Source organism: Ixodes scapularis, unplaced genomic scaffold (genome assembly GCF_016920785.2).
Source record: "Ixodes scapularis isolate PalLabHiFi unplaced genomic scaffold, ASM1692078v2 ptg000312l_1___fragment_3__unscaffolded, whole genome shotgun sequence".
Classification (NCBI taxonomy): Eukaryota; Metazoa; Arthropoda; class Arachnida; order Ixodida; family Ixodidae; genus Ixodes; species Ixodes scapularis.
Genome location: NW_024609958.1, coordinates 765,293 through 837,381, shown reverse-complemented (window position 1 = coordinate 837,381; position 72,089 = coordinate 765,293). Strand labels below are relative to the sequence as shown.

Here is a 72,089-nt window from a genome sequence, read left to right as displayed (position 1 = left end):
GAAAATTACGTTACATACCTTATGACCAAAGCCCCCTATAGTTTCTCTAAATTTGCAGAGCTTCGAGAAGCATGAACAGCATATGTAATTTTGTAACTTTGGCTCTTCGTGTGCATGCTAAATCCCGTGCAGTCACACAGAGTGCACAACCCATGCCAATGGACTATTAAAGCGATTTTAATTTGAAATCTACTGGCCCATGCAATCGATTACGACTATGTGATCTCCTGATGATTCACTCGTGGTTTCGCCGGATTTCAGCGAAAAATACCAATGGAATTAAACTCACGGCTAGAAACAAAAACACAAAAAGGCGTGCTACTTTGCATAAGGTCACATTTGTGTTGCATGCTCCAGTTAGCGTTAAATGTGCGCTGTCAATCAACTGGAGATATAGGATTAACTGCCGTAGTTGGTTTATATTTTTTATGAAAGTAACGAGCAAACTTAAAAGTAAATTATAGAATGTTTGTTATTAAATTAGTGTATAAACTGCTGTTGCGAAAATGTAACGACGCAATTGTAGAATTACTTAAAAAACCAATGAATTACAAGTAATCTGTTACCTGTTAAGGATTATCGTTTAACACTGCGTGTCCCCTTGATGTTTTTGCAACCCGGTAAGGATCGCTAAAAGCTGCTCCAGTGGTATATCAAAGGTGCTTTCGTGGACAAATTGATACCATGACATTAGAGGAATCCCCGTCAGTTATTGTTAGAAGTTCCATATAAAAGATATCCAAAACCGCTCCGCACGATTTATTCTCAGCAACAAAAATTTTACAGCTAGCGACAACGCATTGAATCCCTACCCCTGCCTCCAGATTCTTCAAAACACGCAGAACATGTGCCCCATCAATACCGCAAAGATGTTAATGCCACCTTTCTTTCCAGCATTCATTGATAAAATGAACCAACTTGAAAAGATTACGATGAATTACCTTACAAAAATCACGCTTAGGACACTCACTTTATAGTACGTATCCGGTGCGCAATACTTAGAGCAAGAAGCTTCATTATAGCACCCTATATTTTAATGACAGAGCAGTTGACTTCATTCTATCATAGATTTGTCTAGCGACCACTTAATTTAGTACTTTCGTATTCGGGTGCATTGTGATTCTCCCGAAAAAGGCTCGACATAGCTAGCCTTTTGTGCTTGTTTTAAGTTCGTCAGCGTGTGGGTTCGCCAGGCGGATTTCTCCAAAGTTAATGACGCCTATAAAATATTACTATGCCACCTAAACTTTTTTCAAAGAAATGGAGTGCTTGCATGATGCAACACCGGCCTCTGGTTGATCATCAGCGCCATCTTCAGCCCACTTCCACCAGACCTTGTGTCCGGAAAGTCAGTATGGTTGTTCAAATACCTTGTTACAGTTGGATAAGGAAAGGATTCGTGTTAATTGCAAAGTTCCTTTCTCAATCCTTTTCGCTTGGTAGGATTTGCGCGTCGTCCAAGCACCTAATATCCTCTCCTCTCCTGGCCTCCAAAGGCTGAAAGTGTATGACACCTTATTCCCTGCTTTTAAATAAAAGTAGGATGCGCGCGGGCGAATAATTCTGATCTTATAGTCTGTTTGAAACAAATAAAACAAGCTATAATAATAATGCACATCTATATATATGTATATATATATGTATGTATATATATATGTATATATATACAGGGTGTTTTTTTTTTATTCTTACACATTTGTTTAAAAAATCCGTGAAAGCTAGACTAATGCGGTTTGTGCAGGTGGGTTATACGACCAGGCGGACATTATGTGGGTGGCTAATATTTGCAATAAGTCGGCTAATAATTAAAATTCGTTAATTAACTTTTAATTAGTGGAAATAGACATATAGTTTCAATCACAAACTTGTAGAGCATCATCGAAAACTACTAAATCATCTGTTTCTGGAAAGATATAACGCCGGGGAAGCATTTTACGGCGTCCTGTAAAAGCGTTCCATTTGGACGCGTTTCTAGATTTCGGTTTCTTATCAGAGCGCATCACCGCGCCCGCGGTCCTCCTCTCCAGTGGCTGAAAAATCAAATTTGGGGGTTTTACGTGCCAAACCTACGACGGGCATCTGGCACGCCCCAGCGGAGGACTGAGGATTAATTTCGACCACCTGGGGATCTTTTGACGTGCAACCGACCGCTCGGTTACCACGGCGCCTTTCTGCAATAAGCCTCCGTCATATTGCGGGCACCTCGGACGGGACCCCAGTGGCTGAAACGCGCAACAGACTTGCGCCGTACTTCCCTCCATTCTACGAGAGAGGTGAAGAGGTGGCTTCGCGCCGGGACCACCAGGGCGCAAGATCGTGGGTGCGTAGATGCGCTCCGATAAGAAACCGAAATCTAGAAACGCGTCCAAATGGAGCGTTTGTACAGAACGCCGTAAAATGCTGCCCCGGCGTTATATCCTGCTAAAAACAGTTGATTTAGGGGTTTTCGATGATGCTCAGCAAGTTTCTAATTGAAACCATATGTTTATTTTTAGTAATTAAAAAGTTAATTAACGAATTTTAATTAATCAACCGACCTATCGCAACGATTAGCCACCCACATAATGTCCGCCTGGCCGTATAGCCCACCTGCACAAACCGCATTAGCGTGGCTTTCACGTTTTTTTTTTTTAAACAAATGTGTAAGAACCAAAAAAAAAAACACCCTGTATATATATATATATATATATATATATATATATAGAGAGAGAGAGAGAGAGAGAGAGAGTGTGAGAGAGAGAGAGAGAGGGTTTTTTTGTTTTAAATTAACTCAAAGCATATTTCTTAAATATTTTTAATTATATATTATATGTATTGTCGGTACGATTGGATACGTTCCTTTTAGAAAAATCTTTTAGTGTGATTTTATGAAACAACGTGCAAATGCTCACTCCGTGTGGTTAGAAAGCAAAGTGGTTAAACCGGAGCGATCGTCCTACAGCAGCCCACCATCTTTTGAGCTCAGGAAATCTTTTCATAAAGGAAATGGAACCTGGAAAGATTTGCTGCCAGAACTTTTCTTCCAAGCACCAGACGTTTTCATATACCTTAGCCGTGGATTGTTAGATTTCCAGTATAGGCTGAACGTGTCAGCCACAAGCCCCCTGGTGCCGTGTTTCGCAACCTAAAATACGGCTCCTGCCAAGAATTGGCACTGCCCTTGTGCGGCGCTGAGTCCCCTCCAGACGGATGTGACGTACAACAAGTCATAATTTGGTCCCACATCCTTGCCGCCACCGCTAGAGTACGCCTCTCTTATCTCTGGGTGGTGACGTCAGAACATCTGGCGTACCGACGTTGTATTTTTCCCCCTTTTTCTTTGCAACGCGTGACAAGGCGTTTTTTTGGTTCACACTCTTATCGTCCTAGCTTTGACGAGTGCTTCGACGGCGTTGGAAAGTTTTTGGCTTCTTTGTATTTTCCTCGTAATCTCGTTCCGCCCAGAGCAGGCACCTTTCTGCATGTGTGGTAGCTTGAGACCACTGATCTCTATGTCTATTTGCTGGATCGCGTTTGACCAGCTCCGCCTATGGACCGAAATGCGGTCACTGGCGGCCATCTTTAGGTAGAGTTATATCATCTCTAGCCATCATAGTAATATGGCGGACAGCGCAATGGCGACCGGGTGCCATAAAATAGCCGTGGATCTAGTACACTGTACCAAAGCAGCGCAGCTCGCATCGAAAGCAGACTCCGTACCGGCGTCTGCTTTTGATGCTAATTTTGATGCGACTTTCGATGCGAGCTGTGCTGCTTTTCCCCCGGTGCTGCGATTTCGTGAAACTTTCACCGGGTCCTCAAAGATCGGGCTACCGTTCACGCTGGGTTTCAAAAACATGTTTCGTCAAATAATTTCAATCAAGCACGAAATATCATCCACCCTATTTTGACGGCAGCCTGCCACCACACCTGCCAAAAGGCTGTCTGCCATGGATGAATTCATGGCTGCAGGAGCTGTACCTTGGCTAGAGGTAATATAACTCTACCTAAAGATGGCCGCCAGTGACCGCATTCGCAGAGCGGGCAAACGCGATCCAGCAATTGTCGTTGAGATCAGTGCTTGAGACGCTCAAGTTTGTACAACGCAGAACAAGTCCTAACAAGTCCTTTTTTTTCACAGTGCTTCCTAGGCAGAGCAGGAGACCTATGATATGGCAATTCTATTTTCTTTCCATTTCACATTTGTTTAATCATAATAAATTCCAGAATAGCCCTCAACGACTTTCTGATGATTGTGATGTAAAAGAATTCGCGAAATTGTTTTCAAAAATCAGTTTTAATTTTCTTTCTTTTAACTACGGTTTTTTTATGTATTCAAACTCTCAATTAATTAATGCACCAGGTTCGAGCACCCGTTTAGTAAATCCGAGCGCGCTAGGTAAAGAAACCGATTTATGCGGTAAGTTGAAAATGAATTCAGTCAATTGCGTCCACGCTTCACTAAGAACGCTCACAAATATATATATAGGCAAATTTTAGGCAACCGGAAAAAAGTTAGACATAGGCAAGTAAATCAAGAATATGAAGTTGAAGATTTTGGGTAAAATACAGATTTCTTGAAGACAATTTAAATATGTGGAGCAATGTTCACAAGTATACATAAGAACTATGTTAAACAGGGGAAAGAAAATTTGAATCACTCATTGAAAATAAAAGAACAAAGCGAATTAAAAAAAAAAAAAAACAGATTTAAGCATTTCTCGCGAAACACAGAAGGATCACCTTCGGTAGCAACTTCGTCACTAAGAGAATTCCAGTTTGTAAAAGTGAGTGCAAGAAATGAGAACTTGAATCAATTAGTGTTAACGAATATTCGTTCAGTCTTTAGTGCATTAATGGTATCAAGAACCGGAGTAGAGAACCTTTCGATTAGGACAGGTGGCGCACTGGAGCGAGACTAGCGGCGCCGTGCCATGGCTCAAAATCGCCTAATGCGCCGTTCGCTTTTCCCATCGTGCTTCGTTGCAATGGTGAGCAGTAATTCTGAATATTATTCTGTTTCCATATCTGTTCAAACACTGTGCATTTTTGTTCTTGTTTTATGGAGATAAAGGTGATGTTTCGCAAAGGTTTGGTGGTGCGCCACGTCTTTGGGGTGAACCACATAATCAAAGAAAATGAACATTTGCCGTCTGCGAAGTGCGTCTGGCAAGTGCAAAACGGCGTTGATCGCGTTATTTCGCGTTGCTGACAATGCGATTCCCAGGATATGTTTCTCAAGCATTGCGACATTCGGTTTAAGATAAATGTATATTTTTGTTTCTTTATGGTTTCACCCGCTCTTAGAGCTCAGAGTTATTTGAACTAAGATGAGGATTCTATACTGTTTAACTTGTCTTTTCCCGTACGGTTGATCGGTCATATACACTTGAACTCAGACAAGTGATCTTGGAAAGTTACCAGCTGCGGTAAGCATAGGAAGTTATTCTTTCTTTTCTTTTTTTTTCGGGGGGGGGGGGGGGGGGGGGGGGCAAAGGACGTCAATAACGAGACATGATACCCGCGCCGTCCGTATCCGAAATCCAAGTTGGCATCGCAAGAACTGCGAAAGTGTCCCAGCAAAACGGGGAAACTTGCAACCCCCTATCTTTTTCTTTTTTCTTGTGACGCATGCAATAGCGCGTGCGCATGTGGGGCGGTGGCTGCGTCCATCTCTACGAGCAGCCAGTCCGGCGTGAGCGTGGTTGCTAGGGGGTTTATCGCCTGTGCCTTAAAAATAGGCACCCGGGGATAAGATTCCGGAGCCAGAAGTTTTATTCCAAGCACCAGACGTTTTCATGTACCTCTAGCCGTGGATTGTTAGATTTCCAGTATAGGCTGAACGTGTCAGTCGCGAGCCCCATGGTGCCATGTTTCGCAACTTAAAATACGGCTGCTGCCAAGGGTTGGCACTCCCCTTGTGCGGCGCTGAGTGCCCTCCAGACGGAAGTGACGTACAACAAGTCATAATTTAGTCCCACACCCTTGCCACCACCGCTAGAGTACGCCTCTCTTATCTCTCGTGGTGACGTCAAAACATCCGGCGTCCTGACGTTTTCTTTTCCCCCTTCTTTGGATTGCGTGTTAAGGTGTTTCTTGGTTGACGCGCTTATCGTCTTAGCTTTGACCTGTCCTTCGACGGTGTAATGGCCCGTTCACACTCTTGCAACCGAGTACGACCGAGAGAGACGAGAGGAGATGTCCTTTGTCCCCCTTGTTCCCCTTCTCCGGGGATTATTTTCATCAATCTTGTCCAGCTCGCATGAACCTCTTACAATTTCTTACGACGAGAGAACACACTGGCACGCTGGCGCAATCTGTGCGTTGACCCTGGAACTGCATTTCACAAGAGCGAAGGTTTTGCGGTATTTCCGAGGTCAAATGTGCGTAATGCCTCTAAGAAAAGCTATTTTATAACGTTGACAAAAGTTTTTCTAGTGAATAAAGAAACGATAATGCGCGAGAGAAATAGAAAATATGCCGGACCGCCAAGTTTACAGTGCTACCCAATAGATGGCGCCAGTGTGTCCTCTCGTTCAGAGCCGTTTATCGAGAGAGTTCGGCCATACATTGGTTTGAATAGGCGAGCGTCTCGGGGCCAACCACAGGCCGCGAAACAGCCCCTAGCAGTGGTCGTGTGCTTTCAATATGTGACACGACTAATTCAAGCCGTTTTAGCGTCGCTTGAGTTAAAAAGTGTGACTCTCAGTGACTGAAAACTTTGTGCGTGCGAGGTGTTCGTCACGCCAATATTCAAGTGTAGAATAAACGAACGTGCGCTCCAAACCAGGGCCAACTTGCTAGGAACAGCGTCTCAGCCGAGACGGGTAAAGAAAGCACTGCCAAAGCCAGCGCACGAGCCGAGCGGGACTCCGCGTCTCCAGACGCTCGCGCGCCCCACCCTTTGCACAGTTTTCTTTCCGCCAGTCACAGGACGCTGTTTTAACAAGCCAACATCAGCAGTGCAGAGAAAGGCATGGGCACGAGCGCGTGGCTTTGGAAAGTGGCTCCTATGCACAAGTTCTCGTACAAACAAAAGCGTTTTGCTGAGCTAGGTTCACGCGCCTGTACTTTTCTCTTCACTGCCGACATTTGTGAGATGGAGCAGAGAGGCCGACATTGAACGCCTCTATTTCACGCTTTGAATGTCGCGGTCTCCTGATTGGTCGACGCTGTGTCACAAATTTAGTTTACACTCAAAGCGCGGGGGGAATATTCGGCGCTGGCGTCGGCCTTCGCTCCGCCTATTGGCCAAACTCTTCCAATACACGGTTCTGCTCTCGTTGCAAGAAGTTTCATGGAACCCAGTTTTAAGAGGTCGCAAGAGTGTGAACGGGCCTTAAGAGTTTTTTTGTTCTTTTTTATCTTCCTTGTTTTCGCATTTCGCACCAGAGCAGGCACGCTTCTACATGTGTGACAGTTTGAGACGCTCAGGTTTGTAGTACGCAGAACAGGTCCTAACAACTCCTTTCTTTTCGCAGCGCCACCTGGGAAGAGCAGGAGGCCTATTCTTCATGGCAAGGAGTTCAAAGAGAACCTTGGCACGCGGAATTCGAACCACGCATATTTTATTTTATTTATTTTATTGTACATACCCTCAAGCGCCGAAGCATTGTAGAGGGGAGGGGCAAAGGAAAATAAAACAAACTGACAAAACAATAAAAAACAAACAACAAGAAATTGAAATATCAAAAACACACAGCCATTGGCAAAAGCGGCAAGCAATATATTTTACGGAAAAAAATAAACGAAATAAAATGACTCATGTTGGCTCACCAAACAGAAATGTAGACAAAGATTGGCGAAAAAGAGAATAATCAGGTATAGTTGCGATATCTGCTGGAAGGTGGTTCCAGTCGTTTGATGTATGCGGGATAAATGAATAAAAAAAAGTGTTTGTTTGGCAACGTGTTAATCCAACTTTATTCCGATGGTCCAGACGGGAAGAGTAATAGCTAGGCAATGTAAAGAAATGGTCTCGCAGCGACTGATGATGATACACTTTATGAAACAGGCAAAGTCGAAAAAACTTTCTGCGCAATGACAAAGAGGGTAACAATAAACTGGATTTCATTGATGATATGCTAGCTGTTCGATTATAATTAGACAGAATGAAACGAACGGCGTTATTTTGAACTAGTTCGAGAGCTTTATGCAGAAACGTGTGGTTAGGATCCCAAATAGAGGCTGCGTATTCCAATTTTGACCGCACAAGAGTGTTATAAAGAAGAAGTTTTAAGTTAACTGGGGCCGTTCTGAAGTTTCGTCGTAAGTATCCTAACATGCGGTTAGCGTTGGCGATTATTATATCAATATGAGGCTTCCAGGTTAATGTCGACGATATAGTAACACCCAGATAACGGTATGAATTTACAGATTCAAGTTGAATGTCGGTTAGTGTATATTTTGAAGGGCGTGCGCCTTGCCGGGAAACGCGCATTAGTTTGCATTTGTTAGGGTTTAATTCCATACGCCATTTTTTGCACCAAAGAGTAATATTATTTAAATCAGATTGCAAAATGCGTACGTCATCATCATCATGAACTTCCCGATAAATTACACAGTCATCTGCATATAAATGCATAGAGGAAAAAACACAACTTGGTAAATCATTAATGAATATTAGAAAAAGAAGCGGGCCTAAAACTGAACCTTGGGGTACGCCCGATACAACATCAGTCAGGGATGAATTAACGCCATTTAGAGTTACATATTGTGAGCGGTTGGTTAAAAAGCATTCCAGCCAGGTTAACAAGTTAGGATCTAGGCTTAATGAAGAAAGTTTAAGCATTAGTAACTTATGATTAACCTTGTCGAATGCTTTAGAAAAATCGAGAAAATACAGTCAGCCTGAGCTGTATTGCTGTGAGTCGTGCTTGTACACTGTCCTTTGTATGGTATACGAGCAGTGTGACCCCGGCTTTAGCTCACAAAGATGCTTGTACCCCACATAGCTCATCGTTAACAGAGTTTCTCATTCTCAAAATCCGGGACGTCTCGTCACAATGTGAAAATAAAAATATCTGTACAGTTCGTACCAGACTTGTACATGTTACTAAAAAAAAAAGGAATTACATTTAAGATTATATAATGCCAAATTCCAACTAATTACATTTACGATTACCCTTCCACAAAGGTAAGTGACCGTTACCCCAAGAATTAATTCTTTACTTTCTCGGCGTTACTTTCTACATTGCTATCCAAGGGCAAGAGACAAAACAGAAGAGTGTTGTGGAAGCGTTTATTCTTGCCACCAGTCACACTTTACTGACACTGAGCAACAGCTGGCTCTCGAAAGTCTAGTCGGACGTCTTGCCCCGTTTATCAGTGATGATGTCGTCCACAGCGCTGAACACTTCTTCAATTGAGGCACACACAAATGCCTGACGCACTGCACAGCGCGCTCCTTGAGTAACATGGAACGGCTCTCTGTCCTGGTGTAAGCGCAATGCTACGTTGTTACAGTCGGAGTTTGACGCTGTTGGAATAGCAAAGCTAAAAACATTGGAATACAGATACTAAAACTTCGAATAAAAATAATGTATGTCAATATATTATATAAACATATTTTAGCCTGTAAATATATTGGAAAACAGTGATTCAGGAAAAAGGCAAGACACAGTAATCACACCTTGCAAATATACTCGAGGTCAGGCTATTATATCACTACTGCATTGGCTCTGAGCAGAAATCGTGCCTTGCTTGAGACGTCGGTAAATAAGAAGATTGAATTTTTAAACACATGACACCAAAAACATTAAAGAATCCATTATAAAATAAAAATATAGCGTCGAATAAAGCGGAAGTATAGACGCACGTTTTTTTGATGCCGTCCAAAACCCACGTATAGCACGGGTCGGCCGTAGCACAGCTCAGTCTTCTTTAGGCTAGTGTCAGGTGAGGCGACGGCAGCGTCTCCACATAGACAGCCGCAATCCTTATTTTTTGAAATACGACCTACCTAAGAGTCTTACTTCATACTTCCACTCCTTAAAGGTCTAAGTAAGCATTTTCATTGTGAAGCCGGACATCCAGAAGCTATGGAGCATGATTTTAAAACCGCTGTACCATCATCGCTGAAAGTTACCATATATTACCTATAACGTATCCTGATATTGTAAATTTAAAACAAAAATATGAGAAACGAAAAGCCTTACACAGATGATAGGCAACTTGAAGCTTGTAGAACATTAGGTGAGAAACAGAACCAAATACATTTTGAGCAGCTTGCCAGTTAATGTCACATCAATTTCAGTCGGTTTTTGCGTTGAACTTTATTCGGCAAGAAAAACGTAGTTTCTCCGCCTGTTGTGACATAAAATATTAGTCGTCTTTATAACCGAGGTGGGCAATGTTTTTCAAGACGCGCAGTCGACGATTGTTTTGTGTCCTCTCCGCATCTTCGAAAGCAAAAGAGTGAAAAGGCAAAAAGTAAAGGCGCGCACAGATCCACGACACAACCTCGCGTGCACTTTGACAGTTTTTTGTTCGTTGGAAGGAAACACTGACTTTCAGAGTTTGCCTACTATTGTTGGCGCCGAGAGTCCGGTGCTTTGTATCAGTGTGCTTCCCCTTTCGCGGAGGCCGAAGTAGCTGGCGAGTTACAATCGAAGAACAACCATGAGAAATAGGATTTGAATTGTCGAGGTTTTAGGTGAAGTGAAGAAAGTTTTTAGCATCCGAATAACGACAGGCCTTGCGTTTTGTATGTTGTTGTTGGTGAATGAAAACAAAATGTAACAGATAACAATCACACCCTTACTTAAGTAAGAAAATTACTTCAAGATTACGTCGTAAAATATCGAATTATTCCCTTACGAGGTTAGTGTTAAATATAAGGTGTTACAACTAACATTGTTACTTCTAAAAGAGAATGGAAAGGTCTGGTCCTTAACTGTAGATAACTAGTGTAATATTTAAACTTTCGAACCTGTATAGTCCACGTACTCCAGTCCGTGAAGTGCGGTCATGTTCAAGTTCAAGTTTTTACCCCTCAATGACATTTCGAGCAATGTGTTACATGGGGGGAGTGCGAAAATGCAGAAAGTAGTTTTGTAATATTTTGTGATATACAGGTGTGTAATATACAGCGCGCTGTATATTACAAGTTTTGTAATATACAGCGCGTACGAAATGAATTGAACGCAATTTAAGATGGCCGCATAAATCGGTTTTTTAACTTATCACTTTAGGATTTACTACAGAGGTGCCTAAATTTGTTGGACGTTTTCCCTAAAATTCTGGAGAGATTTCCTCGCGTAAGTGAACCAAGAGAGACCAAAAGCAATCTTTGCATATACTTTGAATGTACAATAAAAATAATATGTGTTACTGTGGCGCTTATATAGGCCAAATTAAGTGAAGAATATGTAAGCCAACTCTATCTATTTTTTGTTTATTTAAAAAATTCTTCAATCGTAGTAAACACCAGAATAGCCCCCAACAATTTTCTGTTGATTTTGTGATAAAAGGCTTAGCGACAATTTTTCATATATAAAACCAGTTTTTTTTTATTTTTTTATTTTAGAAATATAATGAATTCATAGTCTATATTAATGAATGCACCAGCTTCGAGTTTAAATTGAACGCAATTTAAAAAAAGTTTAAATTGCGTTCAATCCAATTTGCCCACACTGCACAAAGAAAGTTCATAAATATACATAAGTCAAATTTTGGCAGGCGCAACGAAGTTAGACTTAGTCAAGAGAATAGGGAGTTTTCGTTGAGCGTTTTCGCCATCCCGCAAGGATCTCCGCAACCCGCTACGATACCTGGAACTCTACAGCCAAGGCCATCGGCGCGCAGGCGCAGTAGCGGCTTCTTCATTTCGTATGGCTTAGCGGAGGGTGAAATGCGGTCTACAAAAACTCCCTAAGAAAAGGAAATCATTGAAGTGGAGTTGAGCATTTCGCGCAAAATACAGATTACTTCAAGTTAATATTACTTCAAGGCAATTTTAATATCTGGAGCGATGTTCGCGCGTATGCATAAAAACTGTTTTAAGCAGCCGAAATAAACATAGACATTGAGATTGGTATCACTCAATAAAGACTAATAGAACAAAAGAAAAATAGTAAATAATCACAATAGCAAATGTAACCATTTCTCGCGAAATACAGAATGATGACATTCGATACCAATTTCGTTAGTAAGAGAATTCTAGTTTGTCAAAGATAGTGCAAGGGGTGAGAACTTGAATCTATTAGAGGGAACGAATATTGGTTCGATCTTTAGTGTATTGACGGTTTTGAAAAACGGAGTATAGACTAGCAGCATCGCGCCGTGCCTCAAAATTGCTTAATGCGCCGTTCGCTTTTCGCTTCGTGCCTCGTTGCAATTGCGAGTTGTGATTCGGGATATTATTTATTTTTTTCTGTCTGCTCAAAACTTTGCTTTTTTGCTCTTTTTTATGGAAAGATAGGCCATTTTTTGCAAAGTCTGGTGGTGTGCCAGGTCTCTGTGGTGGATGATATATTCAAGGAAATAGAACATTTGCCGCCTGCGAAGTGCGCCCGCAAGTGCCAAATGGCGTTGACTGACTTGTTGGCGTTGCTGATAATGCGATCCCCAGCATGTGTTTCTCAAGCATTGAGACTTTCACCTCAAGATAATTGCATATTTGTACCTTAATGGTTTTGCTCGCTCTTGGAAGTAAAAGGTATTTGGACAAAGGTGAGGCTTCTATATCGTTTAAATCTTATTTTCGAGTACAGTTGCCGCTCAGGGAAGTGCACTTGCAAAGTTACTGGCAGCTGTAAGTATAATTCGTTGTTGTTTTTTTGTGCGAATGATGTCAATGACTAGATATGTTACCAGACGGCGAGAGTGAAGGCTCTGTTATATTCCGACGTCGAGCGTAGCAACCCCGGTGATGGTGTGTTACGATTTGACTATGTTTAAAGAGCACCTAAAAAAACAACGTGTTTTTTTTTCTTTTTTTTTATCAGTTTGGCTGGAAAACGTGTGTCAACAAATTAACTTTACGCGAAAAACAAATTATAGAGCAATATTGACAGCGCAATCGAGACGTGATGTAGTCTGTAGTCACCTCCTTTCTACTTGTTTTCTCTGAGCATTTCGGGCTTGTGGAGGAGAGGTGGATCGGCTTCGCCTTCACATTGAGGTGGAAAGAGCGAAAGTCCTATGCAGTATTTCCTGAAGGCACATCTGGAATGACTGAGCTCCACCAAATTTGTTTTATATTTTCCAGGCCCTCGCAAAAGGAAATTTATTGAAAGTCGCGCCTTTGTACAAGCACGTACCAAATAGTCCCACAAAAGCTAATGGATTTAGTGGAAATCGGGAAACGTAAAATCAGTGTTAAATTTCATGAAAAAAACAACAACAGGTTTTTTTTTTAGTTTTCTTGAAAATCAACTACGCTTCATTAAAAATAAAACAATGCAGTTCCTTTTAGCATTACCTACGAAGACCACACGTCAAATATAACGAGCTAGTTCCGTCTCAATGTTTCTTGAACGGTCCGGCAAACTTTGCGACTTGCTAAGTTGCCGAAATCGGCTAACTCGAGCAGGCGAATGGATGCGGCGCAACCAACAGCGCAGACAAGGCTCCGGCGGGGGCGTAGCCAACATTGATCCAAACGTCTTCGACACGTACTGCCCCTTTTTTCTTGTGTTTACGTCTCCGGGCAAGCGTAACGGGTGAGGTCAGCAACGTATCCTCTCGGCGCTCAGCGGTGTCCACGTGATTAGCGTAACGCGCTTGCGCACCGCGCTTCTTGGGAGCCGTCCGGCCGCCCCGCCGTGGTCCATGGCCGTAGTCCTGCCGTTACCGCCTTCTCCCGCGTCACAACCGCCGTCGTCGTCTCAGAGTTTGTGATTATTGTCTGAAGTTTCCTTCACACGACGGACATTACGTGCGTCGACTTATGTCGTAGTTATGCAGGCGTCGTCGAATGTCGTACACCCCAAAACGCTGTGAAGAATGCGGCGCAGACGGCACTTCCGCCTGGCACGCGTACGCCCCCATACCGCCCGTCGTTGCGTAGAGGATCACGTGACAACTCGTACCACGCTATAGCCCTGTTCTTGGCGGTCCAAGGACAATGTTGCCCTGACAGCGCCGAAATTTCAATTCCAATTTCTGATCGTGTTAAAAATTAGTTTTAACGATACATATTCCATTTTTTTGCAGAAGCAAATGACGTACTTTTTTTTTACTAGTGCTTTTTTTAATGCGGAATCACTCATTATCTTGAAATATTCGGAATATAGTGGAGTTGCCCATTAAACTCGGAAAGTGATATGTAAAAAAAAAAAAGCAGGGTTCCATTACATGCAAAACATCTGCACTCCTCATTGTCGATAATTTCAGATGTTCAGAATATTCTTCACAATGGGCGCCTGTCTTTTCATTACCTAATATCCCTTTACCGAAATCACGTGTACAACATTTTACTTCCCGATGCGTCTTCAGGAGACAAACAGGTTCGTTTGTTTAGGCCTTCGCGAGCCGTCCCGTATTCATTAACTGCTTTGATCCCCACGTCATGACACACGACGTCGAGAGAAAGCTTTGGGTGGCATGCTGAGACGCCTAGAGAGTCATCAACTTTGAGCCGCAAACAGGTTGGATAGTTTAAACTCTATTTCAAAGCTCGCCAATATATATTTACTTCCACAAACGTTTATTTTTGTTCTATACTCTATACTCCCTTAAAAGTTTTGAGATCAGAGTGAATAGTATCCAATGTGAATCTGTTTGGTGCAAGATTGCGTCAGAAAATGGAGAATTTATTACAGTCGGTTCTTTCTATAGACCTCCTGGCCCTGACAAACGCGCAATGTTTTCTCTATTTGATGTTTTGTCAAGCATAGACACACCCAATCTGGTACTTGGAGGCGATTTCAACTTCCCAGATGTGGAGTGGGCAGGTCGTCAACCCGTAACATTGAATACCGCTAAGGCATATAAAACGTTCCTTAACTTTGTTTCAAGTTTTCAGTTGCACCAGGATGTATCCTTCCCTACAAGAATAGATAAAACAAGGGCGACAACTTTGGACTTGCTTTTTAGCAACAGGGAAGGCCTAATATCGACTGTCTCTAGCCTTCCTGGAATTAGTGACCACGAAGTTGTAGGTGGACGACTAACCAATATACGCGGAATCAAGAGGCCACATTTCCCTAGGAAAGTCTTCTTTTACGAACGCGGCAACTATGAAGGTATTTCCAATAACCTATGCGACTATTTCTCTGAGTTTAGAGAGCTCTCTCACTAACTCGACGTTGAAACTCTTTGGAACCTCTTTAGAAATAAAGTAAACTCCTTAGTCAATGCATTCATTCCTTCCAAACTACTCGGTTGCAGGCGACGTAGAGACAAGCCGTGGATGAATGGAGAATTGCGTACCTTGGTTAAAAAGCAGGGGCGTGCATACCTGAAATATCGACAAAAGAATGACACATTTTCACGTTTACAATTAGCCGAAATAAATAAACAATTTAAAACAAAATCGGATGAATGCAAACTGAAATTTCATTCCTCTCTTGACGAAAAACTGAGAAAAAACCCGAAAGAGCTTTGGAAATATGTTAAGTCAAAAAATAAGGCCTCAATCGGCATTCCCCCATTAGTGATTCCGGGCAACTTGTAAGTGAAGAGGAAAAAGCTACACTCTTTAATAATTATTTCCATTCCGTATTTTCATCCGTAGTTAACAGGAGCATCTGATAACTCGCGAAGGGTTCCTTGACAAGATGGATGAAGTCGATATATCTTAAGACGGAATACTAAATTTGGTGAACGGATTAAAGCTCAACAAAGCAAGTGGTCCCGACGGTATACCCGATCGTGTTCTCACATCATGCTCTGGAATCATCTCATCTTACTTAGAAGTCCTTTTTAAAAAGTCTCTCTCGAGTGGACGGCTTCCTAGCCAGTGGAAAACAGCAAACGTAGGGCCCATACATAAAAGCGGCCCAAAAGACCATGTCCAAAACTACAGACCTATTTCACTCCTTTGTACGTGCTCCAAAGTGATGGAACACAAAATTTATAGCAACATTTTTAATCATCTGGAAAAAACTGCTATCTTACTACCGCACACCACGGATTTACAAAAAGGGCTTTCTTGCGACACGCAGTTGGTTGAGTTCTACCATAACCTTGCAACTTCATTTGATAACTGGCTTCAAGTAGATTGTGTTTTCCTTGATTTTCAAAAAGCATTCGACAGAGGACCTCACGCGTTCGTTATCTATAAACTAGCGACGTTAAACTTTCCATCCAACATTCTTGCGTGGCTCAGCGATTACCTATCTCATAGAAAGAAATCTGTTTTAATCAGCGGCAAAAGCTCGTGTAATGTTGGGGTTACGTCCGGAGTACCACAGGGGTCTGTATTGGGACCACTTTTATTTTTAATTTTTATCAATAATATCACTAACTCCATACAATCGAAAATACGGCTATATGCTGATGACTGCGTACTTTATTCTGAAATTCATAACACGTCCGATTGCTTGACTTTGCAGAAAGATATCTGTCGTATATCCGCCTGGTGCGAAAAATGGGGAATGATTTTGAACATAACCAAGTGTAATCCTGTATGTTTCACGCGCAAGAGACAGCCTGTCACCTTCAAATACGTTATCAGCGAAATTTCTTTACCAACTGTTTCTGAATTCAAATACCTCGGTGTCTATTTTACAGAAAACCTTTCGTGGGCCAAACACGTGGACTACACATCCACGAAAGCGACCAGAATGCTGAACTTTATTAGACGTAACTTTAAAGGTTGTCCCAAGTTTACCAAACGAACGCTGTATCTAACCTATATTAGACCAATTTTAGAGTACGCCTGTGTCTCCTGGGACCCCCACCAGGCCTACCTTGTCAACCAGCTAGAGGCAGTTCAAAATAGAGCAGATCGTTTTATATCGGGTAATTATAACTTGGGATCAAGTGTGACTCAACTAAAGATAGAACTTGAATTAATTCCATTATTCCAGAGAAGGCGGTCTATGCGGCTAAAATTTTACTACAACATTTTTCATAGTTATCTCGACATTGACAAACCTAAGTACATGCTGCCTGCCCACTACTCATCAGGAGGGCGTGATCACTCCAAAAAAGTGCGAGAGTATAAATGTAGAACGGATGTGTTTAAATACTCCTTCTTTCCATGCACAACGAGCGACTGGAAGTCGCTGCCAGAGGAAATAATTTCTACAACTTGTGCCACTTCTTTCTTTAACCATGAGTTAAGTGATGCTTCATAAACCTAAAAACAATTGATATTATTATCTCATGTTCGGCCTCGCGCTTTTTGCACTTTTTGTACTTTTTTTTACTTTTTGTACCTTTGTACTTTTTTCTCAAATGTATGTGTACCCCTCCCTCGCAATAATGCCTTTGTAAGGCGATGCGAGGTATTCTGAATAAATAAAAAATAGCTTCTCTTGGATTTATTTTCATCGGAGACAGACAGACGCGCTGTAAACTGTGTGTTCGATCAATGACCAACCACTGCTATTTTTTTCTAAGTAAAATGTTATTAATTAATCCTTGCCTTTAGGTGACCTGCAAACTTTTAAGCCGTTTAACGATTGATTTATTGACTAAAATCTCAAAGAATGTTACTGATCTCACAAGAAGTAAAGTGAAGGAACGTCTGAACAGCATGCCGAACTTATCTTGCGTAGTGGGTATACAATACAGATACGGCAGGTACCTCAGGAAAGGCGACAGCGAAGCGCAGATCGGTGCGCGATGAGACGTATAGAGTTACGGCGACGAGAAACACGTACCGTAAATTACTGACCATCTACCGCTTCCACAATAAACGCCCTCTCCTCAATTTTGTAATATTAAGGAAATAGACAAGGAAGACATCTTTACACATTGTAGAACCTAATTGGAGTGCCCCTTCCATAGTTTTACAAGATTATTTCCATGATTTGAGTGTGTGCTTGCTCAAGAAATAATAACAATTAAAACAAAAAGAATATGCCACGCACAGGGGCGTTCTTGATCGACGAGAGGCCGGTGTTGCATCATTCAAGCACTCCATTTCTTTAAAAAGCTTAAGTTCCACAGTAATAGTTCATAGGCCTTATTTAATTTGCATAAATCAGCGAGGTAAATCCGCACGCTGACGAGCTTAAAGCAAGCATGCACCATCCAGCTGGCCTTCTTATGGAGAATCGAAGTGCGCTCGGAGAAGAACGTACAAAATTACCTAATTCACTGACCAAATCTATAATAAAATGATATGGTCTGTCGGACTGCCGTCCGACACAGATGCCTGCCATGAGGCCCAGTGATTTAACTACACAGCCCCTAAGGTGTGTGTGTGTGGTGTACCGCAGGAAAGACTACAAGCGCGAGCTTCTTGCTCTACGGCACATCTCGGCGGCACGAGCTCTCGTGAATTAGGTGCAGCTGCCAACGCTATGAGCTCGCGCTCCTAGCCTTCGCTGCAGTACAATATAAGGGGAAACAGAGTATAGCATACGACTTTCCACGAAAGATGTCAAATTGTAGGATCGGCCTTTAAACCAGAACCACATGGAGTGTTTTAACTTATTTCACCAACTTTTTAATTGAATTGGAAGCAAATGTTTTCATAGTTAATTCGCATTGTCTAAATAACTAAAACATTTATAGTTGATTGATACCAATAGCAATAAAACAACTCCAAGCAAACGTGTTGGTAGAGTTTAGATCACGATGTGAAAGAAAACATTTTCTTCTTGTTCCTATAGTTTAACTAAGTTTAGACGATGAAATATTTGAACACTTGTTACATAGTGATCCGTGGAAAACTTGAAACGGCGCCAAATCATTATACGGACAGCAGGTAGGTGTAAGTTAATGTCTATTCCCAACTGCTTGCAAATAGCTGCTTCCTGTTCTGTCCCTTATGTGTGATTTTTTTTAAATATTAACCTCTTTGACCAAAGATCTTGCATTTCGAATATGTTTCGAGCTTGATATTACAAAAAGACGTGATTTACCGTTTTTATACAAAAACAAGTATACATAAATTATAAGGAAACATATTCCGCAACAATCTGTATTCGATGAAGTGAGCATTTACAATTTCAGACAAGCGGTTCAATTACCTCACACGCAAAAAGAACAACGGCAAGAAATACCGGGTGTTTGTGAGAGATCCGAAACCTGGCATTTCGCACCACAAAAAAAGAAAAAAGAAAAACACAACTAGACATGGGGACTTCAACTCCTTCAAAACGCAGCCCCAGTTGTTCGACCAAGATACCTAAAAGTCAACACTTACCATTACCGGAATAAAACTTTAGTGGTAAAAAACTGTTTTCGTCTACGAGAACACGTCGTCCGCGAGAAACAGCAGACGAAATGCCTCTGTTTGCGACCGCAACTCAGAGAGGGCGGCTCAATCGGCCAGGGGTTTTTGGGTAGTTTAGGTTTCGGTCTAGCGGTTTGCGGCACAACACCGCTACACCGTTTCTTATGTGCTCTGCTACGTTTGGGTACAATTCTAGGTTGTTAGTGGACTGTTCTTTAAACTCAGGTTAGGCTCGCTAATTTGTTTATTTCTATAGTGCTTTTGTTAATCGTGGATAAAGATGTTTTGTTGCTTCACCAGTTGGCTCTGCATTTTTGTTGTTGTGACGTGAGCCTTTCCCTGATATACAGGTATAACATTGTGTGCGACAGCGGACTGTATAAGACGAAAGTAATAAAGCGAGCGAAATCTGAGTAGACAACAGGGCACATACAAAGAATCTAATTTGCATGGGCACTCAGAGACACGCGATAGCAGGCGCGTCAAGAGTGGCCAGGCTCCGTGACGACAGCATTTGGCAGCCCTAAAAAGGGCCTTTGTCAGGGTATTAAAATAAATGAACCGTACACTTGACGGGAAGGTGGGAGTTGGTTTCGTAGACTGTTGTCAGGTCAGTTCAAGGCAGGGCACTTCGGCTCTAATTCGGTTGGAACCAGGGCTCCGACGTGGCCTCCTAGGCGCCAAGTGCAGCCCAAGCCTGGTCACGTACTTTCCGAATGCAGCAGCTCGCATCTCGTCCGTGATAAGAGCAAAGGCTGCCTGGATGCGCTGCTTTCAGGCATCGAGTGTGGGGATGCGGCCCTTGTACACCTGGGACTTCACAAACCCCCAAACGAAAAATTCGCATATTGCCAGGTCTCGCCACGGCACGTTCAATTATCCCCGGCCCATCCAGCGCCCTGGGGAGGTGTTGTCCAGCCAGTGCCTTACACTGGAAGACCAGAAAGGTGGCGCACCATCCTGCATAAAAATGCATTAGTTCGGTTGCATGTGCAGTGCTTCCAACTCGGGAAGGAACTCATCCTGCATCATCTTCGGGTAGGTGCTTGCAGTTACGTTGTCGCTGAAAAAAAAAGGGGCCAACGACGCCCTCTCTCCAGATTCCGCACCAAACTGTTACCTTCGGCGACTGCAAAGCTTTCTCGAGCTTCCAGTGCGGATTCGTCGAACACCAATAGTGGCAGTTCTGTGTGTTCACCTGCTCGTCCAGGTGAAATATAACCTCATCACTAAACAACAGAAACTGAAGATGGGATGGATCTTGTGCAATCCTGAGGAGCTCGTCTCGGCAAAAATCGAGCCGCTTTTCGTAGTTTCCGGGCAACAACCCATGAATCAGGCCAAGCTTGTACGGGCGCATCTTTTCAATAGCTTTGCGCACGGTATGCGTGGATACTGTCACGAGTGGTGACCAAACAAAAAACAGGAAATAAACAGAAAGAAATAAACGTTTAATGTGGCGAACTTGTGCCAAAAAAATAAAGAAGGAAACAGAAGAAAGCAGAGCGTCGCGGGCGTCGAAGTCGGCGTGTCAGCAGAATCGAGCGCTGGGGCGAGACTGACTCGACAAGGTCGCGGGCGGCCTCTTATCTAGAGTGCTCCGCTATCTCGAAGATTCGGCGAAAGCGGTTCGAGCGTCGCGTGATCGGGGCGAGAATGAACACGCACTTTCTAGAAAACAAAAGCAGGGATAAATGATAGAAGTTACGTGCGGTACATGAATAAACGGGAACTTTCTGGAGGACCGTGACCGAGCGTTGCTTTCTCAGCCTTGCGCGCGGCATTACTCCCCCCCTTTAAAAGTGCATCGCCCCGATGCAGTGTAAAACAAATCAAAATAAAAAAGAACGATAAACTAAAGAGTCTTTTGGAGCACAAAAGGTCCACAGTCCTATCGAGCGTAGTACGGCTTCATTCGCACGACGTGGACGACCTCAGGTCGTGGTGGGCGGCGTGACGATGTTCGTGTTCCGTCGGGCATCACCTCGTAGTTCAGATCCCCGAGTCGACGAAGCACTTTGTAGGGTCCAAAGTATCGTTTCAGCAATTTCTCACCGAGGCCGCGGCGACGGATGGGCGTCCATACCCACACCCTATCTCCGGGCTGGAAGTGGACGTCCCTGCGACGAAGGTTGTAGCGGCCGGCGTCGACGCGTTGCTGGTCTTGAATTAGGAGTCGGGCGAGCTGGCGAACTTCTTCGGCGCGTTGAGCAACCGCCTGGGCGTCGTCGCTCTCGTTGTCAGATGGCTCATGGGGCAGCATGGCGTCCAGCATGGTCGTTACCTTCCGACCATGTACCAGCTGGAAAGGGGTGAATCCAGTGGTCTCTTGAACCGCCGTATTGTAGGCGAACGTGACGTAGGGCAGCACCTCGTCCCACGTCTTGTGCTCTACGTCGACGTACATAGAGATCATATCGGCGATTGTCTTGTTGAGTCGTTCGGTCAGTCCGTTGGTCTGCGGGTGGTATGCAGTGGTTCGACGATGGCCGGTGCCACTGAGACGAAGGATCTCTTGCGTCAGCTGGGCCATGAACGAAGATCCGCGATCTGTAATCAGAACCTCGGGAGCGCCGTGCCGGAGGACGATGGACTCGATGAAAAACTTGGCGACTTCCACAGCAGTCCCTGAAGGAAGAGCTTTCGTTTCGGCGTACCGCGTGAGATAATCTGTGGCGACGATGATCCAGCGGTTCCCCGACGTCGAAGGCGGAAAAGGACCAAGTAGATCCATTCCGATCTGCTGGAAGGGTGTAGTTGGAGGAGAAATGGGCTGCAGAAGTCCGGCCGGCCTCGTCGGCGGTTTCTTGCGTCGCTGGCACTCGTGGCATGATCGTGTGTATAGGTGGACGGTCTTGGGGAGCTTCGGCCAGTAATACTTTTCACGAATACGGGCCAGTGTCCGGCTGTAACCAAGGTGTCCGGATGTCGGGTCGTCGTGGCAGGCTTGGAAGATCTCCTCTCGAAGGTCACTCGGGATTACCAGCAACCAAGGTGTGTTGTTGTTGCCGAAGTTCTCTTTGTAGAGTACACCTTGTCGGATGGCGAAGGTCGGCAGTACTCGTGAGAAGACACGTGGCACGGTACTCCTGCCCCATTCCAGGTGCTCGATTAATGCGCGCAGCTCAGGATCGTCCCGTTGACGTCGTGCCATATCGTCGGTGTTCACTGCTCCTAGAAAGCACTCGTCGTCATTGTCGTCGCTGCAGCCGGAAGGGGTTTCGACGGGGGCTCTGGACAGGCAGTCGGCGTCGCTGTGCTTGCGGCCTGACTTATAAACCACTGTCATGTTGAACTCTTGTAGTCGAAGACTCCATCGAGCGAGGCGTCCTGACGGGTCCTTCAGCTTCGCAAGCCAGCAGAGCGAGTGGTGGTCCGTGACTACACGGAACGGGCTGCCGTACAAGTACGGACGAAACTTCGTTATTGCCCAGACGACCGCAAGGCATTCTTTCTCAGTTGTGGAGTAATTTTTCTCCGCCTTGGACAATGTCCGACTTGCGTAGGCGATGACTCGCTCGATGCCTTCTTGCACTTGGACTAGTACTGCGCCCAGTCCCGCGTTACTTGCGTCCGTGTGAATTTCTGTTTCCGCATCCTGGTCGAAATGTCCAAGCACAGGAGGAGTCTGGAGTCGTCGTTTCAGTTCGTCGAATGCCTGCTGTTGCTCCTCGGCCCATTCGAACTTCTTGGCGTCCTTCGTGAGATTCGTAAGTGGTGCGGAAATCCTTGCGAAATCCCGAACGAAGCGTCGATAATAGGCACAAAGTCCAAGGAATCTTCGCACGGCCTTCTTATCTGTCGGCGCTGGAAATGCCGCGACGGCGCGAGTCTTCTCGGGGTCTGGGCGGACGCCTTCGTTACTAACCACGTGGCCAAGGAACTTCAGTTCGTCATAGGCGAACCGGCACTTTGACGGCTTGAGTGTGAGTCCGGCGGTCTGAATGGCTTGAAGAACAGCTCGGAGTCGTCTCAAGTGCTCGTCGAAGTCAGCTGAAAATACTACGACGTCGTCAAGGTAGACGAGACAACTCTGCCACTTCAGCCCTGCCAGTACGGTGTCCATGACACGCTGGAAAGTTGCTGGCGCTGTGCATAGTCCGAAGGGCATCACCTTGAACTCGTACAGTCCATCCGGCGTGACGAAGGCTGTCTTCTCTCGGTCCCGTTCGTCGACCTCGATTTGCCAGTAGCCGCTCTTCAGGTCCATCGATGAAAAGTATCGAGAGTGGCGCAGCCGGTCTAGAGTGTCGTCGATGCGGGGGAGTGGGTAGACGTCTTTCTTCGTAACCGTGTTTAGCTGCCGGTAGTCCACGCAGAACCGAAGAGTTCCGTCCTTTTTCTTAACCAGCACGACTGGAGAGGCCCATGGACTGCTTGAAGGTTGGATTATGTTGTCATTCAGCATCTCTTGAACTTGCTGATGGATCACCTCCCTTTCCTTAGCGGAGACTCTGTACGGCGATCGATGCACAGGGCGCGCGTCGTCCTCAGTAACAATGCGGTGCTTGGCAACCGCGGTCTGGCGCACCTTCGACGACGTCGCAAAGCAGTCGTGGTATTCGGCGAGGAGGTTAACCAGCTGACGCCGTTCAGGGTCCGGAAGCTTAGGGTCAATGTCGAGCTGCGCTGGCGACGTACTGTCTTGCTGGGGCGGCGAGGATTCGTCAGTGATCGCAGTGATTTCGGCGGGGTTTCGGAGTTTCTCGACGTGGCCCACGGCTGCACCTTTCGTGAGGTGTTGCGTTTCGTTTCGGAAGTTCGTCACGAGGGCCACAGTCCGCCCATCCTGAAGTTCAGCTACTCCCCTTGCGACGCCTATGCCTCTTCCCAGGAGCAATTGGAGGCTTCCCTCGAGAAGAACTTCGCCACAGGAAGCTTCATCGATCCCGACAAGTACGAAAACACTCGACCGCGGTGGTAGGTTTACGTGGTTTGCGAGGACTCGGACCGTGGGTGACGTCGCTTCGATTTCCTCCGCTGGTGGAGCAGGTTTTCGTAGCGTCAGCCGGTTTGTTCCGAGGTCGATGACGGCGCCATACTCGCAGAGAAAGTCCATTCCGAGGATAACGTCCCTCGAACAGTCTTGCAGAACGACGAACTTGACAGGGCACGTTTCACCGTGGATCTCGACGCGAGCAGTGCATCTCCCGACTGGTGTGATGAGATGACCTCCGGCGGTTCGTATTTGGGGTCCTTCCCACGGCGTCATGACTTTTCGAAGGCAGCGGGAGAGCCTCCCACTCAAGACTGAGTAGTCTGCTCCGGTGTCCACGAGTGCCGATGCGTCGTGACCGTCGATGACGACGTTTAGGTTGTTGGACACCGTTGCAGGGGCGTCGTAGCGATGCGTGGCGTCGGGAGAGTGGGAGCGCTCCGGCGTTCTTGGAGGCTCTTTACGTCGGTCGTCTTCGGCAACTCCACCTCCAGGGGTTGCCGCGCCTAGTTTCCCCGGCGAGGAGCGAGGGGCGACAGGCTTTCACGTCGGGGTCGGTGCATCGGCGAAGCTGGACGTCGTGGCGATGGCGACCGGAACTCTCGGCGGGACGCAGGCTCGGGGGACTGAGGTCGTCGCAGGTACTCGTCGATCTCGATAGGGCGTTCACCATGACGGGGGCGCGGGTCGTTCGGGTGGAACCCGCGTAGCCCGAGTCGTCGGTATGGGCATCGGCGGTAGGTGTGGTCCGCTTCCCCGCAATGAAAGCACAGAGGGCGTCGGTCGGGCGTTCGCCACACGTCGGTCTTGCGGGGTGCGCGAGGCTCCGGGCAGGCGTACTGGACCTGGTCGTTGTGGCGTCGGTCGTGCTGCGGCGCAGGAGACTGACGTCGGGGCGGCGTGACATAGGTGCGACGAGGAGGCGGTGGCCGTCGGGCCACTGCGGCGTAACTCAACGTCGGTGGTTCCGGAGCGGTGCTGACGACAACCTCAGGCTGCAGCGCTTGCTGGACTTCTTCCCTGACAATCTCGGCGATTGAGGGCGAGGCTGGGCTTGCGGCGGCAGGTAGAAGTTTCTTGATCTCTTCCCGGACGACGTCTCGGATCATCTCGCGGATGTCCGCGGTGTTGCAGCCGGAAGGCGAAAAGGAACCGACGCCGGGAACTCGGTGATAGTGGGTGGCTCGTGCTAGAAGGGCACGTTCGATGTTGGTGGCCTCCGTCATGAAGCCTTCAACGGTGGTAGGCGGGCTCCGCACAAGACCACCGAAAATGCTTTCCTTGACGCCACGCATCAAGACTCTGAGCTTCTTTGCTTCGGATGCTTCGGGATCGGCGCGGTTGCTCAGTCGCAGGACATCTTCCACGAAGCTAACGATGCTCTCGTTAGGGCCTTGAATCCTCGCTTGAAGAAGCTCTTCCGCGCGTTCTCTTCGGTGTTCGCTCATGAACGTTCTTCGCAACTCAGCCTTGAGTTGCTCCCAGGAAGTGATCGAAGCTTCGTGGTTCTCGAACCAGTTCCGGGCGGTGGCTTCCAAGGCGAAGTAAGCGTTTTGCAGACACTGTTCCGGTGTCCATCCGTTATGACGGGCCACTCGTTCGTACTGTTGTACCCAGTCGTCGATGTCTTCGTGGCTTTCGCCGCGGAATGGAGCCGGTGTCCGAGGAGCGACGGGTAGGTAGACGACGGCAGGAGCGGTGGGGGCCTGCGACTGGTTGTCCATCGTCGTCTTCTTCGGCTTGGGTTTGTCCAGCAGCAAACCGTACTCCGGATCCTCTCCCTTGGTGCGGCGGCTGGTCCGAGTTTCAGGTTCCGCGCTGAGTGGTCTTCTCAGCGAGCTTGGAGTCGGGCTTGCACTGCGGGTCCTGGGAGGGGAACGCTGCAAGGGCATGCGGTACCCCGCACCTCCACCAAATGTCACGAGTGGTGACCAAACAAAAAAACAGGAAATAAACAGAAAGAAATAAACGTTTAATGTGGCGAACTTGTGCCAAAAAAATAAAGAAGGAAACAGAAGAAAGCAGAGCGTCGCGGGCGTCGAAGTCGGCGTGTCAGCAGAATCGAGCGCTGGGGCGAGACTGACTCGACAAGGTCGCGGGCGGCCTCTTATCTAGAGTGCTCCGCTATCTCGAAGATTCGGCGAAAGCGGTTCGAGCGTCGCGTGATCGGGGCGAGAATGAACACGCACTTTCTAGAAAACAAAAGCAGGGATAAATGATAGAAGTTACGTGCGGTACATGAATAAACGGGAACTTTCTGGAGGACCGTGACCGAGCGTTGCTTTCTCAGCCTTGCGCGCGGCAATACTCCGAACAAACGCGCGGCTCTTCGCGGAGAAAAGTGGAAATCTGCCTCGAAGGCCCCGACGATGACGAAGCCGAGCTCTTCCTTTTGAGGAAAAACATGGAAGACGTGCGTTTTGTTCTTGACGCTATATTCTTCTGCAAATCGCCGGGCCCACATCTAGATCACCGTCTTCGAAGGTGGCCGTAAGCTCTATTTCGAAAAAAAAAAATGTGCTTGACCTTTTTGAAACTCCTCAGTTCGGTGTACGAAAGTACGACCTGACTTCGTTGCTTGCGCGCTAACTGCCGCATGAGGCATACCAGCTGGTAATATAAAATATACAACTGATTATGAACAATTAATGCAGGTGTGCGTAGATGGCTTTCGGCGTCGTGAACACAGAAGCAGACGGCACCTGGTGCGGTATTTCTGTGGACACATTTTTATAAAAACGCTCGAGTGACATACAATTCCAGTTATTTTATTTAGTTTTGTTTCCTACTATTGCTAACCGACGAAGTTCGGAACAAGGATACGGCACTTCTGTCAGGTATTTTAAGTTTGCCGCCAGACGTTCGGGTTAGACAAGCGGGGGAGCGCGGGAAGCGAGAAGCTTCGGGGACAAGTGGCGCCATCTGCGGGATGCGGTCGCAAACAGAGGCATTTCGTCTGCTGCTTCTCACGGACGGCGTCATCTTACAGGCGAAAACAGTTTTTTATCTCCAGCTTTCTATTTCGGTAATGGTAAATGTTGACATTTTGGCATCTTGTTCGAACGGCTGGGACTATTTTTTGTCAGTTGGAGCTCCCCGCAATGCATAGTTTATTTTTGCGGTGCAAAAAGCCGCAAAAATATACCGGGTGTTCTCACAAATACCCGGTATATTCTTCCTGCTGAAGAGGTCCGCAAGGGGCTCAATATCTCTCTATGGTAAATCTTTGCCACGTACATTCTTTTTTTTAACACTATTTCTCGGGCAAGCTCTCACTCAAATGTTTGGAAATAATCATGAAAAATTTGGCAATGGGCGCTCCTTAGGTCAACAATTTGTAAAGATGTGCTTTTTTGCTATTTTCCGAATGTTAAACATTTGAGGGAAAGGCGCTTATTGAGGAAAGGGTGGGTAGTGAGTATTTTACGGTACGTCTTTCTCGTCGCCGTAACTTTATACGTCTGATCCGCGCACCGCTTTGAGCTTCGCTGTCGCTTTTCCTGAGCTACCTGCCGTGTCTGTATTGTGACCACTACGCAAGACAAGTTCGACACGCGGTTCAGACGTTCCTTCACTTTAATTCTTGTGACATCAGTAACATTCTTTGGGAATTCCGTCAATAATTCAATCGTTAAATGGCTTAAAAGTAGTTGTCAGGTCACCTGTAAGTATGGTTAATTAATAACATTTTGCTTAGAAGAGGCAGCAGAGGTAGGTCGGTGATTGAATGAACACAGAGTTTACTGCGCGTCTATTTGGCTTCGATGGAAAAGAATTGCAAGAAAAACTATAACACTATGACAAAAAAAAAAAAAAAAAAAACGCACGCCTAAGTAAATATGTTGACAAACTTTGAAATAGTGTATAGACTACTCAACCTGTTTGCGGGTTAATGTTAAAACCTCTTTAGGCGTCCCAGCATGCCACCCAAAGCTTTCCCTCGACGTTGCGAGTCAGGCCGTCGGGATCACCGCAGTACATGAATATGGAGTTGTACGCAAAGTCCAAGAAAATCTGCTTGTTTCCTGAAGACGGAGCGAAAAGTAAAACGATGTACACGTGAGTTCGGTAATGGGGTAATAGCTAGTTAAAAGACAGGCGCCTCCTGTTGAAGAATATTCTGATCATCTCAAATTATTGACACTGAGGGCGCAGATGTTTTCATTGCTTGTAATAAACGAGGCTTTTTATTTTTTTGTGCATGTCATATGTCAGGTTCAAGAAAACAAAAAGAAAACGCCTGTTTTGTGTTTTTTCATGCAATATAAAAATATACCTATTTACGTTACCTGACTCGCACTCAGTTCATTAGTTTCCGTGGGAGTATATCTGGAACGTGCTGGTACGATGGTGTGACTTTCAATCCATTTTCTTATGCGAGCGCCTGGAAAATATAAACCTCATTGGAAGGACAGTTTAATTAAAGGACAGGCTGCGCTTGTCCTTTCATTAAACGTGCTTCAAAAACAGAACCGCCTTTTTTCAGGATTCTTTACAAAGTGAGAATAAACAACAAGTTGCTCAGGTGAACTATGGACGCCTCCTGCGATGCCACGTCCAGCCGGCACTCGTCGTGCACGTAGGCGTCGGTGCATCTAGGAACCCTAACTAGGGTCCCCGTATGGGCTTTCACCCAACTCACACCGCCGCTTGTAACGGACGGACACCGACATATACCGAGGACGCCAATATTCTTACCAAGCTCGGCTGTTCATAGAGGAAAGAAAACCTCCGACAGTTGTTGCGGGTTTCGCAGCAACCAATAAGCTGAGAACTGCCCGATAACCGTCGTTCTCACGGCTGCAGCAAATATTCGGTAGGGGCTTCGTTTTCAAGAGGAATTGTCGTGCGATAGCGATCTATAATATACAAAGTCCCGTCAACATCTCATTCTTCGAGCGTCTTCGAGATTTGCATGAAAGCCAAGCAATGGCGGACGATGTGAATCACTTTAAACCAGCGGCGCCTGCTTTAAAGGGGCCCTGCAATCATATTTAAGCGTCCAACTTCTTTGCGGATTCCACGTCTCTTGAAGTTCGGGCAAGCCAGCGGGCACGGAGAGAGTTACTAAACATCAGAGCGTCATATTTCAACCGGACGACGCAGAAACCTCCTCCACCTACGGGGGCGACCTGCGGTGCCGAAAGAGCGCGATATGTGACGTCTTACGTTCTGGGCTTACTACTGGTCAGAGCCGTTGAAAGCTTCTTTTTGTCGAGACACAAAATACAAGTGGCGCGAACCGTTTCAATTATTTATAAAAGTAGTTGTCTTCAGTATTTTAGATCAGAAAAGAAACAAATGCAGTTTATAGAGTACGGAAACGAGAAAATGACCCGTCTACATACCCGCCATCAAGCGGTGGAAAAGGCGGCGCATACTAGAAAGGGTTAGTGGGATGAGGCACCGACGAGTGGCGAGCGTAGAAAGGTCCCGGATGTACGCGGCGGCGCTGCGTTTATATACTGGCTCGAGCATCCGACCGGTTCCGAGCGTTCCGAAGGCCTTCGGTGCAGGTTTTGCTTGCGATTTAGCCATTGGGCGGTATGGCAGCGCGAAGTAGCTCCCGTTCTAAACTGATCTTTACCCCGTGTTTGCTGTCGTTTGTGGCCAATGAAGTGTCATGCCGAATTAGTCTTTAATAGCGCAGCGAAGGCAATGCTAGCCGCCCTGGCCGCCCGCGTCATACAGCCTATCCAACACATGCTTTAGTGGCACCCTCTCGAGCCGTCGACACGGAGTGCGGCAGCCGTGAGCGCTAGCGCTCGCTGAGCTCACTACCCCTCCTCTAGTTCACGACCATTCAAGCGACGAAGGACGTCATGAAGGAGGTTATTTTTTGCTTGTTATTTGTAATTATATTTTTGCCTATAACTTAAAATGACGCGAAGTTCGAGAAAAGAAAAGTTGAATTAAGATAGACTACATCCGGTGCGCTCAGGTTCCGTACGAATCAAGAACCAGTCAAAAATTTGTTCCAGGGCCCCTTCAAAAGACTGTCCACCGTCCACGTTTTCGCATTTTCTTACGACCGAGTTCCTGGAACACAGTGGCACGCTGGCGCCATCTATGATCTGACTCTGGAACTGCATTTCATTAGAAGAAAGGCTCTAAAGTATTCGGGAGATCGAATATGGTATTATCTAAAGAAATGGCTGTTTATTAGTCTATCAAAAGTGTTAACCCGCCTCCCCCCCCCCCCCCTCCTGAAAAAAACAACAAAAACTACAAATATATATATTATGGACGACAACGATAGGCAATGTACGGAAATGTAAAGTGTTCCACGGCGCCAAGATGTACCCGACAACTCAAGGTCCTGCTCCCTACCTGCGTGGGCACACCGTTACACCGTCGCACGCTTCGCCGGGCGCGACGGTGCCGTGCTGTGCAGAGAAGAGGCACAAGAAACGACACCAGGTTGCGACGTAAAAGCTCAACTTCAAAATGGTTTTTTTTTTAGATGCGGAGCATCTCTTGCTCGGGTCTATGTCCCACGGTGTCGTAGTCCGCACTCACACTACGCATGCGCAACTCTCCTCCTTCCCTCTCTCCAACAGCTGCGCGTTACTCTCTCCGCTCTCTCTCTCTCTACCAGCTGCGTGCACTTCGCGTGCGTTCGCTTCTACTCACACCGCGCGCGCATGCGCAACACTCCTCCTCTAGTCTCCTCTCCTTCAAGTGTGAATATAAGCAGCGGTGGCGCGCTGCGCGCGTTCAGTTCACCGCTGTTGACTCCACTTCACTCCGTTCTTCCGAAGAAGTGTGATGGAAGCAACAGTCCCGTCAGTTAGTGGGTTGGCGCAAGAAAGCTCAGCACCACCCCACAAACTAACAGCAACGCTACGTCCACTGAAGACAAAACTGCGCAGCGAAGGGCACGCGACGCTGAGCGCAAACGCTTGAAGCGAGCGGCAGACCCTGAACTACGGCAACGAGAAGCGGCGTCCATTCGTCAACGTCGAGCGGCGGATGCTGAACTACGACAACGTGAAGCAGCGGCGGTTCGAGAACGTCGAGCAGCAGAACGTTGACATTGCGGGCTACGCTGCGGTCGCGCGTACGCAGGGGTTTGGACGACCTGCGGGCGGTGTGGAAATCTACGTCAAGCGTTCCGACAAACGTTCCGTCAACGCGCAGGACCGACGTTAACGTCATGACCATGTACCTCGCACCCAACCTCTCACGCACAGCCGTGGAGCAGTACATCGACGAGGCCATGGGTGACTACCAAAAGCAATACGCAGACTCACATCCTTTCATGCACATTGGCGACTTTAATGTCAACGTCATGAAAAGCCATTGGATAGTGTAGTACATGTCATCACACCACTCGCTGCAACACGTATCATACGACGACCGCAAACAACAGCCAACTACCATTCACGGCAAATGCATTGATCACGTCTTCGCCAATTTCAAGATCCACCCACTGCACCAAGATCCCCTCACGGTTCACTTCAGCGACCAGAAAGCCATCCTCATCAAAGCAAAGTGCACACCTCAAGTACTAGACGCTGCTCAATAAAGACCTTCGTTAACCCTTTCACCTTCGTGTACGCAATTAAAAAAATTACACCATCTTCCCGAGGGGAACCATGAGGCGATGCGGAGCATCGCGGAGTTTCCAACAACGTTCACGCGATGTGTGGTAACCAACGCAAGTTAACAACGTAATAACACGCAAGTTAACAACGTTACTAACAACGTTACTAACACTGTTAATAACACCGTTAATAACGATCCGCGATGCTCCCATCACCCCATGGTTCACCTCGGGAAAATGGTGTAATTTTTGTTGACCCAGAGAAGCCCCGCTGTCTGTGTTGTGTCCTAGACGCTGTCTAAGAGGGAGGGGACGTGACAACTACTCGTGTGACCTACGAGACAAGCGTCAGATATGAAAAAGATATGTCTGCGCACCTTTTCCCGCTTTCCGACGCTGAAGTCTTGAACAGATGTTTCCACCGAGCCTCTATTTATGCTTTACACAGCACAGCATGAAAGTTGTGGATGGGGTGCGTACACAAGGTAAAACATTATTTTTTATGTATTTTTTATGTTAGTAAGTACAATACCGTATCACCTGCAATTGTTTTCGCCTAAAAAGCTTTTTAAAAATTACAACACTGACGAATGCCATTTGAAAAAAAAACGCAAAAAGCAAAAACGCACGACAACAAAAACATACACATTCTCTTATACGTATTGTCTATAATACACGTGTGACCAAACAATTTGTGATCAAGACATCTTCGTTTCATGAATGTATAATTCGTCGAGCGCACTTTTGTTGAATTAAAAACAAAAAGCAGCTTTCGGCTTGCACAAGTTATCGCAGAACCCGCGAACCTGAATTACATTCAACAAACAAAGCCTAACCTTTTTAAAGCTGAGCGATCTAGATCTAGGAACAGATGGTATACTGCGCATTCATATCGATTGTTTCCTTTTTTATCCCCTTGATTGTGAGTTGAACTAATATAACTTCACTGAAATGTATATGTGAACGTGCACCTGTATTCAAACGTCTTACTTGTCGATAAGGCCGCAGGTGCATAGAACAAAATATGAAGCTATGTGAGTAAAAAAAAAAAAAGAAGAAAAAGTTGTGCACTAGTCAGTCCTGTACCTGTCTCGTTTTTTTTCTTTTTTACTTTATCGTATTTTTATGTGACAAAAAATAGCTGGGCGCGGGCCTTATTATGTTCTCGCTCATTGCCTCGTGATTAATTCTTTGGCATTCTTAACGTATAATGCTGGGATCTCATTGGCTGCAAAGCGATAATAATATATAGCATTCTAGGTGACTGCCACGCCCTTCAATGATTATAATAGTCATTGCAGTCACTAAATCATCTTGAGAATTATAAGGTGGGAGATGTCTGTTTCTTATCAGTTGCTATAGCTAAGGCATATGCACCTCATGAGAGAATTGTGTAGCATAAGTGAATAGAATACACGTTAAAACTTTGAAGATAGCAGATGTTCCGGTATATTTTGTATTGCTGTCTTTTACGAACACCGTAGAAATCAAGGTATGATCGTAGCATGTTGGTTAAGCAGATGATAATAATAATAATATATCTTTATTTGGCTTTGGAGAGCCGCGCCACCGCGGAAAGGCAACAGCCCGTACCTTGGAGGCCCGCGATGCCGCATCTAATGAACCGCACCCCCTGGCGGATGGGGGTGCGGTTTCTCACAGGGGTCGAAGCATGAGGCTCCAAGGAGGTAGCCCAGTCAGAGTAGAGAGCTTCCGCCTCCGAGCTACCGAGGCCCAGGGCTAAGATTGGGGCACCGCCGTCGCCCGGTGTGACATCTCCTTAACGTCGTCGTCTTTCAGATGTTACATGGAGTTACGTTCTTGGACCTATGAAGTCGAAGCGACGGTCGCATGTATGCCGTACATGTGGGCGTCGTGCATGTGATCAAACTTATAACGAGAGGTCGTTCTCAACCTGAAAAGTGACTTCCGCTTCTGTTTTCCTTCTTTTTCAGGAACGTGTTCGCGGCTGTCGAAGGCGCACCTGTATTCGAGTGGCTTCAATTCCAGGAAACAAAAAGTCGTATTAACTGCGCAGAAGAGCGCTGTCGCCCCGCTAACCCTCTGGATCAACCTGTAATGACCAATACCTTGAAACTCGGTGCACCTATGCTCAGCTGAAACTGGTCACAGTCGAAGCATTCTCTGTTCCAATTTTCCTTTTGCACCCGTTACTACTCTTGACTGTGGCGCTTTCATGAAACGAGCCTTCAACTGACCATTTAGCGTCCTATCTCGTGTATGCTTCGAAGTTCCTCGAGCTGACAACTAAATACTTCGCAACAGTTGCCACATAGTCCTGGTGGTTGGTTGTAGAAGCGCCGAAGAAGGAAAGTGCATACTGGCGTCGGGGCGTCTATTGGTTGAGACGTTTCCATCAACTAGCTAAGCGTCGGAACAATCTGCACTGAATCAGGCTTCTGTCCTATACACTGCCATTGCTATGTCATTTCAAGGTAGCAGCAAACACATACATTACACTCTTTTGACGCCACAGGCATGGGGTCGAGAAACACAAATATACCGTGAATACACCCGTCGGACAAGCACATTGCAAGCATCTTATACACTTCAGAGCATACATGGGTAAATTACTTTCAAAATGTAATTTAATTACAATTACAATTACTTAGCCCCCAAAGTAGTTTAACTACAATTACAATTACTACTACGCGAAAGTAGTTCATTGCAATTACAAATTACTTTTTAAAAGTAATGCAATTACTTTACAATTACTTATTTCTGAGAGTTACCCACCTTGGGCCATATAACTGTAAACGAGTTATATGGCCGCTGTATAAATGTCACGCATTGTACTTTTCTTTTATGAAATTTGTTAAATGGATTATAGAACTTAATAGTTTGGAGTAATGAACTTCTGATTTCTTATATTCTCAAAAAATAAAAATAAATGGCGACAAAATTCACAGGTGCGAGGTGAATCTCTTTAGAGCTTGTGCAAATGGTATCCAAGTCAAACCAACAAAAAATAAACTTAAAAATAATACAAGGAAACAAATATGCGACAGTACTGGTATCATAAAACTCGGTGATTCGCTGCCTCTCCCTGTCTGTGGACTTGTAACATGTCGGATGTGGGTAACCGTAGCACGCGAACTGCGGTCGCTTCCACAAAACTAGTGTCACAATAGCAGCAACTCTCTTGCCAGGGATTCTGGGTTAATTCAGTGCACGGTAACACCAAAAAAAAAAAAAGCTCCTGAGATATATAATAAATTTAGGATCGTCATGTCAGGCGAAGAAGCAAAGAAGCAGCAGGTCTAATTAACACGACTCACCCTGCCTTACTTCCAACTGTTGTTGCTAAACTGCGCTTCTTCGCCTCGATATTAGAGTAGCACGACCCTCTGTTAGTGGTACCAACATACGAGATAGAGGAGAAAGACGTGAAAACTCATAAAGAAAAGAGAATAATTACATGAACAAAAAAGTCCCCAAACTTGACTGAAATATGTAAGCGAATATGCTAGCGGCGAAGACGCGTAAGGAAAACTTCGAACCTCCCCGCCTCGACCGGATGATGTGATCGGAGCCAACCAGCTCGACTTCGACCCCCATACCCCCGTGTGGGAATGAGAAATAAGAAAGACCCCTAGAAACAGGAGCAACAGGAAGCGAACGAGACGAAGAGTCAGATTCAACTACGACAGGAACGAAAACGGACGCGAATGAAGCCCTCATTTATCAAATTATTTCTGAAATTCTTCATTAAATCGTTTTGCAGTCTACAAAATCCTTCATTCCGTTCTATCCCAGCCTCCCTTTTCCCTTTTTTTGAGCAGGTTGGGAGACTCTCTCTTTTATTGCTTCGGTTGTGCTCTCGTCGCCGTGGCCAGGGGGGAAAAGCGCCACCGCCGCAAAATCTTGCAAAAGTAATTGTAATTGTGCCTGAAATTTAGCAATTACTGATGCTTGAAAGTAATTAAATTACAATTACAATTCCTTTCAGCCAAAAGTAATTATTACAATTACAAATTACTAGGAAAAGTAATTAAATTACAGTAATCTAATTACTGTAATTGAATTACTACCCAAGTATGCTTCAGAGTCCCGCTCCGCTCTCACAGCGTTGTATTTCTCCATCTTACTTGTTCACATTCTCTTATGCCACTTGATGCGGACCACCATGACGACGCAGACAACGACAAGAAAGGTCAGTGAACACTTTACTTCCTTCGTCACCAATACGAAAACCCTGCACTCGTTGCGACTGGATAATGCCTAAACAAAGGTTTCTAAATAAAGTGAAAACATTAGAGGGTAGATAGGGCATCCTTGCTGCACAGAAGAAAACACAAGAATGACGGGAGTCAAAGATTTGTTAATAATTAACCTCGTTGTGTATTTCATACACGCCATTTTGACAACTTCAATAATAATTTCCATTTTATTAGCACGGTCAAAAATTTCCCAAAGCACGTCATGGCACCCCTTATCAAATGCCTTCGCTAGATCAGGTTGAAGTATCGCAATTGGACTTTCTTCGTCTGCTGAACATTCCAAAATAATTTTTGCTATATGAGTGTTCGTCTGGATAGACCCACCTCTAATGGCACTCGTTTGGTGTTCTACACCCAAGTTGCACATCACATGTTGTAGCCGTCCAACCAGAATCCTCGCAAACATCTTGAAGTCGACATTTGAGGATGCCCTTGCTCGACACCCAGAAACATGTTGTCACACCTACTCGTCATAAGATTTAGGAATAAGAATTGAGTGCGATCAATAATATTTCGAGTTCATACGTTTCTCGTACAGTCTCAAACAGAAACGGGGACAGTTCCTTTTTGCATTTTTTTTAACCTTCCTGCGAGACCATCGGACCCAGGTGTTTTATGAGACGCCAACACATCAATCGCGTTTTCTATCTCATTCAAAGTGATAGGTCCTTCTATCAACTCTTTTTCCTCCTGTGATAGCTTATGCATCGAACTAAGTAGCCCTTAATACCTGCCATGTCTTTTGGCATTTCGGCGCCCTCGAAAAGTCGCTCATAATATTCGACGAAAGCTAATTCAATGGTATCTTTTTTGTTGACACTAATAGCGCGGTGCTGCATAATGTTGGGAATTTCATTATCCAATGTGTGCTTTCTCTCGTCAGCCAATGCTCTGCTAGTCGGTTGCTCTCCAAGAAGAAATTACTGTGCTGGAAACGCTGGAACATGTTATCCTCTATTGCACTAGTGCAGAACTCTTTTGGGCGCAATATTGCGTGCGGTGCGAAAAGTGGACCTGTATGTTTCATGGCGAAGTGCAATGTTTCTTGAGTATGTATCGGGCGAAGGTGATCGAACATTTGAAGTTCTAACCATTCTGAGCCTTCATGCACTGTGGCGGTCAAGAACGGATCACCTTCTTGTTGTCGAGGAAGGGAAACCAACGTGGAGGTATTTTGTTGAAGGTTTTTTTGAGGCCAGTTCACTGATAGTGGCTACAGAGCAGGAGAGACTAGATTTTTTAATGACGCCGAACGCTGGGCTCGGAATGTGTGGGCTATCGTACACCACCAGGTGAGGACAGTCAGTGTCTAGCTGGAGTTTTGTTCCCTTCCGGTCCCGTTTGCTGCTTTCTTTTTTTGATTTATAGACTGGACATCTGGTATTGTGGCCCTGTGTTTTCTTTTCTTCAAGCCTGCATTGTAGGTCGGACAGCCTTCGGGTACTTTTAGTCATGTACGACCCGTCTTGTAACTTACAAAAAAAGAAAAAAAAGAAAAAAGCCAAGTCGGTAGCGTGTCTGGCTGGCAACCGAAGGGTCGTAGATTCAAATCCCGCTGCCGCCTAAAATTCTTCAAACCTCTTTGTAAGGCAAATGAATTACTTTAAAAAGTGAAATCATTAGAGTAGGCGCACCGAGTTAAAAAAAAAAAAAAAAAAAAGAACGACAAAAATGAAAAGGAACTTGATAGTCTACTGAGGCCGCGTTTTCATGCATACGACAGCAGCGCATCGAATCGAGTTAGCGTATCGAATCGTTCCGTATTAGCGCCTCGATTCGTTGGCCAAGCACGTCGAATCAAGTACAATCAGATCTGTTTGAAGAGGTTGGTTTGAGATTTTCAAGCCGAATAGAGACTTTACATGAGAAAATCATGTAAAGTCTAGCGAAACGAATCGGGTGTCTGAAGGACGGGGGAAGGGAAAGAAGGAGGGAGGGAAGAAAGGCTAAGATGATTTTCAAACTTTGCTCCCCTCCCCCTCTCCGTTTTACGCCACCGTCCAGACCGTGTGGTTGCCGATGGACTCCACTAATACCCCCCCCCCCCCCCGACAGGTCACGTGGGGTGCGCTGTAATCGTTCGACGCGAGGTGTCGCCACCGGTCGATTCGAATCCATGTAAACAGTGTTTAGTGAATATAATGCGCAAACTCAATTCAATGTGCTACGGTCGCGTCCATGTAAACGCAGCCTAAGACACTTCTCAGTTCCTATACACGAACTGTGTTACGTCACGGCGCGGTGGTGGCGCGTCGGGCGCACTCCCGGCCTGGGGCTGGGGGTGGAAGTCACCATGTGAGACTTCTATTCCTGCGTTGTTTTGATAGGAACCAGCCAAAAACCCGCCTTCTCCTCAAAACGCCGCTACTGGGTCTGTACGAATGGAGTCGGGAAAGGTTTGAAGGTCAGTTTTCATCTGCACGGTTCGTCCGAGAACGTGGATATGTGCCGTGGAAAGGGAAAACCAGAAGCCGTCCGAGCACGATTGTTTGGGCGAGAAGCACTTTGGGTTTGATTCACGGATATTGTGGTCATCAAATTTATTTGTTTTGTTTCAACATGAACGCCGGGAAACCGTCAAGCTGTACGGACCACCTGCGGACTACGTTCAGTGCGTCTTCAAGTTCAAACGGCCGCCCGATCGTTCGAACTGTCGTCTGCTCTTTCAAACGCTCCTGCTTGTCGTCTGCTCTTTTAGACGACACCGGCCCGTAGACCAAATGTTGGCCCGGTACTTGCGATAAGATGTATGTTCAGGCCTCAAAAGACTTAAGTTTTAAGGTTGCTGAGCAGGCTCGATGCAAAGAGTACATACAAGCAGATGTTGATCATTGTTACCAGTGGCCATCACCAACCTGTTATGCCTGATTCTCTTGGTCCGATTCTGCTCGCGAGTTTCAGTATCGACGGCGACCATCGCAGCTACAATTCACGCTTTTGCAGCCCGAGCGACGTCGCGACTGAAAATTGCGAGCGAAATATTATCATGCAAATCGCTCAGGCCTTAGCGTCCATTCTGCGGCGTCCATGCGGTATGAATCGCCGCATGTCACATTATTCACGCGAAGTTTCGCGGTGTAACGAGCCTCGTTAATTTCTCTGAGGCCGCTGAAGTTGACAGACATTGCCAGGGAGACGTAGAATGAACAACTCGAACGTGAAAAAGGGCAGACGGACTCACACCCTCGCTGACAACATCGCATTTCAAGGGTTTGTTTATGGGCGACGGCGAGCTTCTTGCCCACACTCCATCGCGCATGCGCGGCGCCGGTGGCGTCCGCTCGGGGCGCTCCGGTTTGCTTGTAGACATGAGTTGGTGTATAGCCTAGGAGTGTGCTGGGTGCCTTGGCGAAGGGGCTGCTGACGCACCGCCGGTGAGAAGGCTTTGCCGTGTCTTGCGAGGTGGCCCAGGAACACGCACACCAGCTTTTAGCTGAGGCTTGGGACTGAGTAGGGCCTAACCGCCAAATTCAGAAACCTCACTCAAGCTACACTCAAACTGAAGGGCCCCTGCACTTTTTCGAGGACGCACGAGGGCCGGCGGTGGCCAATCGCGACGGCGGATCCGTCCTCGCGATTGGCCAGCGCCGGCCCTCGCGCCTTCCTCGAGGAAGTGGAGGGGCCCTTCAGTTTGAGTGTAATTTGAGTGAGGTTTCTGAATTCGGCGGTAAGGCCAGGCCAAGGGGAAGTCAGAAAAGCTCGCTCCCGTCGCCCGTCGGCTTCCTCTCCCGCGCCTTTCCGACTCCGGCAGGTCCTAAGTCCCGAACAAATCGAACGTCGTTTCTCGTTTTTCGTCGACCTCGGACACACACGCGCATGATGGAACCTGCGTGGCCCGTGCATGGCACGTGTACATTCCAAGCCACATAGTGCCACACACATCACAGCGCACAACAGGCGCTACGATTGCATTCATGTAAACGTAGCCACAGGTAACGTTCAGATGAATGCAACCGCAGAGCATCGAATCGAGCATGAACTAAACGCACGCAGAATGTCTTCCTACTTCTTCCTCAGCCATCTACTATCAATCAAAATAGTCAAATCTCGATTCGATGCACTAGGGTCGCATCCATGTAAATGCGGCCACAGTCTAATTATGAAAGGTGAAGTTCCTAGAAAGCGAATTCCTCAGAGAACAATTGTTTTCGGGAAAATGGAACGCTGTTCCCCTCCATGCATGCTAGAAATGCAATGCAGTGCGTATTTCGTAACACCTTATCTCAAACACTGTTGTGTGGTAAAACATAAATAAATAATATTGAGAGCAACGAATGACTTTAAAGCTAGCTCCCGAGTTCCCGTGCAGCCAATCTTCGAGCCAAATTTTTGTTTTATTTTCCTTTTCTCTCTTTTAATTATTGTTCTTGTTTGTGGTCTGCCGAGGCGATGTTCCGAATTTTTGAAGTAAACACTGTGACACCTTGAACTCACCATTGTCTTCATTTGTTCTCTTGAACTACGAACGCTCATTTTTTGAAACCATATGTAACGCAACGTGTAAGCCCAGAACGATATTGAAAATCGTTAATTTTAAATACATTTTATTAGTGTGTAACAGATGCCGTTTAATATTTTGATCTTGATACTGGTTTAAATAGATTCCCTGGGAAAGAAATATATCAAGGATACAAGAGGAAACGCTTGTGCCGCAATACAGCCAAGCTTGTAGTTACTGAACATCGCAGCATTCAGAACTAAAGAGGAGATATACATTTTTATAAAGGATAGATTCAGGTGAAGGGCACATGGCACTTTTTTTATTTAAGGGACTTGCCCTAACAAAATTGACTTCCTTTGTTAACCACGGCACCAATCATCCACAATCAACTGTTTCCTCTTCTGCATGTCGTCCCTCCATTGTGTGAGTGTTTCCCTCGTTTTTTCATTGCAGGTCTTTAAAGAAAAAAATGCAAAATTGGTTTTATAACACTAAAAATACACACACTAGCGTTTAAACACATCATCATTTGTTTTTGTTCTCATAATAAAATACATGATGAAATATCCACCCCAAAACAGGCACTAAACTGGACTTTTTTCGAAGGAGATTCTAGGGTTCTTGGAAGGATATTTCATTTCAGTACTCGAAGCAAGAGATAAACTGTTAGCCTCTTTTATATCTTAAATAAGGGTGCCGTGCAACTCTTTCTGGACTTCCACAAAATTTCGCGCTGCATTTATCTTTGGCGTTCACAACCTACAATGCATGGGTTAGACTATATCTCGTACTTTATTTTATTTATTTATTTCCTACAGCGCCCCGAAGGGCATTACAGTGGGGGGAGTCACAATACGAAAAATGGATTTTGAACACAACATAGGTCATCAAGACACATAAGTACGCAAAGTAATATACAAACTCGCAGACGCAAATAAACATGCATAAAAAAATGAACAACCTTAGTCTGCATAAAAAAAGAACACAAATGCGTTGATAATATGTTCACACTCAAATATATTGTTCAGAGACAATGCTGGAGTTGCGAGAAAAAGTAATCTGGATTTTGCAAGGCAACAATCTCGCTTGGCAAACTGTTTCATTCTTTTATCGTTCGTGGGAAGAAAGAGTTACGAAACAAATCAGACCGACGTGTATTCCCGAACGTTTTGGTCATGATCTACTCTGCGCGATACATAAAATGGCTCCAAGCAGGTAATGTGATCTTTCAATTTTAAATAAACTATAAGAAATACTGTGAAACAATTTTAGACACAAATGCTTACGCCTAACAACAAGCGATTTCCATTGCAAACCCTTTTTTATGGTGGACACACTGCTACGAAAGTTGTGTTATGGCAGTCTCAACGCAATTACAGAAAAAAGGGACGTTAAAGGAGCTGTGCAACGATTTTAACGTTGAAAGAATCGGCATCTTCTGCTTTTGATATTGTTCACCTTGTCACAAATGACAGAAAACACACCTCCTTTCAACGAAATGTTGCGATTCCGCCGCGTAATAGCGAGGCAAAAATTAGAATATTCCCCGACCTGCAGCCGCGAGCGGCGGCCATGAGAAACAAGCGGCGTGACGTCGCTGGGGAATCTCGTAGACAGATAGCAGTATTGTGCGAATACCCGCTCGATAAAAGGTAACTTTTCTATAAATCTTGTCGTTCCAACATATATATATAAATGCGTCAAAAACCTGGTATCATCGACAAACTTTTATTATACGGAGTTTTAGTGGCGCCATCTATCCTAGGTCCAGAAAACCGTCAGCTCTCTCTGCTACCGCGAATAGCCGCCAGAAGCCAAAGGGGGAGGGGGACAGGGCCGGACGGGCTATGGCCGGACCTGGATGAGACTTTCCTCCTTTCACCATATTGTTCGCGCGGCACCCGCCAGCACGTGGTCACGCGGTAGCGAGCGGATGAGTTCTCACTGCTCACTGATGGCTCTAAAGAGAGAACTTTTCCGGAACACCGCGCCTACCCCAACAACGTCACTGCGCACGTGACCCGAAAGACGACGTACGAGTTGAGAGGCGGCAAAAACCTGGAGCTTTTTCATTTTTGTAAATAAAAGCTAGGGTATCCAAGCAAAACCTGTTTTCTGTAGTTCACTTCAAACGTGTCGGGCATCAACTTCCACAATAATTTAAGCAAAGCCCTGAAATTGTTGCACAGCTTCTTTAACTTTCTCAAGTTAAAGGGGCACTGACACCCCAAAGGTCGTATTATTTTTTATCGTCAAAAACTATGCAAGTTATAGACCGTTCCATTAGGGTCATAGCAGAGAGGGTAAAAAAAGAAAAAATGATTTCCCCCTCTCACCCGCGGATCCGCTTCGCGAACGCGGATCCGCGCGTTCTCAACCGCAAAGCGGCTAGGATCGAGCGTTTGGAGCGCGTTTTTGCCAACCGCTTCGGGACCGATTTCTCCCAACCGCTTTCACGAACCGCAAAGCGGCAACCAATCACAACGCGACGCTGACGTGACGTCAGTGACTTTCGAAACAAGATGGCACCTGTCGCTGGTGAGGCGTCCAAGGAGCTGTAGTCCTAGCGTTGTAGTCTTAGCTTTCGACAAATCAACAAAGAAACTTCACGTTCACGTCCGTCACTTGAATCTGCCGCGAAAAGAATTGACTCGTAATTTTAACGGGCTTCGCACCGGTGATTCGGTTCGGGTAAGAGTTTGTTGATTATTCCGGGTGCCACAGCCCAAGCTCGCTGCCTTGTTAGTCTCTGCCTCTAGAACGTTAGAACCCGCCCCTGACCGACCGAAATGTCAGCTTTTCTACCCACTTGGATAGTCGCGTGAACTATTGAAAGCTTTCGACACAGTGCATGGCCACCACGAAGGACGATAGAGACATCGTGAGCTCGATTGCGTCGCCAACGCACTACCGCAAAGGGGGCAGGGTACCTGCGCTAGCTCGACCTGTAACGTTTACCACTAATAAAATAAATAACGGGAACCTACTCAAGGAATGAAGTGTACGTACCAGACAATGCAGAGGTAATCCATACGGCGTCTATTTGAGCTTAATGTCAAACAAACAGTAGACTCGATCGACGAGCGAGTGACGAGAGGAGAGTCCGCCACCGACGAAGCCACGACCGGCTAGCACCGAACACATTCCCCCGCATCAGGGTCTGCCCCACCGCTCACAACTTCGAAAATGATAAGAGCGAACAACGAGGGGGGAAAACGTTCTCTATCCCGAAAACAAGGTCAGCTATTCATGCGGGAAGGGTCCACTTCGAAGAAAAGTTCGGGAACATCCTGTTCTGAGTCAGCATGGCGCGCCTAGCTGGGCTTTGCTTGTGGGCGAAGTCGAGGGAATCACAGGCGAGTTTGGCGGGTCCATGCTTCGTTTTTCGCTGCCTGAACTCGCGATACGTGCAAACATCCCGGAGAAAAATCTTCGGAGTGCCAAAATAGCAAACGTTTGGCTTTGGATCTTGAATTAAAGTGGATTTTGGATTGTAAAACAGGGTTGCCAAACGCAAGTCTCACAAGATCACGCGTGATCGCCGAGAAACCGCCAACCGCCTCTCGGTGGGTCTCAACGGGGTCGCTCGCGAACCGCAACCGCGACCGCTTCGCGAACGCGGATCCGCTTCTTCCAGTGTGAATGCGCCATTAGTGCGCCGGCGCGGCGCCTTCGCCGGCTCCACGGCTTCCGTGACAACGTATCTGCGTTGCTGTGCTTTTCTTTGTGTTTTTCTTTTTTTTTTTTCTGAGGTGTGTTTGCTTTGCAGCCAATGGTTTTTTTTGTGCCGTTTCGCTCAGCCAATGGGTGTTTAGGTGTCGTTTCGCTCAACCAATGTATTTTTAGGTGCCGTTTTTCGCAGCTACAGACATGAGATAACGCCGGCTTCGTTCCATGGGGCAGTTAATGCTTTCGATATTAAATTTCGATATCCTAATAATTCTTGCAGCAAAGCAACTGGGAGGACCGGTCGTAATTATTAAGCAGAAATTTGGCTCATCACCAGTCTGAGAGACGGACGGTATGGCACGTGGCCATTGCCTCCCCACCTATGTCCACCAGTCATCATCAAGATGGTTGTTTGCCTAAACGCAACACTAGAAGGCCGCAGGAATTTTGAGTGGATCGTTTGTTTTCTGTTCCTTCCAGCCTCTTTAGTAGTCGACGTGATCATATAGAGTTGCGTATAATATAAGAGGCGTTTTCGATTTTATAAAACAAATGTCAACAATATCTTTATTATCTTTGAAAAAATACAGGTGTAAGCGTGCTGGCCCACAAAAGCAAAGATGCTTGTATGTGGGACCAGGCAGCCAACAAAACACCGTGACACATTGAACACTGGAGAAACAAAACAAACAATTAACAATAATGTAGGAATTTGGGCAACGAATACGCACTAAGTAATTATATAATTATTATTGCGCGAGCGTGAGGCACCATTCTTTTACATTCCGTTTTACCGCACGAAAGGATGATAAGTTCAGCGAAGACTCTGGCAAACGTTTGAACATCGAAGGGACATAGTGTCGTTTTAACTTTTTTCCATAATTTGTGGGTATCTTAGGGACCTTGAACCTATCTGTACGCCGCAAGTTGATTTTTTTCTTTACCTCTTATGCAGTTCTTACACGTTAAAATTATTTTGTGCTATGTATCGTCAGTACACTGGTTACAGAAACATATCTGATCATCTGAATGTTAACATGTTGATACAGAGTTCTGGCATTCCCCCAGCAAAGCAAAAGTGAACGATAAATAACTCCATGACAATATATAAAGCAGGGCAGGTGTCATATAACTAATACCCGCAAAAAAAAAAAGAGAAAAAAGAGCTCGATGGCAGCCACAACATTTTCTCGTGACTTACCAGACCGCCGTCGGGGCAAACGTTCCTTGGCATCCGCAGCGTCTGGGAACGATTAGAGCATCCCACTAGGCACCGTGTTAAAGAATAACCAGTAACACCCTGCAAAGCATTGACACATGATGTCAGAAATAAAAATTAAAATAAAACTATGTCCATTAAAAAAAATTATAAAAAAAGTTGAAAAGGTGAATTTAAAGGCCGGCCCGAGAGCAGAGAAAAGGAACCCGAGCCTTTCATTCCTCCTTGCCAGCCCTCCCACAACATAAAAGGAGGAAATCACCTCTCGTTTTCTCATCGCTATTTTATGACCTTTTTTTTTTCTTCTTCTTTTGACCTCCTGCTTGATTATTATTTTTTTCATTGTTGCGAGTTTGGTGCAGGCACAATGAAAGTTTAAAAGTAAATTTAGAACAATTTAAAAATTTCCTTTCCTTTGTTTTTTTCGCCGTGCCTTTTATTTTTAAAGGGCGAACGATTCCTTTCGTCATCAGGACTCTCACAAGTAACGACACGATTAATCATGGTTAAGGCCAGTCCGAAGGAGTGTCCCATTTACGAGAAGCCCATCAGGTTTTCTTGGCTTCCGCGTCTCAGGAGCGCGGCGTCCAGCGCAGAGAGGGAGCTACTCAAGGACAGCAGGTAGCGGGCACACGGAGTCGGGAATCTCTGTCTGCAGCTTCATATTGACTAATCTGCCTGCGCACCTGGGTTAGGGCCTTTAAAGGGATACTACAACGGAGTTTTGGCGCTCATTTTTCGGTCTATATGTGTTCAAAAAAGCAGTATCACATGGAACATACCAATATCTTGATAAAAAAGTCTCGAAAAGGAATTTTAAAACGAATTAAACGATTAGCAAAGAGCACCTGGTGGATGTCGCTAAGGCCTCGTTTGTAATGCTCGTCTAGGAACCTTGACAGCTAGTGACGGAGGTTGTCTCGTCTCCGGCCACGACGAGAGAAGGGGGGAAGGAGGAACTCCCCTCTTCCCGCGAATCCCTTTTGTGTGTCGCAGAAGTCGCTATTGTCCCCCTACAAGATTATAGAAGATTAACCCGTCACTCAAAATTCGTACAAAAGCAGCCGCTTCGGTGGCTGGAACGACTAGGCCATTCTCTCGACGTCAGCCTCGCCGTAGCTTTGCTCGTCTTGAGACGACCTACGTCACGATTGCGTTGGATGTCACGTGCTCTAAGCTGGGCCTTCTCCGAGCGCTTGCCAGAGTGGGCCGTTTATAACGAAAAATACAGCCACCCGGATCAAAATACAAACGTGCGATTGTCATTTACGGATATTGCGGATCATATTCAACCTATTCTTGAACACGACGGGAATATTTCAAATTTCGTTGAAGTATCCCTTTAAAGGGAAATTGAAGCGGTTGTGTATATGAGTAAAACACTTAAAGGTACACTGACACCCTGCAAAAACAGTTGTTTTGTTTTCATTTTTTGTTAGGCGATTTAGTATGGTGTCAAAAGACTACCCAATGAACATTTTGCTACGGAGTCACTTATATTTTTAATAAAACCAAAAAACGCAACTGCTCGAACACGAAACCTGCGCAAGTCCGGCTTCAGGGCGCCGCCTTTTTGCTCAGTTGGGGCGCGCGTGGACGTAATCGAATAGACCTGTTGCAAAACGTACGGCGCCGCGACGGCAAAGGATTTTTGGAACTCTCGTTACAAATCACGCGCTTTCTCGTTGCGCCTCCGCGACCGCGCGCCAGCAGCCTCCACAGCCGTCGCACCCATCCGCCATCCCGCCCACCCGCCGGAACGTCGTACTTCGTTGGCGGCGCAGTGGCAGCGTGAACGCATCTCTATTCGCATCTTTGAATCCGTTGTTCGTCGTAACTTACCTTCACGTCTGGCAGTGTCACTTCATCCACTTACTTTTCACCTCAAACGTGGTACGGTTAAGCTAGGTTGGACGAAGCGTTGGTGCAGCAGACGACAGAGCCGGTACAAAGGAGAGGGATGAGATAGGGGCGGCCTTGCAAAATAACCAACGCAATACCCTCTCTCCCATTTCCGTGCGCTCGTCTCGTCGCACGTCCGACTCGGCTCTCGGCGGCTCGAACGTTGTTGCCATGGTAACTTGCGCCTGCTCGCGTATACCACGTGGTAGCGGGAATGAAGACGATGGGTCCGATGGGTGGCGCGTACCGAGGACTCCCATTATTCGTCGGGCGGCGCGAGTGGGCTTTTGGGATCTTTGCAAAGGGCCTATTAGGACGCGTCCACGCGCGCCCCAACCGAGCAAGATGGCAGCGCCCTGAAGCCGGACTTGCAAACGTGTATGATGAGGAGAGAATGCCGGAAGTCACGTAACTCCACCCGACAATGCGCTTTTTTTCCTACCATTTTTTTTGGGGGTGGGGGGGGGGGGGGGGCGGGGGATTTGGCGCAGTCGACGACATGCTTTGCGGGAACCGTTTGGCGTGCGATTGCTTTGTAGTTATGTTCGTTCCGCTCGCTGTTCTGCACTTGAGGATGAGTTGTTTTGAACATTGAAGAGCTTTAAATGAGTAGTGAGTGCCCGTGGTGAATTCCCGTGATCGACTTAAAAAGAATGCCCACGAAATGTTGCGTGAAGAACTGGCTCACAGGTCTTGCATCCGAATGTTTCATTGTGCGGCGCAGTCTGAACAAATTTCCGAAAGATCAACGGGGTCGTGACCAATGGCTGGTTGCAATTCGTGCAGAACTGTTACGGGCACCTCGGAAAACGGACACTACCCGATTTATATGCTCCTTGCATTTTGTGGAAAGTGACTACATTAAATTCGCAAGTGTCAAAAAGATAATCCCATACCTTTTTGTTCAGCGACGTTTCGTCCACGACATTTCCTTTTTCCACTAATAATCGTAAAAAAAAAAAGGTGCAAATATCGCAAAATAACAAAAAAACAGTACGTTTACAGTGTGGATTAAGCATGGGTCCGCTCTATGTGAAGCGGACACCTGTCCACTGAGCTACTGGGGGAACTCTTCGGTCGTAGTAATGCAGCAGGTCGACTGTAGGTCGGAAAGTTTGCTTTCGATTTCCCTCCATCAAAGGCACTCCCCAGGCTCAAAGTCGGGCAGCCTTCAATAACCCACGACTTTGATTAAATTTCGTGGTTGTGTATAAATCTTATAGTATATTCGACTGGTCGTTTTTAAGCGCTCCAATCATCTGCATCGAATCTGGGAGACACGGGAGCGCCTCCAAATCCGAGCTAGAGGAACAGCGCGCCAACCAAATGCTCGGCTACTTTTCCGAGCTTCCCAAGCCCCCGAACGCTGACAGGGAACCGGATACCGAGGGCAACTTTCGCGACCACAGCGCTTCTATGGTGCAAGCTACAGCCCGATACGAAGGGTTAGCCAATAGGGAGTTGTAGTAGACCGTTTCTCTCCTCCGCTACGGTATCCACGAAGAAAACGCCGCAGCTGCGCATGCGCCGCCAGCATTGTCTGCATAGTTCAAGGTCTTGTGGCGGATTACGGAGCGCTATCTGGGTGCTTAGCGGGCTGCGGAAACGGTCTACTATAATTCCCCAATACCATTCATCTGCCTAGCGGCCCCGCCGCATGACCGTTTGCCCGCACAGAAAATGGCAGCCTTCAAAGCGGACGCTGGCTTTCGCTGCAGTCCGGTGCCCCGTCAAGCGTCGAGCACCTCGTGAACTCACTGCACAGCACAGAGGGATCTGTGCGGTATTCAAAGGCGGTGGGGCCTCTCGGCCATATCGGCATCTTCACTGGGCATCTTTCTCTTTCAACTCAACAGCGGAAGTGGCTGGAGTCACGTGACCGGTCCTCTGGCACGCGCTCCCACCGCTCCCACTTCGAAGTCAGAGCGCCTTATAGCGCTCTGACTTCCTTTGCCACGCTCCCGCTACGCTCTCGCATCTTTTGTGGGATTGCCCCCTTCACTCCACAGCCCGCTCTCGCGTTCTCTCAACCTTCTCTCCTCCCCCGTCGACTCTCACTGAGTGGCTCAACCCGCCATCCCCTCCCGACCCTGGCCGGGTCCTCGCAGCCTCACAGGCGCTCCTTACGTATCTGGAAGACCCCGAGGCACCTCCACTTGGCTCCAGACTACTGAAACCCCATTAGTCCCTGATCGCTGCCACTCGTCGTCTCGTTCTTCCTGGAAGCTCCCGAGACAACTAAGTGTTTTTTTTTTGTTTTTTTTTACCATACAGCAGGCCACATGTGCTGCCCACTTCTTTGGTCGTTAAATAAATACGTTTCAATGAATGAATGAAAGAGAAGGAACGTACTGTGTTCGCTATTGCGTTAAAAATATGTTTTAAGAATGCCGTTATTAAATATTAAAGAAATGTCGCCTACAAGGTTTTTTAAATTTCATAATAATTGACGTCACAAATAAAACGAAGCAAAAAGGTGAGGAGCGGCAGAGAAAAACGCCAAAAATAGAAGGCGCGCGCGCGCGTGGAGAAATTGTGTTTACGCGTTCGGGTGTTTTTTTGCGTGTCTACAACTGACATCGCTTTCGACAGCAACAAAAAATACGACGTTTAAGTTGTCAGTGCCTCTTTAAGTGTGGAACGCCATAGCTAGAGATATTCACTCTCGCGTGACAGTAAACGTAGTGGCGCCAGTGTGCAAATAGCCGCCAACCACTTCCGGTTCTGACCCAGATGGCGGGTTTCGCAGTATTTGCATAGAGTAATATAGTAAACTTAAAGAGAGGACACAGAAGGTGATTCGCGGCCCAGAATGAGCGTTTAATGCCCTCCGATGCGTGGCGCTTCTCTGTAATTTGGTTAATATTAATGACAGCTCTCTCTCCGAGAAGTTTTTATTTTTTTTAATTGTTATGGCTTTAGAAATATTTATGGTACCTAAAACGACTAAATAGTGTTAATCAAATACGTCACCATAATCACGTGACGAATGCAGGGGGGGGGGGGGGAGGTGCCGTTGCTTCCAATGCACCCTCCTCAGAATTTACGGCGCTCCGTGGGGGCCGCCATGTTAAAACTTGATACCAGTGTTGCTGCATCTGTAGGTCATCTTTAAGTTAGAGCTGACGGAGAAAATCTGGCCACGGCGCAACGCCGATGTGCGCTGGAAGCTAGAGCCGGTTTGCTTTCGTTGTTTTTGTTTGGTCGGAGAGAATCTAGCAACAACGCACGGTCAACATGGCGCCGGTATTGCTTTGGAGTGACCACGTTTGACGCAGTTTGCGAGTACATGTAACGAAGACGTGACCGGAGAAGTGCCCCTGTAATGGTCCCGGAAGACCGAAAGTATCCTTCGTAATCGTCGTGTGTGCTTTGAAAGCGAAGGGAGTCACAGGGTCCACGAGTGCGCAACCACAAGCCAAGGTTCACGACAGCACTGCGTTGACTTCGGCGATCTCGTTCTGTTTGGTGCATAGAGATAGGTTTGGTGCAACACGGCGATGCGATAAAGAGTTGAAACGTTCGTGGTGTGTGGTGCGGTGCTTGGAGGTAGAAGCCCATACTAGCAAGAAGCGCAAATTGGTTATTGTGGGGTTGAAATTCAACGGGTTCAGTCCCGTCGTCGTCAGCTGATCCGGTCGTGCTGGTCCAGGAGGACGCAGCGAGCGCTTTTAAAAGTAAATCTTGCTTCGTTTCATTTCAAAATGTAAAAGATTCTCGGACGCATACCGTGAGTAAAAATCTGCGGGCGTTTTTAACAAAATTACGTTGTTTTAATTGAACAATGGACTCCGGATTGTTGTCCTAGACCTGCCGTTTTTATGCTTCGTGTTGGCGTTTGCACAGCGACGCACACCGCCCGAGTAGATGATTCGGTCCTGCAAACGACCGGTCATACAAAATTTCAGGGAAACTTAAGTCACCACCGATATTTTCTTGTAAATCTCGTGTGAGTTTGTTGCGCTCATCATCTGGTGTGAAGAAATTAGGGCAACGTTTCCTACCTGCCTAAAGATGTATGAACTGAGACCATTTTGTTATGTAGTGAACTTAGTGCTTTTCCTTTATATTGGGAAGAGGTGTTGGTGAATTTACTATGGTACAATCACTGGAGAGTTGAGACATTGGGGAAAAGAGACAAACTACGAGCGTTTTGCCTTGCTTTCGTAACCAAAACCAGAACAGCGAGATAACTGCCTGCGCGTACTCCGAAAAGATGGAAGCAATAAGTCTTCAAAAACCCGTTTTATGGTTTCAAGCCAAGGAAACAAGACAAATATAATTAAACTTCCTTGTGTCTATGCAGCAGGACTTATGTAACACAACAATACATTATCTTTCCAAAACGAAAAAAGAAAGTAAAACTCAGTCCGCCGTATAGGGCAGCAACTACTTCTCTGCAAAACCTATCCTGGCAACGTAAGCGGTTTTAAAGGGATACTACAACGAAATTTCGGCGCTCATTTCTTGGTCTATATGTGTTCAAAGGAGCAGTATCACATCGTATATACCAATATTTTGTTAAACAGCCTCGAGAAGTAATTTTAAAACGAATTAAACGATTACCAAAGCGCACCTGGTGGATGTCGCTAACGCCTCGTTTGTAATGCTTGTCTAGGAACCTTGACAGCTAGTGACGGAGGCTGCCTCGCCTCCGGCCACGACGAAAGAAGAGGGGAAGGAGGAACTCCGCTTTTCCCGAGAATGCCTTTTGTGTTTCTCAGAAGTCGCTATTGTCCCCCTACAAGATTATAGATGATTAACCCGTGACCCAAAATTCGTACAAAAGCAGCCGCTTCGGTGGCTGGAACGACTAGGCCATCCTCTCGACGTCAGCCTCGCCATTGCTTCGCTCGTCCCAAGACGACCTACGTCACGATTGCGTTGGATGTCACGTGGTCTCCGCTGGGCCTTCTCCGAGCGCTTGCGAGAGTGGGCCGTTTATAACGAAAAATACAGCCACCAGGCTTAAAATACAAACGTGTGATTGTCTTTTACGGCTATTGTGGATCATATTCAACCTATTTTTGAACATGACGGGAATATTTCAAATTTCGTTGAAGTATCCCTTTAATAGGGAGTTTTAGTAGACCGTATTTCCCGCTCCGCTAGCCCTCCGCTACGAAGAAACCGCCACTGCGCCTGCGCGCCGATGGCCTTGGCTGTAGAGTTCCGGGTAGCGGAGGGGCTGAGCGGAGCGGGAAACACGGTCTACTAAAACTCGCTAGTATGGCAGCCTCCGCTTTGCGCCGCGTTCCCTTTCCCTACTACTCCCCCCCCCCCCCCCCCCCCCCTCCCTGGATGAATGGCGCCTGCCATGGCCTGCCTGCCTGCACGCCGTCGCCTCTAGATCATTCTGCATGACCTCTGCTCGTCCGTGCGTCGTTCGTCCGTGCCGTGCGTGCCGCCCGTCTGTGCTTTCTGCTGCATCAAGTTCGGTCGACTTTGCATCAATCAAGGTGACGCATGACCGCTTGCGTGTTCGCATTCTCGGCGGCAATTTGTGGAGCCAATCGGTTTGAGTTTCTCACGCTGTTGTTTCCACCGGGCTGTCGGGCTGCACTTGATCGTGTGTTCATCTTGATTTTCGATGAGATTGTTAAAAAAAAACTTAACTCACGACACTGCACACAACATTGTCCATGGATTTACAGATGCCGGTGTTGAACGAATCTCTAACATTGCAGATAGAGCCTTGGTTGTTTTGCTCTCTGGAATTTCCAGGAGGTGGGGTGGGCTTAACCCCTTGCATATACTATTGGACAGGCACGTAGCCAGGATTTTGTGTCGGGGGGGGGGGGGGGGGGGGGCGCTTATGACAAAATGCTGTATGAGGGGGGGGGGGGGAGGAGGCCCCAGCAAAATGGAAGTTTTGGGGGGTGGCCTGGCCCCATGCCCCCCCCCCCCCCCCCTTCGCTACGTGCCTGCTGTTTTGCACACTCCAACAACGTCTTCTGTTAAACGCAGTCTCCTCAGTTCTCTCATTCTAAAGCTTAAGACTGTCGCCTTCAGAGCTAAGGCTGTAGTCTGTGATTTAAGGGCTTCAAACGTAAGCTTGGCCAACCAACGGTGTGTGTGTTGATAAGCCATTTTTTGAAGTTGACAACGAATATGTTTACTTTATCTTTGATGTCCGCACCTCCTCAAAACAACCAAGAGCAATCTCCAAGCACACAAACTTCCCATTGGAATCGAGGTCATTGAGTGGTCCCATATTGTTGAACTTTATCGTTCTGCCCATGAGATGAGCTTTTAATTGAGTCTAAAACTTACTGAGAGACACATTTTTCAGAAACCTTTCAGCAACATGGAAGTAAATCGTGGCGCACAGGTACTGAGTGCCTTACTCTTTCTTGCAATCATATCCCTTGTTTATGCCAAGGAGCTTCCTGAGGCAGCCATGACTACAGCCTATTTCTGTGATAGGATGGACAGATCATTTGATTCTCTAAATAGCTCGAAATTCAAGAAGACAGGGCAGAAGTTGCGTCATGCCATTATGAAAGGAGAATTCGAGGTACACGGTTTCCTTTACCAGCAACTCGGATGGATTTCAGCATGGAAGTTCCAAAGTAGGAGGTAGCCACAAACCACCATAGGGTGGCAAATTACTATAAAGAGTGTCCTCATGCTCTGGGAGGAGATTTCAAACGGCAATGACTATAAGTTCTTAATTACACGACGCCTGCAGCAAGACCCACTTCCGAACATATTTGGAGCTATATGACAAATGCTGGGTTGTAATACAAACCTAAATGTGTATCAGTATGCCTCAGGACTAAAACACATACGGATAAAGAAACTGTTCAAACTGTCGAATAACGGAAACGTAGAGGACGATAAGGCTTACCTGCTCAAAGAGTTGCAAATATGTTTGTATCATAAAAGTTCAATTGCAGACAATGTGGAATGTCTTCCAATTTATAACTTCCCGCTGCTAGAGGATATTTCAGAGGTGAAATCAAACATCAGGTTAACATAATTGATGACTCGTTCACTTATTACATTCGAGCTTTTATATTACGCATTTCCTTGAACAGACAACCCATAGTTGTGGCTGTTCTCAGCTGCTGAGGGATGAGTTTGACAACTAGACCAGGCCTCACCAGTACTTTCTTAGGCTGAAAGCATACCATGTGCTTGGAAAATTCTTCAGGAACCTAGTACTACTATAACAGGTTGCATTTGATTTCCTTCAGCAACTAGAAAATCATTTTCCTGCGGTAATAGAGAATGTGGCGCATGTTCGAGGAGTGTGTGCTGCCTTGTATCGCGCACTCTCAGGACTGGGTAGTTTAACTTTGCTCAGAGTGCCACAAATGGTTTTCAAAAAATGTTTTGCAGATTACGCTTTAATTGGCATGTTCAATTTTTTAACCGGAACTTGGAAAAAGTCTGGTTGCACTCTCCAGTTGCCGAAAAGCAACTAGACAAGTTTAAGTGTTAATAGTGTATTAACGGAGGCGGTTGCCAAATCAAAAACAGAAAGTGTTTACTAATTGAGCGGTGCACCTTGCACTCCAAATCTTTATTTCAGTTATTTCCGACAAATATGTATCAGGCCCCCTTGCAAAAGTATTTATTCACGGTCTATACAATGTCCAAAAAAATAATGTATAGAGGCTATAGATTCGAAAGAAAATGCATCCACTTTTGTATCCACTGTCTATAGTTTTTTAGCCGCTTTTTTTACGCCATACTTCCTTTCCGATCAAATGTATTTCGGGGGATGTTTAGGGACTTTGAATCTTGTCAGATTCTGAATAGAGATCTCATTGTTTGGTAATGGCTCGCCCGCAGTGTGTTTCAGGATATGCCAATTCGTGTGTTTTATATTAGTCGCGGGAATTAGGAATTTGTACTCTCCACTGTATGCTTTGCTATATTATTATACTCTTATAACTGGTAATGATGGCGATGTCTCATTTATTTCTGGACTTACTTCCTGTGTTTGAGTCGTCGTGAAAGCGAAGGGATCACTCAGCATGTTCCATGTGGAAAGTTTTTGTTTACTTGATTCAGCTAAAAATTTATTACGAAGTGTACGGTATGCGGAACTCCTTCATATTCATTTATTTTTGCGAGTATATTTTTCTTATAAAACATACAGAGCGCCTGAAGTAAATCATGGATATACGAATGTGGTCCAATAAAATATTTTCAAATTACTTTTTGTTGTTGACCCCCCAAAACTTCACCAGTCAGGAGTCAATGTGGAGATTGTGTAACTTCAATGTTCAACAGTAGAAAAAAGCAAACAAACAAGATCTAGACCCCTGTTTTGTGAAGTAGAAATTTTGCTTTGACACATTTTGCGCGGACTCTGTCGTAGAAAGTGAAATAAAGCAGCGTAAACATAAAAAAAAAAAAAAGAGAAGCGGCTCGGGGAGTCGAGTAGCTCCCAAGAGCCTAGCGAGGAGGGAGGCGAGGAGGAAAGAGAGGGAGAAAGAAAGAAAGAAAAGGGTACCGGAGAACCGGAACAAAAATGCCCAAACCGAAACCGAAACTAACTTGACCGGAACCGGAACCAGATTATGCTTAATGCCGCCTGCTAGGAGCGCTAGCTGTCACCGGTCTATCTGGGCCGCTGGGGACTATGCCAGTGTCCCCTTTTTACCTTGTGTATATTACTCTATGCCTCTTCTTTGTACCGGCTCTGTCGTCTGCAACACCAACGCTTTGTCGATCGAAACCTGCCACGGTTGCTGTGAAAACTAAATGGATCCGGTGACACTCCAATACGTGAAGGTAAGTTACGACGACTAACGTATTGAAATGAGTTCACCTGTCGCGATGCCTGTACGCTGGCACAGATATGGTACGCCGGCAACGACGTAAGGCTCGGCGGATGGGCGGGATGGCGGATGGCTGCTGGCGGTAGCTGCCCGGACGCGCGCGCAGTCGCGGAGGCGCAACGAGAAAGCGCGTGATCTGTACCGAGGGTTTCCGAAATTTCCTGCCGTGGTGGCGCTGTACGGTTTGCAAAGGGTCTATTGGGCTGTCTCAGCTTGTAAACGGTCTCAGCTTGTAAAGGATAGTAGCGGTACGCGATGACAATTGGACTGAATGCTGTATTGTTTGTATAGGCCTTGTAAAGTGCGTTACAATTTCGAACGCGTACATTGAGTAATTTAGGCATCGTGCGCTCTCTTCCGTGTCCGTTTCTTAAGTCAGCGTGAAAGTCTACTATGATGATAACACACCGACTATCTGTCAGAAAAGGGCCTCGGTGGAATATCGAGTACATCGATTTTATTGAAGCATTCCGGCGGAATCGCCGGAGTCGCTTGGCAGGATCCGGCGAACCTGCGAAGCAGCTACGTTCGACGGACGCGATATCGGGCTTTTTTTCCGTTTTTTTTTTTTTTTTGTTGACATTCGTGTGACATTTAGGAGAAAATAAACGCTTGTTTGCACTCGTTATCACTCTTATTTGCTTGTTTTTGAACTGCCAACCACTGCCTCGAATCGCTGTTTAGAAGCGTGACATGACAACACGAGGACGAACCACACTGATCGATTGCCCCTAGGCTAGGTGGCGCAAGCTACCCGCCATAGATAACCCGTAGAGACGATGCAGTTGCCACGGAGACGCCCATGCGCAAAGTGGGGCAGTTCGTCGGGGCGTGCTGGTCCAGCGTTGGTCTACGCTAGACTGTAAACACCATCGTTCGGGCGCTTTTCGTCTGGCGTAGTGGCCGACGAACATCGGTCTGCGCCGGCGCGTCTTGCATTCGTCGACGTTGGAGTATAAACAGCCCTTTAGACGTCGTCCTTTAGGACGTCGTTCTTTAGATAGTCCAAGAGGTCGTCCTAAAAGTCCGCTTTGACGTCGTCTTTGAGGTCGTCCTAGGGGTCGTCTTAAGATCGCTCTGGAGGTGATTCTCGACGTCGTCCTTGAGGTCGTCCTTGAGGTCGTCCTAGAGATTGTCCTAGACGTCGTCTTTGATGTCGTCCTATAGAACGTCGCCCTCGAAGTCGTCTTCGACATCGTCCTTGAGGGTGTCCTAGACAAATGCTATCGCTATTCATAGACAACTAAGAATAGTGGTTTCTGCAGCAATTTCTTATGTGCTGGCTTACTCGTCTGGTCGCTTCATCACGACGCGCTCCTTCCTGTCTGATTGAAACGGTGATAGACGCCACTCCGGCAGCCGTGATTTCATAACCTTCGCTTATCGCTCTTGACAGCGGCCGAGCTCATGTCCTTTGCGGCATGGGCAGTTCACGGGGCTCTTAAGCGCAACCCCCTCTTCCTCCCTCCCCGCCGCCCCCTCTCATTTCTTGTGCCACGCACATTTAGACTTACAGAAATTTATGTAGCATAGTACACCTATACACCGATCAATTTTTTTGTTCCAAGGACATGCATGATGTCTAGGACCAAGTCTCCAGTCACACAAATTCTTCCTTCAGCTTTGTCTAAGGACATCAATGATGTCCCCAATCAGCCGACCATTTGCGCACTATTCCCTCTGCATGATTTGTTTTCAATTACATCAGTGATGTTCATTGGCGGGGCCACCAGTTCTACAAATTCCCTCCGCATATTTGGTCAACTACCTACACTGGTGTTCACCAAATCAACTCACATGTCCCGCAATTTCATTTTTTATTTTTTTTTTTTATTTCAAGGGCATCGGTGATGTTCACTGACTGGGTCCCCAGTCTCAGAATATTCCCACTGGCATAATCTTTGTTCAGTAGTATTATTGGTGTTCACCAATTAACTTACTAGCTCTATAAGCAGTGTGTTCCCCCAAACAATATTTACAGTGTTCGTTTCACCTCGCAGTTAAATTGCGCATCGCCGAACGCTTAGTTTCCGGCCAAATGTAGCGCTAGCGGTTTGAATTAGACGCCTAATTTTCAGAACTACTGTATGCAAGAAAATTTTTCCTAAAGTAAAACCTTTCAAACTTTTCAAGTCCAGGTTCAAAAAATTATACAGCCTGAAGTTAGTCTGCCTCAAGGGCGTCTCAGCTGTAGATGAACAATTTAGCCAGTGTGATAAAACCGCTAACCTGGGCTCTTTAACGTGCACCACGCAGTGGTGATATACAACCGCACTTCGGTACGATGCTCATCTAAATCGAAACGGGCAGGGGTGGGGCTCGAACCCAGGATCCCTGGGTCCTGCAGCCATAGCTTTCACTCCACGTGCTCCGAGTTAGTGTGCGCTAGCCTACTCGGCCACCGAACTCTTTTTTTTTTATTATTTAAAATTGATTTTTATGTACATGTTTAAAAGAATTCGTTCACACTTCGTCATGCAAACACAGTGCAGAAAAAGCACAAAAGAGCATAACACAGTGTGCAGCGTGCAAAGTAACACAAAGCAACACAAAAGTTCACGTGTCTAATCCGCAGTTCAAAGGCCGCAAATGCATAGGCAGTACTAACCCTGGAGACCGCCGCAAGGCAAATGGCGTGCCTCACTTGGTGATGGCAGAGAACCCGCGCACTCCGAGCCGAGCCTTCAGTGTTTCCCAACACTCAAGCCCCTCCTGCTTTGTCGTCGCAATCAGCGAGCTGGCATACACAAAACCATCCAAAAAATGCCTCCACGCAGGTTTCCCTCCTTCGACAACTTGAAGGTGATCCGTTCTTGACCTCCACAACGCGTGCAAACCAAGGATGGTCAGAACCTCAAAGGCTCGACTATCTCTTCCCGTCCCACACTCAAGAAACATTGCACTTCGCCACGACACATACAGATCAACTTCTAGTGCCGCCCGCAGCTGTGCCCAAAAAAGTTCAGCATTTGTGTAAAATAGGATAATATGTTCCAGAGTCTCTGGAAAAGTATAAAGCGCGCAATTCATGGACCACGGTACGAAACAATTCTTTTGCACCAACCATGTGTTTACCGGGAGAACTCTCAGATGTAGACGCAAGAAAACATTTATTGTAGCTGTTCTTACGGGATAGCGTCGGAGCCGTTTGAAAACATCCGACTCCACTGCTGTTCCTTTCCACATCCCATACAGTGGGACAGGACTTAGCATGTCGAGCGTGTCCCAGTACTGGGTCTTTCGTTTCACCTTGTCAAGGTACTCATCAGAGAAGCGGTCCTTAAAAAACTTAATCGCTGCTTCAATTTCTTTGTAGAATTTTAAGATCCGCGAGCGGGAAGATCCAGCCTCACCTTCTAGCCACTGTCCTAAAAAATTACCTCCGAGCACTCTGAAGGAGGATAAAACAATGTCGCTCCTCTGACTTCTGAAAAACATAAAACGGTGAACTTTTAACTTAAGTTCAACGTTTACTAACCCCAGGCCGCCTTTCTTTTGGGTCAAAAACAAGTTGTCGCGTCTCATGCGCTCAAACAGTGATTCCCACACAAAGATGGCAAGAAAACGGCGCACTTTGCAAATCTCACTTTGTGCACACGGTCCCTCTTGGGCTGGATACCATATGGTTGGAAAAAAAAAAACAGCATTGCTAACAAAAGCCCGGGTAGGCAGAGGCATCTGCCTACCGTGCCACTCTAACACTTTGACATTTAGACGGTTCATATCGATTCCACCACGTCCCGTGCTGAGACGCTCCGGCTTCAAATTCACTCCTAAATAGTTCGTCACCAAGTCCGCAAAACTTATGCCAAGAAATGGTTCCGGCTTGGAGTCCCATTCGCCGAGCCACGCTCCCTTTGACTTCCCCGCGTTCATTTGGTAACCGGAGGCAGTGAAGAAGGCGCCGATATGTTGAACCGCCACCTGCACTTGACTTTACGAAGAGCAGAGCACTGTTAAATCGTCCGCATACGCAAGCACATTTACGGAGCCTCCCGGCAGAGTTAGTCCACGGATGTTCACGTTACCCGCTATAGCTCTGCACAGAGGTTCGGTGTAGAGCGCGAACAAAATGGGCGACATTGGGCACCCCTGTCGCTCCGATCTGCTGATGGGGATGGAGGCAGTCCTGTTTCCGTTCACAAGCAGGCAAGTCGACACGTCCCGGTAGCACAGCTTCACGTACTTCAGAAGCCGCGCTCCAACCCCGCAGATCTCTAGAATGCCGAAGAGGAATGAGTGCGATACACGATCGAAGGCCTTGCTCAGGTCCACTTGAAGTACTGTGAGGGGCTGGGCGAGGACCTACGCCGCTTCGCATGCGACTTGCATGGTGTGCAGATTTGTGGCGATAGTCCTGCCCTTGAGGCCGTAGGTTTGGTGTCCGCCTACGACGTCACGTAGGCCAGCGTGCAGCCGTCTGGCTATTACCTTGGCCAGCACCTTGTAATCCGTGGTCAGAAGGCTGATGGGACGAAAGCTGTCCACACTGGGTTCTCCCCCACTATGCTTCTTCGGTATGAGAACTGTCAGAGCCTGTCGCATGGATGATGGCATCAGATTCCGTCGCCGAATGTCTTCGAAGACGTCACAGAGGATCGGGGCAAGTTCGCTCAGGAACGTCTTGTAGAAAACGCCGCCTAGACCATCGATCCCCGGAGACTTCCATCGGGCGAGTTTTTTGACGGCCCACTCGATTTCTGCGACGGAAATCTTCTTGTTGATTTCCTCCCGCAGCTCCTCCGACACCTTCGGAAGCGGCACTCCGGGTACCCGGAGCGGCTGAAGGTGATCTTTTTCCGTAAACAAATCCTTGTACGCTGAGACGAAAGCGTTTTCAATATCTTCTTGCTCTGTCAGAATGGTATCCAGGACTCGGAGTGACGTAACGCGCTTCTGAGCAGAGCGCTGCCTTTCCTTTTTTTTTATAAACTTTTCTTGGTTTTTCATCTCTTTCCAACGCAAGCGTGCGACACCGGATCATTGCTCCCCGGTACTGCTTCTCGAGTATTTCGAGAAGTCGTCCCTTGCAATCTTTGATGTCTTCAGTGAAGACGCCAGGAGTCTTGTTCTCCTCTTGAAGTCCCCTTTGCCGGGATTGCTCCCCGTCGATGCCGCGGGAGCCAAAGCAGGGGGGCCCGTCGGAATTGGTAGCGTCTGCTGCTTCTCAGGCGGCGCACTCTCAGCTTCCGTTTGACCCGGCGTCGTAGTCGGTACTTCGACGACGTGCTCCGCGCCCTCTGCTGCCTTTTCAGCCTCCTCCTCGTCCATTTCGAGGCTTCACGCTTCATTCTCGACGGCTGCCTCGGTGACGGTGGCATACGTCACCGCACAGTTGACGCGCTCGTGCCCGAAGCGTCCACACTTTTCGCACTTCGGTACGCGACACTCGCGGCGTATGTGCCCTGTGCCCTTACACCGGAGGCAGAGCGGTGAGCGCCCTGGTACAACCACCAAGACGTTCCCGCCGGCGATCCTCAACTGATGTGAAAGGCGGTCCAGGGGTACGCCCTCCTTTGGGCTTAGCCGAGCCAGCCTAGTCGTGGACTGGATGCCCGCGAAGCCATCGGCTCTCCAGACGTCACGCGTGATTCCGTTCACCTTTCCGAAAGGCTCCAGGGCCTTCCGCAGAACCTCGTGGGTGACGTGAAAAGGAACCCAGCGCAGCTTCACGTGAACATCCGCGTTGTCGGGGTCGATGATCACACAGCGCTTGCCTTTTATGGAAAGCTCCGCCGCCTCTACCACACGCCGCTTAGATTCCGCCGTCTTCAGAGAGAGCATCCAGACGTGGTTCATCTGGTAGTCTCCAAATGCGTCGATGTCGGCCATCACGTCCAGGCGCTCCAGCTCTGCCCGGAAATCAGAAATCTTGTATGGTCTTCCGGAGACGTCGCCATGAAGTAGAACGGAGTTCAGCGCAACACTTCTTGAAGGAAGCGGGGGCAGAACGACACCTTAGTCGTCGGTGGAAGCAAAGACAGAGTTTCCGCGGCCTGCGAGGGCCGTTATCACCGCTCCTTAGGAGAGCATGATTACACAACCGTCGCTGGTGAGCGCCGTGCGTGGATTGACTCGGCCACCGATCCCCCTATGCCCCTAGGCTTGCTAGAAATATCCTCTCGGCTGAGACTGTGAGGCTGGGGGAAAGAAAGCACTGCCAAAGCTATAGCGCACGAGCTGAGTGGGACTCAAGCCGCGTCTCAAGATGCTCGCGCGCCCCAGCCTTTGTAGTACTTTCTTTCCCTCAGTCTTAGAGCAGACCATAGCATCGTCTATTGGCGACGTGAGCGATCGAAAGCGTCGCTGTGGTCGGCCTGCAACAATTGGCCGACTGCTGACAATGACGTCAGCAAAGGATTTCTCATCTACGGAAATAAGAGGAATGGAAGAACCTCAATTTGGGCGGTGTTGGCAGTGTTGCTTTGAGAGCGCTATGATTTCAGGCTTCCACCATGCCCATTACAAACACCATCGAACTTGTTGTTCACAAGGTAATGACGTCACGAAAGGTAACCGAACGAGGGCGCCATCGAAACATCTCGCCGGTAATACTAACAAAGCCTGACAGTTTGACGACGGAGCCATAGAGTGCCCGGTCGCAGATTTCGAGCGCGAGGATCTGGTAACACAGAGCATTTTTCGGGTAACGTGGACGCCAGCGCACAGCTTTTGCAGCGGTGAGGACCCGAAACATGGTTTTCGAATCCGACGAGAAAACGAAGCGGTAGCGCGTGGAACGCGAGTAGCATGAGCGGACATTCCATCGCTCGGGAGAAGTGTGTTTCGGCGCCTCGCTGCAGCAAAACGCCCGTCACGTGACTTTCTTTTTTTTTTAAAGGGGGGGGGGGGGCGTGTTTGTTTTGCAGACGCTCGTTGCAAAGAGCAAGCGCCGCATAAATACATACATACAAACATACTGTAATGAAGGGTGTTATGAATGAGCCCCAGACCATTTCCTAATGTCCGCATCGGGCCGTTTTGTTTCGTCGAACGCCTCCCGCGGGTTCAAGGTCATCTGACTCAGCGAGCCTGGCACCATCATCGCTTCGGAAGCACGCCTGCCCAGCGAACGCACAAGACGGGCGCCGTGATATATCCAGACTTTAATGTGTACAAGTCTGGATATAGCCTCCGAAGAGGAGAAAAAAACGTCTCAGGTTTCACCGCCTAAACACCAGGGCACGGTCCGGGGCGATGAGATCATCCGGACCCCTTCATTCAACGCGTAGACACGAAGGGTCGAAAGGCGGCACGTCACGTCACGGCCACGGACGGTGTTTTGACCAGCTGCGAGAATTCCAACGAGTCGGTGTTTTGGTGAGACTCTCGGCGCCGTCTAGACCGACGGTGAAGTGTTTACGGCGGCTGAGTGTGCGTGATCATGGAATGTGGGGCGGTGTTTGAACTGGACACCTTTCTGTGATTGGCCGACTATCCACCGATGTGGGGGTCCCTACATAGGGACCTAGGGAGAACCAAGTGTTTAAAATGAGCGAACTTTGACAAGCAAATTTCTTCTCTTCTCTGGTCTTGAACCAACTGTACAAATGTAAATTAAACATCTATCGTAAAGTAACCCGGCTTCCGAGGCCCATCTTCCTGATGTCCTGGTCGGCACCTGGCTCCGGCGGAGTCCGACAACAAGGTCTACCCTGGGTTCGCTACAATACATACTCTCATCCATTGTCGGCCGTTCCACCTTTTCCATTTCGGCGGCCGCTACTCGGGGCGATCTGCCAGGCTTTGTCAGTACAGAGAAGGCTATGCTCAGACGCTGTTTCTAGCAAGCGGGCCAAGGTGTTTTCCCCTCTTGAAAGCCTACTGCTTTCGAGCTTGCCAAACTACTCGCTCCTCCGGACACCAGTAAAAATGACGATATAGAAAGATCGTCATGTATTTTTGTTATGTGCCCCTGTGTTAACGCTTTGTGTCACGAACTTGGCAACATTGTGAGGTTTTTAGTGAAAACGGTATTAAATAATTAGTCTTCGCAATATTAAAAAAACAAAGAAAAACTAGTAATTCGCATTGGATTATCTAAGGATATCTCATTTGTATTTGATTGTTCGCAAGACTTACCTGAGATCCATGGAGTTTGCAATATATTTCTCCGGCTGGATCAATATCATGGTTGCAGTGATGTCTAACCCCAGACGAAAATCCCTCTGAAAAAAAAAATGTTATGAAGGTACAACCAGGCAAGGAGATTATTGTGAGTTTTATTAGAGCTCTGTTTGTGTCCTCCTTCATCCAGTCCGTCGTTTTTTTTTCTGTCTTAATCTTTTAAGTATTTAGTATCACTAATACAAGCAAACACAAGTATGCTGATAATAATCCCTAGAGAAGAGGAACAAGGGGACAAAATACCAACACATATCTCCAAACACAGAAATCTCCAAACACAGTTTGGAGACTGGTCTTTGTTCCTTTTACCCCTTGTTTTCTTTGTCCAGAGGTTATTATGGTTATTCTTGTCCAGGTCGCTTGCACCTTTGCATTAATTCCATTATCTTAGCAAGCACTGTGCGTTTGCGTTAGCATTGTATCAAATGCAAGTACCTTTCTAAGAATGTTGGCACAAGTTCGCCTAATTAAATCTTTATTTTAAGTTCTACTTTCGCTAGTCATTTTTATTCGTAACCATAATCATTTTACGTTATCCAACAAATCATCGTGATGGCAGACTTTCAAAGTAGGTTGTCTGCACAAAAGGTTCTATTATATCGATAAACATTATCATCCGTTATTTCGAGCTACACATGAGGCGCAGTTTTAATAACTGATTGCTTGACAATTGACTCTCGCAGCTGCAGCTGCCAAAACCGCAATATTTTGGGGGTCGCGACGGCTTCATTTGTGACATCAAGATAATACAATTCCCTGAACGAATGTAATAGACGAAAAATTAGCAGCAAAACAGTGTAGCATATATGAAACTCTAAAGGTGTTCTGAGGAGGTTTCTGAGATGGCCTAAATATGGCGATAACTCACTCTGGTGGTTATAACTATTCTAAAAATTCCTAAATCATTACAATTTAACACAGTTAGACAATTATTGCAGTATTACGTTCCCTCTAGCAAAAAAAAAAAAAAATCTTTTTTTCGGCCGCCCTTATATGTTTTTATCATTTATCATTTACGAAACCATGCACATTATGTAATTACAGAGTTTGCAATCTCAACGAAATGTCAGTTTTCACTGGTTACATGCCGTACTGGCGGCCGAAACATTGCTCCTACCATCGACGAGATGACTTTGGTGTGTTCGATCTTTGTTTGCTTTTTGAATAGAGAAATCGACCGCGCATTTTAAATGGTATGCGATGCACTGACTTCCTTCGGGTCCGATGTATATTAACACAGCTTGTTTCAACCTCGTCGGACGCCTGACGCTCTAAAAAATTTGTTTCAACATCAAACGACGTTCACAGAACACCGATGGCATCTAATCACACGTGTTTCTTAAAGAAGTAAAGCTGGCAAAATATTTCGAGAAAAATCAGAAACACAATCTTATGTTTGTTCAATGGCTGCAATTTTAATATGACTTACCGCCTTGAAATGTCGGTAGAATAAGAACCACGGCGAAAAGTACGAGCAGCATGATGCTTATATTACGATACATAATCCCAGTCAAACGGGAACGTCCTTCTAAAAGAGAAATAATAACATAAATAGAGCCTCGGAACTTGACAGCGCAATTTTGTTTTCGGAATGTAGAGGCAACTCGTTTAAAGGAAACCTTCTGCGAAACATTAATGGCCATTGATTTTTATAAATTATTCACCGTGCACTAAGTATTTACTCCTAAATGAGTATACAAAGTATCTCATCAAAATATTTATTTAGTTTTGGTAAAACATTTTTTTTAAATTTACGCGTCCGAATCACTAACTGTCGCTCTGCTGGCAACACTGAGCAGTGGCGGCATTGATTGCGACGTCAAATGTTGTATCCAAGAGTAGACCCTTCTTCCTCGTTGTGTGTTGTAGAAATTGGAAGTGCGCGACAAAACAGTGGCGCCACGGTGCAGCTCTTCGCAAAAGCATATCGTGTTGAACGCGACCAGACAAGCATAGACTTTCTGTGTCACAGCCGCCCTAGCACAGGGCTACGTTCAAGGTCGCACTTCGCGCTAACCTGTTTTACGCGAGACCTCAAACTTGAGAACACAGATCCCCTCCATGTGCCGGCCAAAACCGCCGCGATCATCTCAATTCCGGCACGTCTACGCAATGCGCCGGCAAGCGAAGGGCAATTTGACCATTAAGAGGAGCGAAAAATACTTCCCACGTAAATTTCATCAATCACTGGCTCTAATGAACGTCGTCTTGTAGTAATTTCCAGAGCGCCGCGAACACAAACGCTTTGCAGAGGCATATTACAGAGCAGATAAAAGAAAAGGATGGGTTCGTGTTGCCGCGTTGCCGCTAACAACGGGAAGACACGCTGTGCGGAGTGCAAGGACGTCTGCTACTTTTGCAGGGGTTGTGATGACGTCAGAACACTGAGCTCCGATTTGCTCTGATTAAAGGATAGTGGGTGGACCTCAAAGCAGGCTGCCTCAACGTCTTGCCCCTATCCTTCAATCAGGGCCAATCAGAGCTCGGCGTCTGACGTCCACACAACCCCTGCGAAAGAAGCCGACGAAATTAACATGTGCTCCACATTGAACCCGGCCCTTACAAAAAAACGAATTGACTTTCACTTGAAAGTGTAATGGACTCACTCAATAGACCGCATTCAGTCTGAATTGAAACTTAATTGACTTTTTTTATTGAGTCGCTATTGATCCGTCCCAGGGTATTGGCCACTGAGTCTCTACTGAATTTTTAGCAATTGCATTTCAATGGAATTTTGGCAATAGTGTTTCAATATAACTTTTGCTATTGAGTTTTAATAAAAATATTGCAATTGACTTTCAATTGAATTTTTGCAACGTGCTTCAATAGAATTTATTGCTACTGCGTTTAAAAACCTTTCCCTGGTTGAGAATTTGCTTTGTATAATTCTTTAAATCATGCATCATGAAGGAAACAAAGCACATAGAGGAAAAGAACACAGACACCGTAACTAAGCACTCACAACCCACTAATCGTACTCCCCTTGACTACCCCACCGCCTTATATACCCTACATAAGAAAGGTATTCATGTGGCCGGTGACCACCTCAGCATCTACTAAGGTTCCCAGTTTGCTATTTCCTCCTTGGCAGTCTCATAAATGATAAACATTGTTTCGACGTCATTGGGCTCTATCCCTTAATAGAAAAACATTGGTAAAAGCAATAATCGTTCACTGCCCACGGGTGCAGTAATCCAAAAAAGACCGAACTCAATTGCATTCCTAAAGAGTAAATTCAATAGAATCGATATTGACTTTCTTATGACCAAACTCATTTGCAATCCTAAGGAGTAAATTCAATAGGATCGATATTGAGTTCATTCTGACCAAACTCAATTGCATTCCTAATGAGTAAATTCAAAAGAATACATATTGCATTTCTAATGAGCAAACCCAATTTCATTCTTAATGAGCAATTTCAAAAGAATATATATTCAGATCTTAATGACCAAACTCAATTACATTCATAATGAGTAAATTCAATAGAATCGATATTGACTTTCTTATGATCAAACTCAATTGCATTCCTAATGAGTAAATTCAATAGAATCAATATTGAGTTTCTCATGACGAAACTGAATTGCCTTCCTAATGAGTAAACTCAATTGAATCGATATTGAGTCCTTAATGACCAAACTCAATTGCATTCCTAATGAGTAAATTCAATAGACTCGATATTGACTTTCTTATGATAAAACTCCATGGCATCCCTAATGAGTAAAATCATTAGAATTGATATTGAGTTTCTAATGATCAAACTCAATTGCATTCCTAGTGAGTAAACTCAATAGAATCGATATTGAGTTTCTTATGATTAGTCTCAATTGCATTCCTAATGAGTGAATTCAATAGAATCAAAATTGAGTTTCTAATGATCAAACTCATTAGACATTGAGGTTATATTGAGTTTCAATTGAATCGATAGGAACACAGTAGAAAGTCAATTGAAACTCATTGAACATTTTTGTAAGGGATAGTGCAACTCCTGCGGGTCGAATGAAGTAAGAACACAAGCAGAGAATGCGGGATTAAGGTAGGTTTTAGAACTTCAAGGTGTCACACCTTCACTGCGGAGCGAGATCGAGAAACACGTCCGCGGGAAGGCCCAGACGCGGCGAAGATGCTGCGGGCAGAGGTCCGAGCGGGTACAGCCTCACTGAACTTTGACGCTGCCTACGTTGATGGCGCTGCCAACCATTGGCTTCCCGTGTGGCTTCCCGCGCCCCGTCTAGGTCTGGAACGCTCTCATTAATGAGCTCCTGTTAGCTTTGCGAGCTCTGTCAGGTATGCGATGTAGAGATGGGGGGGGGGTTTGACACCCTGCTAGGGGGTGAAACAACACCGCGAAAAAATGCAGCAGAGTGTCACATCACCGGTTCCCGACCGACAACTGTCTGGAGTGGAAGTGGGCATGGCCAGTGCGACGCGAACGCCGGCTCTCAGCGTTCGCGTCGTGCTAGCAAACAGTTCGAACCAGGTTAGCGAGCAAAACCTTAAATACCATTCCACTCTCGAGGTTGCGTTTGTGTCCACATGTCGTCGAATTGCGAATGCAACCTTAAAAATCCTATGGGAATGAAAGAAAAAAAGGTAAACAGCCCGAATAGGAAAAGTATGTCTTAAAATTAATTTAGAACGAACAAATAAATAATTTAGAGCCATATTTACCGCGCGAAACAAATTTGTAGTTGGCCCCCGCGGGAGCCGCCCCTAACCACGTGGTAGACCTGTGCGTCCACACGCTATAGACCTTTCCAGCGGCAGTCTCGAACGAAGCGATTTCCAGCGCGCATCCCTGGTTTTGAGAGTGTACGTCAGTGTTGCCCGACTGCGCTGAGCTGTGGGTTTTCTCGTCAGTAGGCTGTGGCAGCCTGCGTAGGAGCAATTTCGAACGCTGGTGGCGGCAAAATCGCCTCGCTTTATTTTTTCTTTTGTGTTCTATGGCGAAGAGAATTTCTCGAAATTATTAGGAAAGCGTGGAACTATTTTTGAGAACAAAAACAAACAAATGAAAGCTATTTTTGGTGAGTCCGTGCGCGACAGAACAAATGCAACTAGGATGTTTGTTTCATTTTATGTTGTTCTTTTTAACGGCACCATACACTCAGCCGTGTCAACCTACAAAGATCTTAACTGCCTAACATATTTGACCACACCAGAGGATAGCCGAATTGCATGGGTATTGCCCCCTCGCATGAAATTCAACGAGTCTCATCAATCGAACAACATATATTGTACGTACCCCTCGGTGCCGCGTTATCCGAACAGGATTTGAGAAAGGTCTGATATAACACAGCATATCCAATATACAGTGTCGACGATAGTCACTTCACGACGATCGGATGGAATCCGGCTTGTCTTGGGGTACGTTTTGAAAAGTGATGTTTTTTTACACAGCACTAAAGCAAATGAACGAACGTGTCTATTTAGTTCCCATACCCCGGACCCTATCAGCTACTTTTCGCCAAGACCGGGAACGTAGCCGGGAAAGCTTTTCGGAGATTATCTCAACGGAAATAATCCTCGAAGAACGTCGAACGGCCTGCGTCGCGGGCTGCTTGACGTTCGCTTTCTTCGCTCGCTCTCTTCGTTCGTTTCCTGCGAAGGTCCAGCAGGCTACAAGCCTGATATTCCCTTGTTCTCACAGTGGAAGATTACAAAAACACGCAAGCATCCCGGCGAACTCCGAACACACAATGCAGGTGGGGAGTCGCGCTGACCGGGTTTCCACAGCTCAGGCGGGTGGCAGAAATTTTTGGCTGATAGGGGTCGCTCGAGTCGCAAAATGGCGGCGGCCAGCGAGCTGTTTCTGCAAAGGTCTATATACGGCGCCGTTGTCGCAAGTTACGGCGGAGCCGTTCAGCCCGCGCTGAAATCCCGAGAACTAGAACCCCCACGCCGCCGCCACACACTGAGCTTTGCACGCCGTCGGCTGAACGCGCTTCTCCGCGCCGCTCATAGAGAAATATAGTACTACGTAAAGAGCGGACACTTACATAGGCCCCAGCGGCCCAATTCAGCGTCAGCGAGCGCAGCCAGTGGCCAGTATAGTCCCTAGTTGAGTGTTGAATGGGTGGATACACGCAGTAACCGCTGGCCAGTTTAATGAATGGATTCAAGGCGAATTCCGGCGGTATTTTGTATCGGGCAGTAGCATGCGCCCTCTAGTTTAGCGAGTCAGTGTTATTCTACCCAGCATGGTTTTTGTTTAAAATGGAATTGTTTTATAGCATACCTTAATTGTACTGCAGAACAAAAGTCATCCAGCGCTTCATATAATTCAAACTGACCGCACACCGAAAAGGATATTTTCACATTTGTGTTAACTCTCTTGAAGGGACGACATGCGACGACACAAGGGATTGACACACAAAGGTATTTATTTAAGCAACTAGGACAAGCAAAACAAACATCAACTCTGAAGATAAAGAGTGGTGTATGTTATTCATACATTACAAACTTAAGATTACACATGCAAAATGTATGAAGAACGCGTCAACGGTTGTACACTGCGAAAAAAGTACTGTATTACAGCGAGACTTACAGCGACAAATGCAATATGATTGAGGGCATTTGAAAAAAATTAACGTCCACGTTCCATGAAAGACGCTTGCACATATGACCATGTGACTAATACAACAACAATAAAAGAACAATCTGGCTCAGTGGCTTCTAAATTCAGTGACCGAATACAAATGTCCGTCCATAAAGAAACTACACTCACGATACTTCTTACGTATACCGTATACCATGACCGCAACGTGACTAGAAACCCGCACGAGACAACACGCCGCGGAACCAACTCAACCCACAGAACGAGGAGACACAGACCAAGCAGCCGAAGTATCCGCCCTTCGTCGAGTCCAGTCGAGTTCACGGCTTCGAAGCCAACCGTCGCGCCACAGCCATGGCCACAGCCGTTGAAGTCGTATTCGAACGTTTTCAAAGTTCGTAATAATTTTAAAAATTTGCTCTATACAACAAAGTTATTTATTCAAATTATATATCTGACAAATGCTCAGGATAAGGGGCACTGTTGCGCCTACTAAGGGCCAGTAGATCCCTAACTCCTGGGCCGCGAAACGGCTTGAGTGGCCACTCTTTACGTAGTACTATATTTCTCTATGCTCCGCTGCCTAAAGGAACACTCCGACACGCCCCCGCCGACAATTTCTGGCAGGTGCAGAGGTCTATCACGTGGCGCTTGCGCTCTTTCGGGAGCTTCCTATGGGCTTTCAAAATTACTTCTTAATCTTCGTTTATTTTATTTTTCACTTAAAACTTAGATTAATAAATAACTTTTAGAGCCCATAGGAAGCTGCCGAAAGAGCGCAAGCATCATGTGACTATAATGACCAGTCAGGTGACTCCAGTAGCCACTTTTCCGCGGGTGCCCGCGGGCGCCAAATACAAATTCGTTTGGCGCCGCAAATATAGCCCTAAAATATTTTTTTCCGTTGTAAATTTGTTTTATGATATCCTTTTTTCGTCCAGGCTGTTCAAATTTTTCCCCTTTGCATATGTATATTAACGGGTGGTGTGTAACGTATTAGAGGCGATGACGACGTATCAAATGCGAACGGCGAATCGTTCAAATATCTCGGGCAGAACTCGAAATATTTGCTGGTCATTGCTTGACTCATGCAGAAAAGCTTGACGAAGCTCAGTCCACTGTTTTCAACGGACGATCAAGACGGCGTCTGACGCTGCGCGAGTCAGAATCAAGCTTCCCTCATGTGCTGATGTTTATACAACATCTGACGTCAAGGCAAGATGGCGGACTAGAAAAGTTGATAATACTATTGTAATACGTGGCACTGTTTAAAACAAGAAACAATGCCCAAAAAGGACTGAAACAGATTTCTAATACTTTACGAAGGACATCCTTGAGAATATCAACTGGAACATTGAATTGATAGTTTTTTAAGCCAGCAGGA

General features: G+C 46.3%; 1 protein-coding gene across 1 annotated transcript; it reads right to left on the bottom strand.

The window, feature by feature from the left end:
- Positions 1-40,799: 40,799 nt before the first annotated feature.
- LOC120850898 lies at positions 40,800-65,654 on the bottom strand. Its single transcript, XM_040223586.1, has 4 exons — positions 65,582-65,654; positions 64,108-64,193; positions 45,311-45,409; positions 40,800-40,895 (listed from the first exon to the last, which is right to left on the bottom strand). Exons 1-4 carry the CDS (start codon positions 65,652-65,654, stop codon positions 40,800-40,802), a joined length of 354 nt encoding a protein of 117 aa, XP_040079520.1.
- Positions 65,655-72,089: the final 6,435 nt, after the last annotated feature.

Bases quoted from the DNA above. Each gene is read 5' to 3' on its own strand.
- LOC120850898 (XM_040223586.1), bottom strand. From the start codon at position 65,654: ATGTATCGTAATATAAGCATCATGCTGCTCGTACTTTTCGCCGTGGTT. The intron at 64,194-65,581 runs GTAAGTCATATT...TTTTTTTTTCAG, and splicing joins TCTACCGACATTTCAAGGCG to AGGGATTTTCGTCTGGGGTT. The intron at 45,410-64,107 runs GTAAGTCTTGCG...AATGCTTTGCAG, and splicing joins GCAAACTCCATGGATCTCAG to GGTGTTACTGGTTATTCTTT.